Source organism: Bos javanicus, chromosome 15, assembly GCF_032452875.1.
Source record: "Bos javanicus breed banteng chromosome 15, ARS-OSU_banteng_1.0, whole genome shotgun sequence".
Taxonomy (NCBI): domain Eukaryota; kingdom Metazoa; phylum Chordata; class Mammalia; order Artiodactyla; family Bovidae; genus Bos; species Bos javanicus.
In genome coordinates this window covers 49,709,424-49,770,387 of record NC_083882.1, presented here as the reverse complement: position 1 = coordinate 49,770,387, position 60,964 = coordinate 49,709,424, and the positions used below count along the sequence as shown (strand labels likewise).

General features: G+C 38.1%; 3 protein-coding genes and 1 pseudogene across 3 annotated transcripts; 3 read left to right on the top strand and 1 right to left on the bottom strand.

The window, feature by feature from the left end:
- The first annotated feature begins 1,387 nt into the window (after positions 1 to 1,387).
- On the top strand, positions 1,388 to 2,332 carry LOC133261017 (olfactory receptor 51V1-like). The gene has a single exon (XM_061439617.1). The coding sequence runs from the start codon at positions 1,391 to 1,393 to the stop codon at positions 2,330 to 2,332; it is 942 nt and encodes a 313-aa protein (XP_061295601.1). The 5' UTR covers positions 1,388 to 1,390.
- A 21,101-nt stretch (positions 2,333 to 23,433) lies between these two features.
- Positions 23,434 to 24,665, top strand: LOC133261335 (olfactory receptor 52A5-like). Its single transcript, XM_061439829.1, has one exon. The coding sequence runs from the start codon at positions 23,612 to 23,614 to the stop codon at positions 24,560 to 24,562; it is 951 nt and encodes a 316-aa protein (XP_061295813.1). The 5' UTR covers positions 23,434 to 23,611; the 3' UTR covers positions 24,563 to 24,665.
- A 4,626-nt stretch (positions 24,666 to 29,291) lies between these two features.
- LOC133261334 (olfactory receptor 52A5-like) lies at positions 29,292 to 30,204 on the top strand (annotated as a pseudogene).
- A 21,619-nt stretch (positions 30,205 to 51,823) lies between these two features.
- On the bottom strand, positions 51,824 to 53,270 carry LOC133261333 (olfactory receptor 52P1-like). Its single transcript, XM_061439828.1, has one exon. The coding sequence runs from the start codon at positions 52,804 to 52,806 to the stop codon at positions 51,853 to 51,855; it is 954 nt and encodes a 317-aa protein (XP_061295812.1). The 5' UTR covers positions 52,807 to 53,270; the 3' UTR covers positions 51,824 to 51,852.
- Positions 53,271 to 60,964: the final 7,694 nt, after the last annotated feature.

Here is a 60,964-nt window from a genome sequence, read left to right as displayed (position 1 = left end):
TGCACACAGATTTCTCAAGAGGCAGGTAAGATGGTCTGGTATTCCCATCTCTTTAAGAATAAAGCAATAAATAATAAGTAAGCAATAAATAATGAATAAGTAAAAATAAAACAATAAATAAGACTTACTAAAACATATTTATTATTTCAACGTGAAAACAAATCAAGAAAAAGGCTTCAGAATGCTGATATTCTATTTTCCTATTGAATGCTCATGTTTTGCCTTCTTCTTTTGAGTAAGTGTTGAATTTTCAGTCCATGCAATTATGTTCCTCTAAAGCAGAGACATTACTTTGCCAACAAAGGTCTGTCTAGTCAAGGCTATGGTTTTTCCAGTGGTCATGTATGAATGTGAGAGTTGGACTGTGAAGAAAGCTGAGCACCGAAGAACTGATGCTTTTGAACTGTGGTGTTGGAGAAGACTCTTGAGAGTCCCTTGGACTGCAAGGAGATCCAACCAGTCCATTCTAAAGGAGATCAGCCCTGGGTGTTATTTGGAAGGAATGATGCTAAAGCTGAAACTCCAGTACTTTGGCCACCTCATGGGAAGAGTTGACTCATTGGAAAAGACTCTGATACTCTGAGGGATTGGGGGCAGGAGGAGAAGGGAATGACAGAGGATGAGATGGCTGGATGGCATCACCGACTCGATAGACATGAGTTTGAGTGAATTCCGGGAGTTGGTGATGGACAGGGAGGCCTGGCGTGCTGTGATTCATGGGGTTGCAAAGAGTAAGACACGACTGAGCGACTGAACTGAACTGAAGATTAAAAAAGAGTTGTGGACTCCTGGGAAAATTCAGTTATTCGTCTATTCCTCACATTTCCAGGGAACTACTAGTTTCTAAGTGACCACACAGAATCTCTCACTTGCATCATTTACCCAAGAGGACACAGGTGTCCCAGGAGCATGGGTTCACTGAACTCACACAATCAGTCCTCTACTTTCCTTCCTCATAAATGTGAACACTCTGACTGCCTGGGCTCAAGGACTTGGGATGGAGAGAGTGTGCAGAGGCTTCTCAGGAGCAGCAGAACAGACAGCACTGTGCTCTCACTAACTGCAGTCACTGTCATCTGGCTTGTATGCTGCTAGTCTCTCAGAGACTGAAAGGGAATGAAGTTTATGACTCACTCTGCCTAAAATCATCAGGATCTTGATTATCTTCTCTAACTTCTGAGACTAATACCAAGGAGGTTCCCTATGAAGTCATCTTGTGCTGTAACTTCTAATACAGAGTTGACACTTCCTGGGATTCTACAATCAGCTTTCCCTGGGTGATAATCCAAGAGGCTGTGTTATATCTGACTATTCTTATAGGCAGCAGACAGTTTAAACAAAAATGTGAATAAATATTTATTTTAACTTGGAAATTATTTTTCAAATATTCATGTCTGCTTCTTCTGCTTCCAATATCAACTCTTCGATATTCATTCTCACGGGGTTCCCTGGCCTAGAACAATACTATCCCTGGTTTTCAGTTCCTTTTTCTTTGATCTATGCTGTGGTTTTCCTGGGAAACTGCCTGGTGCTGCATGTGGTTCATACTGAGCCGAGCCTGCATGAGCCCGTGTTCTACTTCCTGGCCATGCTGGCCCTCACTGACCTGTTCATGGGGTTGTCCACAGTATACACTGTGCTGGGGACTATGTGGGGGCTCAGCCAGGAGATTGGTCTAGATGCCTGTGTTTCGCAGACTTATTTTGTTCATGGACTATCTTTCATGGAGTCTGGAGTCCTTCTTGCCATGGCTTTTGATCGCTTTATAGCAATTTGCAATCCTCTGAGATATACATCCATTCTGACTAATAGCAGGATCATTTACTTCATGGTGATCATTTTGACAAGAAGCTCTTTGTCTATTCTTCCTGTCATCATCCGTTTGAAGTTCTTTCCTTACTGCAGACCCCACATTCTCTCTCATTCCTTCTGCCTGCACCAGGATCTACTCCGGCTGGCCTGCTCTGACATTCGCTTCAATAGCTTCTATGCCCTGGCTCTGGTGGTTTGTACCTTGTTGTTGGATGCTGTCCTTATTCTCATCTCCTATGTTTTCATCTTGCATACAGTGCTGGCAATTGCATCTCGAAAAGAGAGGCTCAAGGCTCTGGAGACCTGTGTCTCCCACCTCTGTGCAGTTCTGGTTTTCTACATTCCCATCATTGGTCTCACTATGGTACACCGCTTTGGAAAGCATCTCTCACCTTTGGTTCATGTCCTTATGGGCAACATCTATATTCTCTTTCCTCCCATGATGAATCCAATAATCTATAGTGTAAAGACCCAACAGATTCGAAGCAGGATGAAGAAGTGGTTTTCTCTGAAAATGTAGTACAACTCTTTGTTTTTACTGAGTTTTACAACTCTTTACTCTTACTGATGTAAGAATACTATAATGACAACACAATATGCTAGTTCCTATTTGTGCAACCATTTACACTTTGAGTATTATTTTCTATAACTTTTTGTTCTTTTATGAGGGCTTGAATATAAAGAACTTACATGTCTTGCTAATCATAAAAGTGAGAATTGAGTTTTTCTAATCTACATTCCATGACAGTCTTCTGAAATTTGCTGTAGAGTAATCATAGTTCTTATAAACATGACAATGAATGTCTCTACATTTTATGGACATATTCTTTAAGCATGATTATCATATAAAAATTGTGTTACCTCAAATTCATCAATATGTTAATCATCTAGACCTATTTCTAATTAACTAAAATTTTGAAAATACATCTATGGTTTAGACTTTTATGTAATGTTCATGTCAAAACCAGAGAAGGCAATGGCAACCCACTGCAATACTCTTGCCTGGAAAATCCCATGGACAGAGGTGCCTGGTGGGTTGCAGTCCACGGGGTCGCTAAGAGTCGGACACGACTGAACGACTTCACTTTCACTTTCATGCTTTGGAGAAGGAAATGGCAACCCACTCCAGTGCTCTTGTCTGGAGAATCCCAGGGACAGCGGAGCCTGGTGGGCTGCCATCTATAGGGTCACACAGAGTCGGACACAGCTGAAGTGACTTAGCAGCAGCAGCATGTCAAAACATATGATGCAGTAAAATTGGGTTTCCCTCATTTCTAGTGGTGATGTAAATATCATCTGAAACTGATGCAGAACCTTCCCTTTTATCTAGTTATTTTTCCCCATTAGTGACCTTATGGAAGTCTATTGAAGGAATTTTGACAAGAAAATTGATAATTTCTCTATTGCAAAGATTGTCTTCTTAATCTATCTCTATGCTCTTAAGATGACATTATTGCATGAATACACTTCATTCTACATTTTTACTAAATATTTTTTTGAAAGCTGGTTCAGTTCAGTTCAGTCACTTAGTCGTGTCTGACTCTTTGTGGCCCCATGGACTGCAGCATGCCAGGCTTCCCTGTCCATCACCAACTCCTGGAGTTTACTCAAACTCATGTCCATTGAGTCAGTGATGTCATCCAACCATCTTGTCCTCTGTCATTGCCTTCTCCTCCTGTCTTGAAACTTTGCTAGCATCAGGGTCTTTTCAAATGAGTCAGCTCTTCACATCATGTGGCCAAAGTATTGGCGTTTCAGCTTCAACATCAGTCCTTCCAATGAATATTCAGGACTGATTTCCTTTAGGATGGACTGGTTGGATCTCCTTGCAGTCCAAGGGACTCTCAAGAGTCTTCTCCAACACCACAGTTCAAAAGCATTAATTCTTCAGCACTCAGCTTTCTTTATGAAAGTTAGTAAGTGGTTTTATTTTTGAAATTAAAAAAAATTATTTAAAAATTTTATTGGAAGATAACTGCTTTTCAATGTTGTGTTGGTTTGTGCTATTCAACAACATGAATCAGTTATAAGTATACATATATCCCTCCATCTTAAGCCTCTGTCTCACCCCTCAAGGTCATTGTAGGTCACTGAGCTGAGTTCCTTTGCTGAAAAGATGCTTCCAGCTAGCTACCATTACGATTTCTGTATGGCATTGCATTTTAAGATATTTAAAATGTACATCATGTTGATTTGATGAATTCATCATTTTTAGTGATTATCTTATATTTTATTTTATTTTTTAAGAGATTGAGTTTTCTCCTTTTTTTTTTTTTTTTTTTTTTTACTTTACAATATTGTATTGGTTCCGCCACACATCATCCTCAATACTACAGTTAGCCATGAGTCAGCGGGTACTGTCAATACAAGTTTTATTTAAAAAACAAATGAATAAATGAATTCTGAATAAATCTACTGGCAATGTTACATATTTCTTTCCATGTTTTTCTGTATTTCTAGGAAGAAAATGAGCTTTATATTTGCACTAAGTTGGTATGGGCTTATCCAGAATAGTCTCCATTTTGACACATATGGAATTATCTTTCAATTCATATGAGCAGTGGAATACACGGTTGCAATTTTTATCTACATAGACAAATAATTGGCTAACTTCTTTTCAATGAATGTATTATTTTTTTCCATTCTAGATAAGGACTATGCTAAATAATGCTTTCATCATCTGCCAAGCAAACCCTAAATATCATCCCATTGCAGAGAGAATTTGAGTCAGTAAAATCATAGCACCATGAGTCCATAAGGATTTCTAGTCCCATTATATAACAACATTGAATATATTATTTGAATTATTTATTTTTTTCAAATTGCATCTTTAACATTATGCAAAAATATTCTACATGTTTCTTTCATCCTTCTGCAACCTCTAGCCGTTTCCTCTAGAAGACATTTCTGATTCATTTCTATGTTTCCAGTGCTTTAGAATCCAGTTACCAAGATCTCTGAAAATGCCCACTTCACTGATGGTCCTATGTTGATATTACACCCACAGACAGACTGCTACCAGGATTTAAGTCATCAAATTCAAAGTGGTGGTGGTTTAGTTGCTAAGTTGTGTCCGACTCTTGCAACCCCATGGACTGTGGCCTGCCAGGCTCCTTTGTCTGTGGGATTCTCCAGACAAGAATACTAGAGTGGGTTGCCATTTATTTCTCCATAGGTCATCAATATAATAATTTTTACAGGATTAATCTTGCCCTGTTTTGAAAACAGCAACTGCTTCTTCAACTGATTGTAATATATTTCTGTATTAGTTTTCTAGTATCACTGTAACAAACTACTGCAAATCTGTTGGGCTGAAGCATAGATTTATTACCTTACTGATTTGGAAGTTAGAAGTTTAAAATAGGTTACCAGGTATCTGTTCTGCTAAAGAGTCTAAGTAGGAATCTGTTTCTTTGCCTATTTTCAGCTTTCAGAGACTGTCTACATTCCTTAGATTGTATTCCCAATATGATTCTGCTTCTGTTGACTCATTACCTTCTCTGATTTTGACCTTCAAAAGTTTCACTATTAATCTCATCTGGATAATGCATAAACTTCTCTATATGTTAAGATGCTTAACTTAATCACATTTGCAAATTCCCTTTCAATATGTAAACTGATGTATTCACAGGTTCTAGAGATTAGGACATAAACATCTTTCAGTTCAGTTCAGTTGCTCAGTTGTGTCCGACTCTTTGTGACCCCATGAATGGCAGCATGCCAGGCCTCCCTGTCCATCACCAACTCCTGGAGTTCACTAAGACTCACATCCATTGAGTCAGTGATGCCATCCAGCCATCTCATCCTCTGTCATCCCCTTCTCCTCCTGCCCCCAATCCCTCCCAGCATCCGAGTCTTTTCCAGTGAGTCAATTCTTTGCATAAGGTGGCCAAGGTACTGGAGTTTCAACTTTAGCATCATTCCTTCCAAAGAAATCCCAGGGACGATCTCCTTCAAATGGACTGGTTGGATCTCCTTGCAGTCCAAGGGACTCTCAAGAGTCTTCTCTAACACCACAGTTCAAAAGCATCAATTCTTCGGCGCTCAGCTTTCTTCACAGTCCAACTCTCGCGTCCATACATGACCAATGGAAAAACCATAGCCTTGACTAGACGAACCTTTGTTGGCAAAGTAATGTCTCTGCTCTTGAATATGCTATCTACGTTGGTCATAACTTTTCTTCCAAAGAGTAAGTGTCTTTTAATAATAATAAATAATAATGACTGCATCATGGCTGCAGTCACCATCTGCAGTGATTTTGGAGCCCCCAAAATAAAGTCTGACACTGTTTCCACTGTTTCCCCATCTATTTCCCATGAAGTGATGGGACCAGATGCCATGATCTTCATTTTCTGAATGTTGAGTTTTAAGCCAACTTTTTCACTCTCTTCATTCACCTTCATCAAGAGGCTTTTGAGTTCCTCTTCACTTTCTGCCTTAAGGGTGGTTTTATCTGTATATCTGAGGTTATTGATATTTCTCCCAACAATCTTGATTCCAGCTTGTGCTTCTTCCAGTCCAGTGTTTCTCATGATGTACTCTGCATATAAGTTAAATAAACAGGGTGACAATATACAGCCTTGACATACTCCTTTTCCTATTTGGAATCAGTCTGTTGTTCCATGTCCAGTTCTAACTGTTGCTTCCTGACCTGCATACAAATTTCTCAAGAGGCAGGTCAGGTGGTCTGGTATTCCCATCTCTTTCAGAATTTTCCACAGTTTATTGTGATCCACACAGTCAAAGGCTTTGGCATAGTCAATAAAGCAAAAATAGATGTTTTTCTGGAATTCTTTTGCTTTTTTGAAGATCCAGCGGATGTTGGCAGTTTGGTCTCTGGTTCCTCTGCCTTAAACATCTTTAGTGGGTCATTATTCAGCCTATTAGAATCTCCATTTTGGAATGTCTAAATTGAAATTATTTTGATTTGGAATCCATAGGGTTTCCTTGTTTTCAGTTTAATAAGGTATGTGATAAAGATTTTTTTGTGTGTGATGGTAAAAATCCATAAGACAAAACTTATAATTTTAGCTATTTTTAAATATACAGTTCAGTGTCATTAGAATAATGACATTTTTTATGTAACCATAAGCACAACTTAGCTCCAGAACTTTTTCATCATCCTACACTGAAACTCTGTTCAATTCAGTCACTCAGTCGTGTCCGACTCTTTGTGACCTCTGCAGCACTCCAGGGTTCACTGACCATTACTAACTCCCGGAGCTTGCTCAAACTCATGTCCATAGAGTAGGTGATGCCATCCAACCATCTCATCCTCTGTTGTCCCCTTCTCCTCCCACCTTCAATCTTTCCCAACATTAGAGTCTTTTCCAATGAGTCAGGTCGTCACATCAGCAGGCCAAAATATTGGAGTTTCAGCTTCAGCATTAGTCCTTCCAATGAATATTCAGGACTGATTCCCTTTAGGATTAACTGGTAGGATCTCCTGGCAATCCTAGGGACACCCAAGAGTCTTCTCCAACACCGCAGTTCAAAAGCATCAATACTTTGTAACACAGCTTTCTTTACAGTCCAAATATCACATCCATACATGAATACTGGGAAAACCATAGCTTTGACTAGATGGATCTTTGTTGGCAAGGTAACGTCTCTGCTTTATAATATGTTGCCCAGGTTTGTCATAGCTTTTCTTCCAAGGAGCAAGCAAGTGTCTTTAAATTTCATGGTTGCCGTCATCATCTTCAGTGATTTTGGAGCCCGAGAAAATGAAATCTGCCACTATTTCTATTGTATCACCATCTATTTCCCATGAAGTGATGGGACAGGATGCCATGATCTTAGGTTTCTGAATGTTGAGTTTTAAGCCAACTTTTCACTCTCCTCGTTCGCTTTCATCAAGATGTTCTTTAGTTCTTCACTTTCTGCCATAAGAGTGGTGTTATCTGCATATCTGAGATTATTGATATTTCTCCTGACAAACTTAATTCCAGCTTATGCTTCATCTAGCCTGGCATTTCGCATCATGTGCTCTTCATGTTTAACTTATATGATATACTTTGCATATTTAACTCTTGAGAGTCCCTTGGACTGCAAGGAGATCCAACCAGTCTATCCTAAAAGAAATCAGTCCTGAATATTCATTGGAAGAACTGATGTTGAAACTGAAACTCCAGTATTTTGGCCATCTGATGTGAAGAACTGATTTATTTGAAAAGGCCCTGATGCTGGGAAAAATTAAAAGTGAGAGGAGAAGGGGATGACAGAGAATGAGATGGTTGGATGGCATCACCAACGTAATGGACATGAGTTTGAGTAAACTCCTGAAGTTGGTGATGGACAGGGAAGCCTGGTGTGCTGCAGCCCTTGGGGTCACAAAGAGTCAGACACAACTGAGTAACTGAACTTAACTGAACTCTACATATAAGTTAAGTAAGCAGGGTGACAATATACAGCCTTGATGTACTCCTTTCCTGATTTGGAATCAGTCTGCTGTTCCATGTCCATTTCTTTTTTTTTTTTTTTCTAATTTAATTTTATTTTTTAACTTTACAATATTGTATTGGTTTTGCCATATATCAACATGAATCCACCACAGGTATACATGCGTTCCCCATCCTGAACCCACCTCCTTCATCCCTCCCCATACCATCCCTCTGGGTCATCCCAGTGCACCAGCCCCAAGCATCCAGTATCATGCATCGAACCTGGACTGGCGTCCATGTCCATTTCTAACTGTTGTTTCTTGACCTGCATACAGATTTCTTAGAGGCAGGTAAAGTGGTCTAGTATTCCAATCTCTTGAAGAATTTTCCACAGTTTGTTGTGATCCACACAATCAAAGGCTTTAGTACAGTCGATAAAGCAGCTGTTTTTCTGGAGCTCTCTTACTGTTTTGATGATCCAACAGATGTTGGCATTGTGATCTCTGGCTCTTCTGCCTTTTCTAAATACAGCTTGAACATTTGGAAGTTCATGGTTCACATATCATTGAAGCCTAGCTTGAAGAATTTTGAGCATTACTTTGCTAGTGTATGAGATGAGTTCAACTGTGCAGTAGTTTGAGCATTTTTGGCATTTCCTTTCTTTGGGATTGGAATGAAAACTGACCTTTTCCAGTCATGTGGCCACTGCTGAGTTTTCCAAATTTGCTGGCATAATGAGTGCAACACTTTCACAGCATCATCTTTTAGGATAGCTCAACTGGAATTCCATCACCTCCACTAGCTTTGTTCATAAGATGCTTCCTAAGGCCCACTTGACTTCACATTCCAGGATGTCTGGCTCTGGGGGAGTGATCACACCATCATCATTATGTGGGTTGTGAAGATCTTTTTTGTATAGTTCTGTGTACCCTTGCCACCTCTTCTTAATATCTTCTACTTATGTTAGGTCTCTACCATTTCTGTCCTTTATTGCATCAATCTTTGCATGAAATGTTCCCTTGGTATCTTTAATTTTCTTGATATCGCTAGTCTTTCCCATTCTGTTGTTTTCCTCTATTTCTTTGCATTGACTCCTGAGGAAGGTTTTCTTATCCCTCTTTGCTATTCTTTGGAACTCTGTATTCAGATGGGTATATCTTTCCTTTTCTCCTTTGCTTTTAGCTACTCTTCTTTTCTCAGCTATTTGTAAGGCCTCCTCAGACAAACATTTTGCCTTTTGCTTTTCTTTTTCTGGGGGATAATCTTGATCATTACCTCCTGTACAATGTCTCGAACATCCATCCATAGTTCTTCAGGCATTATGTCTATCATATCTTCCCTTGAATCTATTTGTCACTTCCACTGTATAGTCATAAGGGATTTGATTTAGGTCATACCTGAATGGCCCAGTGGTTTTACCTACTTTCTTCAATTTAAGTCTGAAGTTTGTAATAAGGAGTCATGATCTGAGCTACAATCAGCTCCCGGTCTTGTTTTTGCTGACTATATAGATCTTCTCCATCTTGACTGCAAACAATACACAAAATTCAATTAACTATTTACCAATTATGGCCCCACCCATCAGATCAAGAGCCAGTTTCCCCCATATACAGTCTCTCCCATCAGGAAGCTTCCATAAGCCTCTTATCCTTATCTCTCAGAGGGCAGACCAAATGAAAACCACAGTCACAGAAAACTAATCAAATTGACCACATGGACCACAGCCTTGTCTAAATCAATGAAACTGTGAACCATGCCATGTAGGACCATCCAAGACAGATGGGTCCTGGTGGAGAGTTCTGATAAAATGTAGCCCATTGGAGATGGGAATGGCAAACCACTTCAGTAGTCTTGCCTTGAGAACCCCAAGAACGGTATGAAAATGCACAAAGATATGACACTGAAAGATGAACTCCCAAGGTCGGTAGGTGCCTAATATGCTACTGGAGAAGATTGGAGAAATAACTCCAGTAAGAATGAAGAGACAGAGCCAAGGCAAAAACAGCGCCCACTTGTGGATGTGACTGGTGATGGAATTAAAGTCCGATGCTGTAAGAACAATATTGGATAGGAATCTGTAATGTTAGGTCCATGAGTCAAGGTAAATTGGAAGTGGTTAAGCAGGAGATGGCAAGAGTGAACATCCACGTTTTAGGAATCAGTGACTTAAAATGGGCTGGAGTGGGCGAATTTAACTCAGATGGCCACTATATCTACTACTGTGGACAAGATTATCTTAGAAGAAATGGAGTAGCCATCATAATCAACAAGAGTCTGAAATGCAGTTCTTGGATGCAATCTCAAAAATGACAAAATGATCTCTGTTCATTTCCAAGGCAAACCATTCAATATCATAATTATCAAAATCTATGCCCCAACCAGTAATGCTGAAGATGATGAATATGAACAGTTCTATGAAGACCTACAATACTTTCTAGAACTAACACCCCAAAAGATATCCTTTTCATTATAGGGGACTGGAATGCAAAAGTAGGAAGTCAAGAGATACCTGGAGTAACAGGCAAATTTGGCCTTGAAGTAGAAAATAAAGCAGGACAAAGACTAACAGAGTTTTCCAAGAAAACATACTGGCCATAGCAAACATCCTCTTCCAACAACACAAGTGACAACTCTACACATGGATATCATTAACTACATTGCTTTCAGACAAAACTGATTTAAGAACAATGAAAACTATCACAGATGAATAGGAGCACAACATAGTTCAATTTGTTACCCCAAATTAATATTCAGAGCTTTTCATGGTCATGTGTGGACATGCTCAGAGTATGAGAAATTGTACGTGTCCCAGCTGGGGTCAAACAAGGTAATATTCTTCCTTTAAGTTTCACCTCAAATACTATAAATAAATGTCCTCTTCATGATGTATTTTGTGTCATGATTTAAACATTCTTGTACTTTTGGTGATAATTTGCTGTTTAAAATGCCTCCAAACATACTGCTGTCTAGTGTTCCTAGGAGCAAGAAGCTGGATGTACACGACAGACACAGTGTATGCGGTACACAAGCTTCTTTCAGGTGTAATTCATAGTGCTGTTGTGAGTTCAGTGTCAGTGAATCCATGATATGGTATATCCAGAAAAAAAGAAAAAGAAAATTCCTGCATCCTTATGTGAGGACCTTCTAGAAGGTGCTAGAATAACATCTATAGTACATGATGAAGCTTGAAGAAAAGGAACAGAAACTAAACTTGTGAATTCATGAGATGACAACTGACAAGAACTACATAGTGGACATCACTGTTATGTGGTTGAAAGCCAAAAAAATTAATGCAATTCTCAGCTTCTAGTGATTTGTATGAAAAAGAGCCAAAACTTCTTCAGGAAATGGATAACTCCAGGGCCAGGTTAGTGAAAGTACATTGAATACACTGTTGTACCAAAAAGCAAAGAAATTATCAAAGAATACCAAGCACATGTCAAAAATATGCCAAAGCCAGATTATGGTGCTCCCACAGGCCTAATCTGGAACAAATTGAATGTTAAAGGGATGATAGTGGCTACTTATTACCTACTGAAAAAAAAATATGGAACAAAGATAATGTAACAAATCTGTATAGTTTCAAAGTTTCTCCCACGAAATACTAAATACCAAAGGAAAATATATAACTTAACTGGGACAAATTCTGGCAGGCCCTATCTTAGTTAAATTATCAGTGACAGTGATCAGTAATAAGGCAAATTCATACCAGGAATAACCTGAAAAGATACATGGGAGGGAAAGAGCCTTCCTTCCATGGCATTCCCAGATAATCTGATATAACCATGAGGACTCATCAAACAAACCTCACTTAGGGACATTCTACAAAATAATTGGACTGTGATGGTCAAGTTTGTGTCGTACAAGAGAAGAGAAGAGTGAAAGTGAAAGTCATGTCCGATTCTTTGTGACCTCATGGACTATGCAGAGCCTTTCCTCTAATCTAAATATTTCCCCACTAGTGACCTAATGAACAATTATTAAAGGATTTGGGGATAAAAAATTTATAACCCCTATGTTGCAAAGATTGTCTTAATTTCCTTTTATGCTATTAATATATAGTGTTATTGCAAAAAGACTCATTATTCTACATTTTCACTAAATATTTTATTATTCAGTTCAGTTCAGTTCAGTTGCTCAGTCAATTCTGACTCTTTGCGTCCCCATGAATCGCAGCATGCCAGGCCTCCCTGTCCATCACCATCTCTCGTAGTTCACTCAAACTCATGTCCATCGAGTCGGTGATGCCATCCAGCCATCTCACCATCTGTCGTCCCCTTTTCCTCCTGCCTCCAATCCCTCCCAGCATCAGAGACTTTTACAATGAGTCAACTCTTTGCATGAGGTGGCCAAAGTATTGGAGTTTCAGCTTTAGCATCATTCCTTCCAAAGAACACCCAGGACTGATCTTCTTTAGAATGGACTGGTTGGCTCTCCTTGCAGTCCAAGGGACTCTCAAGAGTCTTCTCCAACACCACAGTTCAAAAGCATCAATTCTTCGGTGCTCAGCCTTCTTCACAGTCCAACTCTCACATCCATACATGACCACTGGAAAAACCATAGCCTTGACTAGATGGACCTTTGTTGGCAAAGTAATGTCTCTGCTTTTCAACATGCTATCTAAGTTGGTCATAACCTTTCTTCCAAGGAGTAAGCATCTTATTTTTAGGATTTCTCTATGGCATTTTTGATGCTTTTGAACTGTGGTGTTGGAGAAAACTCTTGAGAGTCCCTTGGACTGCAAGGAGATCCAACCAGTCCATCCTAAAGGAGATCAATCCTGGGTGTTCTATGGAGGGACTAATGTTGAAGCTGAAACTCCAATTCTTTGGCCACCTCATGCGAAGAGTTGACTCATTTGAAAAGACCCTGATGCCGGGAAAGATTGGGGGTAGGAGGAGAAGGGGACGACAGAGGATGAGATGGTTGGATGACATCACTGACTCCATGGACATGAGTTTGGGTAAACTCTGGGAGTTGATGATGGACAGGGAGGTCTGGTGGGCTGTGGTTTATGGGGTCGCAAAGAGTTGGACACGACTGAGTGACTGAACTGAAGTGAACTGGTGGCATTTTTGTTCCTCATAAAATCTTCAGGAAAAGAGTTTAGTTTAGGCCCTGTGGCAAAAGCATAATAGAGAAATGATGGTGGCCTCAAAGTACTGATTTGAGAATGGGAATATGATAACAAATACAATTATTATTTTAAATATGTGAGTAAAACTTAATAACTGTGTATTGGTGAACAGATGGAGCAGTTTCATAAAAGTACACCAAATGATAAACCTATTTTGTCAGTTTGAGAAACCATGAAACTATTTCTCAAAGCTGCTGCAATATTTACGTTCCTAACAACAACATCCGATGGTTGACATTTCTCCAGAATCACATCACCACTCATTTTCTGTCTGTTAAATTTAGCCATTCTAGTAGATGTAAGTTATTTTGTGGTTTGCATTTGCATTTCCTTAGTACTCTTACCTGGAAAATCCCATGGATGGAGGAGCCTGGTGGGCTGCAGTCCATGGGGTCGCTAAGAGTCGGACATAACTGAGCGACTTCACTTTGACTTTTCACTTTCATGCATTGGAGAAGGAAATGGCAACCCATTCCAGTGTTCTTGCCTAGAGAATCCTAGGGATGGGGGAGCCTGGTGGGCTGCCATCTATGGGATCTCACAGAGTCGGACATGACTGAGGTGACTTAGCAGCAGCAGCAGTGACTAATATCTGGCTTGGAGCTGGTTTGTCAGTTGTTCTCTGGCAAGGAAACTAATTCACAATCCCACACAGTGGTGAAAACAACATTCAGTCTGCCTGACCAAGAAACCTCACCAGAGATCATAGGTAGCTGCATAGGCCATCCAAAAGCCCTGCTTACAGTGGCACTTGGTCAGAGAACACAGCCCCATCTGCAGAGCAAAACTGGTAACCTTCATCTAACCAGGGAATTCAGGGCACAGTCTTGCCTGATTCTGCCCCAAACCATGAGCTACACAGATCCTCTGCCCCAATCCTGCTGCCTCACCAGGGTAGAGAAGCTAATTCTTAATTCTACCTATTGATAAATATATTTCACAGTCCTGATTGTCTAATAAGCCACATCTCCCTCCCTTAGCTCCTGACCATGACTTATCCGTCATCCTTTCATTTGTATGTTTTGCCCTTCAACACAGTCTGCAATTAATTTTTGTTCAAAAAGCCCTTCCCATGCAGACACATGAAAGTTATCATATGGGGTTTCAACACGTAATATCTAAGAACCAGGATTCAAATGAACATTCTAAAATTTCCAAACAAGTAACCTGGATCACTTTATTTTCTCTCTGTATTTCTTTCCACATTTGTGTGCTGGAGATAATAAATAACTAAATGAAATGATATAGCCCTGAAGTTTTTATCCAGAAAAATCATTCAGTAAGCACCAGCTTTTATAGATCGGGGGCTTGTTAGAATTCCCATTGGAAGAAGATGAAATTGAAGCTTAGGTTGAAATAGAACTTGAAGTTGGTATTCAAACTTTTTAGTTATTTCTAAGGTGTGTTTCTTCTTCCAAAATTACTAAGAATTTTACTGAAATTTCAGATGAATCGATATATACTGTGCAATGTGTCTTGGAAAAAAATGTGACTTTCCAGTAAGAAATAATATATTAAATCAAGTTGTTCAATAGCCTTTTGTGTCTCTTAAGATAAAGTCTAAACTCATTTATGAAGGTTTTTAGAGTCAGTTTAATAAGAAGCCCATGGTCCCTGAGGAAGAGAAAGGGGACTGGGGCTCTTGAAGAGGAGATAGCGGTCTGGAATTCTCAAGGAGGAGGAAAGGACAAAGGTCTTTTTTTTTTTTTCCTTCTACATTCCTTAGTCTTAGTCACATAAAACTTTTTTTCTTTAAGTCTGAAGCTGGTGATTACACAACAAAACAACCCAATTTAAACTCTGTACTAAGGATTCTATAGCAACAATGTATCCTGCTTGAGGACAGTTTCTCCTTCCTGAAAACCTTCTGAATATTCTTCTTATTTTAAAATGTATATTATGGAAGTGGGTCTGGCAAGATCTTTCTAGTGTTACTTCTAACCCTGTCACCTTAAAATGTAACTTGTGGGAGCGTGTCTAGTAAAAATCTTTACAACCTTGAGACATTCTTTTGATTTATTATAATAACCAATTAAAGAAGTATATAGCTCCCTTGCTAAGACTAGCAAGGGGGGCACTCTCCAGCCCCCTTTTTATGTCTATGTCAGAAGCATTCTCTGTCCCTTTTCATATTTTAATAAAACTCTGCTACACAAAAGCTCTTGAGTGATCAAGCCTGGTCCCTGGTCCTGAAGTTAAATCTTCTTTGGAGATCACAATTCCGACATCGTTCACCATAAGCTATCATCTTGGGGGCTCATCTGGGATCTTCAGGACAAGGTAAGAACACTCAGAGCTCTAGTCTCTCTGCTTTCTCAGTATACATGCATTCTGCTTTACTTTACTAACTCTCCAGTGTGCTTATGTGAATGAATGACATGCCCTGCATGAAGCAAGTGATGAGCCCTGCTTTGTGGTTTCACGGAGCCTCATAATGACTGAAGACAGCCCCAGAAAGGAGAGCCTTGTCAGGGGTTTATACCAACCTGCCAATACCAAGAGATACCCAACGTCCCTGTGAGGGGAGTGGCCAGAAATGGGCAAAGCATGTGGACCAAACTTTCTTTTCTCAGTCATCTTTTCCTGGTCTTTTTAACCATTTTGTAATTGAGTGGGGAATTAGAACTACTAACCTAATCTGTCGGATCATAGACTTTCAAGGGACTTGTGATCCATGCTGTTATATGTACTTTTACTTAGACCCCATGTATGGAAGCACCTAGCCTTGCTAGGAGCTGAAAGTTACATGAGCATGTTTGGAAGCGAGGTGGAACTCTAGCTCTAGGAACATCTCTCAGGCTAGAAGTCACTCTCCTGGCTGCCTACCTAAGGGGCCAGCAACCTGAAAGTGAGTCTTTGTCATGGCTGTGCCTCAAATCTATAGGGATAAAAACACTGCTGATGACCATGAGGTTTCTGAGGACACAGATAGGGAATTGCAGGATTTGGCCAGATTGAAAGTGCAATGCGCTGCTTCTGCTGGTATCGCTAGCTCTTAGTGGACCAGAGGAGGCTCTCTGGTGGCTTTTGTCTCAACTCCTTAGACATTCGTTTTGTGGAATCTGTAGAAATAAACTATAAGGATTGGCCCTAATAGTTCAGGGACAAAAATCACCTTTTCCTCACTGACTGACCCTCCACCACCTCTTTTGCTGTCACATACACTAGCGTGGTGGAGCTCAGGAGGGACATCTTGGTTGTTGTTTGCCTCTTTATGACTCATTGCTTTTACTCCATTCAGGACTATACTCAGGAATGTGCATAGGCACACATGAGATGGATGCTTCCCCTGGTAGGCCCAGCGTGGGAAATATTCCAGGAAACTACTGTTACACCCTGGGTGGCATCAAAGGAAAAGGACAAATGAAATCAAAGGCCTTGGTGGTAAGGAAATAAATCACTTTGGGTTGACATCAGATCTACCCCTGGTGCATCTCCACCCCACCTCCCTGGTAGAACTGGGAGGGACGAGTAAGGTGCCTGCATCAGTAAGGGACAGATTAAGTCTGACCAGGGAAGGAAAGCTTTGGTGGAAAATTTGTCTACACCCCCAACTAGAGCAGGGAGGGACGCCTCTGGTGGAAAGAAGTTGTGGCTGTGGATGCCACTTCTTTCTCTTACAGATGGGCACAAGCAGTTCCAGAACCACTCTTTTAAAATGTATTTTTAAAAAATCTGGGACAAGTTTGATCCCCAGAATTTAAGAAAGACACACCTGATCTTCTGTGATACTGAATGTCTGCAATATCCTTTGGAAGATGGTGAATGCTGGCAGTTTGAAGGATTTCTCAATTACAGTACTGTTTTATAATTAGATCAGTTCTGCAGAAAACAAGACAAATGGATAGAAGTGCCATATGTGTTGTTCTTTATCTCTCTGCAAGACATACCAGACTTGGGTGTGAAACCTTCAGCTCTTTCCTATCCTCTTACTTCTTACTTTGCTCCTGTGTCTGGGGTTTCCAACTGAACAGGCTGAGAATCAGGGCACTTTTCCAGGAGGGGCTGCCTCAGGCTTGGTAAAAATTAAAACAGTACTGTTGGATGAGTGTGTAATTTCTTCAGTTCCGTCTCACCACAACAAAGATTCAAAATGGCAGACGAGTGTTACAGCTTGGTTACAACTCAGTTTTATTGAGCAAAGGATAGTATACCCTCAAGCTGTGAGGGTGGGCCAACCCCAGAGGATAGGCCTCAGACCATCTTGGCTACCTCCTTTTGTGTATTTGTCTCCTCCGTGCCTTGAGCCTGCCCTATGCAAATTGGGCTGGCCAAAAAGGAGAGGAGTTTATTTCACCTGAAGTTCTCACTCTGGTCCATGGGTTTTCTTTTGTTCAGTTTTCGTGGGTTTTTTCCTTTCTTTGTCTTTTAGCCATTGACATTTTGACTCCTTTTTCCTATTCTAACTACCTAACAGTACCAATTGCAGTTGAGACTATTTAGAGGATCCAAAAGTACATAGAAACCTTTATGGGACTAACTGTACTTTATGAGCTTACTTGGAGAGATGTCATGTATGTCTTGGGACAAACACTGACCCCTGACTCAAAAAGCTTGAATTTTGGAGGAAGCTACTACTTTTGGAGATGAATGGCTTGAACGTGAGACAAGGGTAAAGAGGGAACATGAAATAGCGCGCCTTCCTACTGGAAGCCAAGCAGATCCCCTAACAGTACCAGACTGAGATGATAACATGGCTAAAGGAAGGTGGGATTAGAGAGACTTTGCCGGATGTATTCTTGAAGGACTCAAGCAAACACGTGCTAAGACTTTGAACTATGCTAAGTTGACTAACTCCTTGGAAGGAAAGTTATGACCAACCTAGATAGCATATTAAAAAGCAGAGATATTATGTTGCCAACAAAGGTCCATCTATTCAAGGCTATGGTTTTTCCAGTGGTCATGTATGGATGTGAGAGTTGGACTGTGAAGAAAGCTGAGCGCTGAAGAATTGATTCTTTTGAACTGTGGTGCTGGAAAAGACTCTTGAGAGTCCCTTGGACTGCGAGGAGAACCAACCAGTCCATCCTAAAGGAGATCAGTCCTGGGTGTTCACTGGAAGGACTGATGCTGAGGCTTAAACTCCAATACTTTGTCCACCTCATGCGAAGTGTTGACTCATTGGAAAAGACCCTGATGCTGGGAGGGATTGGGGGCAGGATGAAAAGAGGATGACAGAGGATGAGATGTCTGGATGGCATCACTGACTCGATGAACATGAGTTTGGGTAAACTCCGTGAGTTGGTGGTGGACAGGGAGGTCTGGCGTGCCACGATTCATGAGGTCACAAAGAGTCGGACACAACTGAGTGACTGAACTGAAATGAACTGAACTGAAAGTTTAATTTTTAAAAAATGCCTGTAAGTCCCCATTTATTTGACATGTTGGGTAGCTGATCCTGTATAGTGGGAGTTACCTAATATTGACTGGTCAAAATTGACTACCACCAAGGTGGTTTCTAGAAATAAGAAATTTATATGCATTAAAAAAAATCCATGGAATCTCCTAAAGATTTCAAAAGTATTAGGGTCAGCTCTTATCACTATTTTCACTTCTCTCAGCCTTGTGAGATGAAATTATGAGTCTCAGAATATACTTGAAATAGAGTCCTAGAATTGACACTTACTACTTTGTCCAATATTCATGCATTTAGAAGCCATTGAAAGCTGGAAAAATTACTCTATTGTTTATGATTTGTTATTAACCCCATTCCTCAGGAGAATTACATCATGCCCTTGTTGAACTGCTGATATAATATGTGTCCTTTGTTTGTCTCACTGGAAACAGTTTCTTTATAACTGCGTGTGCAATTATATTACCATCCCAGTACATACATATAAGAAGGCTGAAGAATTGAGCTTGTGAGTATGTGTTCTTCTAGGTGCCTCTGAGATCTACACAGAGAAAGGATCTAAGGAGACTGTGGGAAATTGGACTCTATAAATATGTATAAAGAGATTTTCTGATGAAATCACAAGAAGAGAATAATAAATACTTTAGTTGTCAGGATTTCACCTAAGACATGAGGAGAATAATAAATAGTACTGAGTTCCTCTTGGTCAGGTTAGCATTTTTCACATTTCTTTCCCCTTCTTACCCCTGATGAATTTCTTTATATCTTCAACTAAAGCAAGTATATGTCCTACCTTATGTATTAAAAATAATACTGAAATAAAAACAGAGGAAACTTATATACTAAGGTAATTAGATTCCTAATATTTTTCTTTGACTAGTTATTTACCTTTCCTAATTCATCCCATTCTCCTTACAGATATACATCTGAAAACAGGGCAAATGAATTTGCAAATGTATTGTTTGGCACATTTTTGATATTAAACATATTTGAGGAAAATAAAATACTATTGCATTTCTCCTAGATTTTTCAATAAATAGTCACATGTTGAGGCCAGAAACAAATACTTTTGAATTTTAAATAGAATATCATGAGACTCTTCCTAGAGGAGGTAATGCTTGGGATGAACGTTTAATAATCAATGGTATTTGTCTGATGGGAAAGACAAAGAAATGGTAGGAGGAAATCTAAAGGAAATATAACAAGCGGAGGAAAGTCTAGTAAGTACAAATAGAATTCTAAATTAGTTTGCAGAATTCTAGCATGTATTTCATTATAGCTGATAAATTTGTTAGGATGATTATTAAAATAAGCTTACTATTAATATATATATGAAAATTGTTTCTCTTATTGCTAAGCATTTAGTCACTAAATGTCTGATGGAATGAATAGTTTTCCAGTTTTCTAGAGGAACTGAGGGGGGTTTTCCTCCTGTATGTAATTATGTATAATAAAAGACCTTTGTGTAAATCCTATTGAAGTATATTGACTACAGGACAGGCAAAGCTGGATCAAATAAAGATAATCGAATTTAAAGACCAAATCCAATTTATCTTCTCCCTGATCCCTGAAATAGACTTCACCAACTTGAAACTCCTTGCATGAACATTTAGTCTCTCAGTAGCGTCCAACTCTTTGCAACCCCCATGGACTGTGGCTGACAAGGCTCTTGTCGCCATGGAATTCTCCAGGCAAGAATACCATAGTGGGTAACCATTTCCTTCTTCAGGGGATCTTCCCGACCCAGGGATCAACTTGGCTTTCCTGCATTGCAGGCAGATTCTTTATGTTCTGAGCCACCATGGAAGCCTGTGGAGCTGCTTACGAGGTGGTTAAGCGTATGTATCCTGTGTTCAGGTTAGATTTATTGAAGTATGATTATTTATTTAGTCGTAGTCAGTTGTAAGTGAAATTCTGAGGTTGGACAGAATGTCTGGGTAGAGAGCCATATATAATGAGAAGAAAAAGAACCATGGGGAAGAATATGGGTTTCAATGGAATTCAGGGCATCAACAAAATAAAGGGAGTCAGAAAAAGCAACAAAGGAGAAGAGTGTCTTGAGACTGAAGGAAAAATGAAAGATAGACTGTGTTTATAGAAACAGAATTTTTATTTTAAAGATAAAATAGTTTTAAGCACTGAAAAAATAATCAACATAGAAGAGTCCTTTAAAAAGTTCATTGTATTTGGACAGAGTATAATTTTGAATTTTCTTCAAACATATGAACTTTCAAGAATAATGGAGACAAAGTCTCATGACAATGGTTTAAAAATCACTTAAATTGATTTAAAAATATATAGCAAGTCATGGGGATTCATTTAGGATTATAGCATATTTCACAATGAGATCACAGCACCTATTAAAACAAATGTGTATAAACCTGAAATATATTTTATCATAAGGGAAATAACTGCTAAATTAATGCATGATTAAAATACATGTTTTGAGGGAAAACTGATAAACCTATATATATATATATATATATATATACATATGCTATGCTATGCTAAGTCACTTCAGTCATGTCTGACTCTGTGTGACCCCATAGAAGGCAGCCCACCAGGCTCCCCCATCCCTGGGATTCTCCAGGCAAGAACACTGGAGTGGGTTGCCATTTCCTTCTCCAATGCATGAAAGTGAAAAGTGAAAGTGAAGTCGCTCAGTCATGTCCGACTCCTAGCGGCCCCATGGACTGCAGCCTACCAGGCTCCTCCATCCATGGGATTTTCCAGGCAAGAGTACTGGAGTGGGGTGCCATTGCCTTCTCCGATAGGTTTATTTATATATATGCAATTTACCAGAGAAAAGGTAAAGGAATGATAATGAGCTGTACTGAGCTCAGTCACTTCAGTTGTTTCCAGCTCTCTGCAAACCCCATGCAAACCCCAGAAGCAGGGAGATTGTGTCAGGGTAAAAGGCGTAGCTAATATGTTACACCATGAATATAAAGTTTGAGAAGAATGTGAATCAGGAAAAGGTAGTAAAAGCAGAAATGGTAAACTAAGACAATATGGGCCTTGTATTAAACTTTTGTGAGTGTATAGGCAATTGAAAATGAAAGCTTAATGAGGGACAGAGAAATGGCCAGAGAGATTCTTGTATTCCTTCCTCAACAAAGTTAGGTAATGATTTAGAAAAGCAAGCAAATAAGCATTTGAATTGCAGGTCTAAGGGACTAAGGGAATACTGTAATAATAGACTGCATTTTGGGCTCATTTACAAGTGGATTTCTATGATGCTGCAGATACTTCTGCACAATCCTACTGGAAGAAGAGAATCTGTGATCAACCAGTATGAGTAGAAGGTAAATGTCATACTGGGTTGATTTTCAGGGTTCTAGGAAATATTTGGAGAAACAGTGATATGAATGATGTGCCTATTTTCAATCTGTGAGAAAAAAAATAAACCTACAAGGAATTTAAATAATGCTTACATATGGAAATTGCCAGCAAATATATTTCATAACATACACTAATATTTTCATGGACTTCCCTGGTGGCTCAGTGTAAAGAATCCACCTGCCAATGAAGGAGATGCAGGTTTGATTCCTGGGATGGGAGGATCCTCTAGAGAAGATAATGGCAACCCACTCCAGTATTCTTGCTTGGGAAATCTCATGTACAGAGGCACCGGGTGCGCTACACTCCAAAAGGTCGCAAAAGAGTCAGATATGACTTACGACTTAATGATTAGAACAACAGCAAATCACTTCCATAATAGAATGAATGGAGCAGACAGAAAACAGAGCTCTATGATAGTGTCCAAAGGTGGTTTGTAATAAATATATTAAAACTGGTTATTTCTCATTGGGAATCACATGATAAACTGAATTCCACTGAACAAATATAGTTACTTATTCAATATATAGTATATTTTAAGTTTTATGTTCATGGTTTTGATACTTTCTGATTTATTTTCCTAGAATAATATTGATAAAATAAATTTTGGTATATATTTGAAATACAGGTAATATTAATTGTTCAGATTTTGATAACTTGAGAAATAATCATAGCAGCTTTCCATCTTTGGATATCATTGAATCAGGTAAAAATTTTCCCAGTTTAAATTTGCAGAAATAAACTTGCATGTGATTCATGTATCACATTTTATCCCAATATAAGTTTGCCTTATTTCTTTATTGTCATGTTACATTTTATGTTATTGTCTCTAAAATACCTATTTTTTTCCATATTTCTTAAAAAATTTACCTAGGTTCCAACTTGGGGATAAAGACAGATTCTAAATACTTGTTACAACCTTATATGTAACATATGTGTACTTAGCATACTAATTGTCTTATATAATTGCCACATTTAGATCATTGCCTATGTCTTCTTTGACTATGCCACTTTATAACTTATTTTCCCAAGATCTAGAGCAACTTCTAAAAGTCTGTTATTATCATTACTATTATTTTACTTCTACTAGACTGTCCAAATGAATTATAAGTTCTTTGATTGAAAAACAAACAAACAAAAAAAACCAGTTATGTTACACAGAATTTATGTTCTCAGAACTTGTTAGCTTAGCAGAACAAACTGCATTCAATGAGATAGTGTTTAACTAATTATGCAAAAACCAGAAGAATTCACATTGACTAGAAGGAGTGCTTCTTCTCTCTATGGTGAGTGTTTGTATGCCTCTGAGAGTGTATATGTTTCTATATACGTAACAGAAAATGAGAGAGAGAAATAGAAAACAGAAGCAGAAATTTGAGATACATCAACCAGGGAGACTGTATCTGTATTCCTGGACAAATTTAATTGTTACATTAAAAAAAATGAATATGTCTTTCAAAATGCCATTTTAAACCGCATTTAACCACTGACAATATGAATTTAGGTAAAAACAGAAAATAAGAAAGACAGTCAATACAAACTGCCATCTTGAATCAGACTCTCTAAACCCGGCAGTTCCAAGCCAACATGCTCCAGCTCAATGGTACAGTCTTCATGCCCTCAGTGCTGACACTGATTGGGATCCCTGGCCTGGAGTCTGTGCAGTTCTGGATCGGCATTCCCTTCTGTGCCATGTACATCATTGCTCTATTTGGAAATTTCCTAATCTTGGTCATCATCAAATCTGAGCGCGGCCTCCATGAACCCATGTATCTCTTCCTGGCAATGCTTGGAGTGACAGATATTGCTCTCAGTACCTGTATCCTACCAAAACTGTTAGGGATATTCTGGTTCCATTCAGCAGAAATATATTTTGATGCCTGTCTCTTTCAGATGTGGCTCATCCATACCTTCCAGTGTACTGAGTCAGGTGTTCTGCTGGCCATGGCCTTGGACCGCTATGTGGCAATCTGTGACCCTCTGAGACATGCAGCTATTTTTACCCACAAACTCCTCACTCAGATTGGGGTTGGAGTGACACTCAGAGCAGGTGTCCTTATAGCTCTGTGTCTCATCCTCATCAAATGCCGGCTGAAACACTATCGGACCACTGTGGTCTCCCATTCATTCTGTGAGCACATGGCCATTGTGAAGCTGGCAGCAGAAGATACTCGAATCAACAAGATTTATGGTCTTTTTGTGGCTTTCATTATACTTGGATTTGACATAATCTTCATCACACTCTCTTACATTCGAATATTTATAACTGTTTTCAAACTGCCTCAAAAGGAAGCTAGACTCAAAGCTTTTAACACTTGCATTGCCCACATTTGCGTCTTCCTTGTGTTTTATCTCCTGGGTTTCTTCTCCTCCTTTACACACAGATTTGGGTTCCATATTCCATCTTACATTCACATTCTTCTGTCCAATCTTTACCTGCTCGTCCCACCTTTTCTCAATCCTATTGTTTATGGTGTAAAGACCAAACAGATTCGAGATCGAGTGTCCAAGATTTTTCACTTGAAGGATGCATCTTGACCTCTCATCTATCTTATTTCAAATAATACAAATTCAGTCTGAGAAACACTAATTTTTAGTGTGATTGTTTGCTTTCTTTTGTTCATTGGTTTCCTGAAATAGAGAGCTCTAGATTTTACATTTGCAACACTGAAGCTCTGATTCCTATTCCAATAATTTCACTTGTATGGATACAGAATTACTTGGAGCATACATTTAGCCAGTAGATAACACAGAAGAAGAAATTATGAAGACTTTGTTTTTAATTAAATAAATTTGAAGGACTTCTTTTAAAAGTGCAACTAAATATTAATACTTTTTTGCTTCTTCTGTTTAAAAATATGAAGTGGCATCAATGCTACTGTGTAAAAATATCAGTGTAATGAATTATAATATATTGTGTATGGAACAAAATCTATGCTGTTGTTTATAAATATACTTATTATCATCATTATTATTGTATTTAAGGCCCTAAGGTTCTTTGTTCTGCAATTATGTGTTGAACATTAAGTCTACTTATACCTTATACATTGAAACATATTTATATTTTATATTTATAATATTAAGCAATGTAAGCATATTTATATTATTAAAATATTAAAATCATACTAAAATGTGTAATAGAGTTATAACTGAAGTTAATGGAAGCATTAAGTAAATATAAAAAACTGCACATTTAATATACTTGTTTTGACCTATGATATGATATATTAGCAATATTTTTTAGGTAAAAGCAAGTTCTATAACTATATCTGAAGAAGAAACAACTAATTCTATAAGAGGAGATAATACATATTCTCTCTATATATATATATAAAATCCATATATATATATACACATATGACACACACACACACACATATATATATATATATACACACACATATGACTTCCATCACACTTGTTCATGGAAGGCTCTTACTCTGGCTCTGTCTCTGTGTGTGAAGCATTCACAATTAGCTCATATATTTGTGGACAGTTATGCCAGTGCAGGTTAAGGTTTTTGATGACAAAGAAGACCAAATCCTTCACTTTACAGATAGGGGAAGTAAGCTCAAAGTGGTCATGCATAACGGTCATGAGTAATGAGAAATATGTTTACCCAAGATTTTACCTAAATTAGCTCTGAGTATATGTATACTTTTTCAAATGGTTTTCTTGTTAATTTTGTTTCCCAGTAAATACCCAGAAATGAGATAGCTGGATATTATGGATAATGGTTCTTTTCTTATTCCATATAAACTTTAGATTTTTTTTTGTTTGTTTTATTTCTGTGAAAAATATTCCTTGGAGTTTGATAGGAATAATACTGAATATGTAGATGGCTTTAGGTGATAAGGACGTTTGACAGTGTTAATTCTCCCAAGCCATGAACACAGAATGCCTTTCCATTTATTTGTGTATTCATCAATTTCTTTCAAAACTGTCTGTACAGGTCTTTTACCTCCTTGGTTACATGTATTCCCAAACTCATTTTATTATTTTTGTTGAGACTGCTAATAGGGTTGTTGTTTTAATTTCTATTTCTGCTAAGGCACTGTTAGCATACAGAAATGCAACAAATTTTTAAACATCCAATTTGTATTCTTAAATGTTACTATATTCATACATCATGATGAAGTAGATAGAGTAATTTATGTATAAAATCATGTCACCCACAAATAGTGACTGTTCCACTTCTTTCCAATATGAATGAACTTTATTTCTTCTTCTCGCCTAATTGCTCTGGCTAGGACTTCCAATATTTTGTTTACTAGGAGTGCCAAGAGTGGACATCCTTATCTTGTTCTTGTTCTTACATGAATGACTTCAGTTTCTCACTATGGAGTGTGTTACCTGTGGGTTTGTCACAAATGTCTTTTTTATTATGTTGAAGTGCTTTCTATTCATACTTTATTGAAAGGAAATATAGTTATAGACTTAAATACTGTGTTGCAGTTCAGTTCAGTTCAGTTGCTCAGGTGTGTCTGACTCTTTGTGACCCCATGAACTGCAGCACGCCAGGCCTCCCTGTCCGTCACCAACTCCCGGAGTTCACTCAAACTCATGTCCATCAAGTCGGTGATGCCATCCAGTCATCTCATCCTCTGTTGCCCCCTTCTCCTCCTGCCCTCAATCCCTCCCAGCATCAGGGTCTTTTCCAATGAGTCAACTCTTTGCATGAGGTGGCCAAAGTACTGGAGTTTCAGCCTTAGCATCATTCCTTCCAATGAACACCCAGGACTGATCTCCTTTAGAATGGACCGGTTGGATCTCCTTGTAGTCCAAGGGATTCTCAAGAGTCTTCTCCAACACCACAGTTCAAAAGAAGCAAGTCTTTGGCACTCAGCTTTCTTCAAAGTCCAACTCTCACATCCATACATGATTACTGGAAGAACTATAACCTTGACTAGATGGACCTTTGTTGACAAAGTAATCTCTGCTTTTCAATATGCTATCTAGGTTGGTCATAAGTTTCCTTCCAAGGAGTAAGAATCTTTTAATTTCATGGCTGCAATCACCATCTGCAGTGATTTTGGAGCCCCAAAAAATAAAGTTTGACACTGTTTCCCCTGTTTCCCCATCTATTTCCCATGAAGTGATGGGACCAGATGCCATGATCTTAGTTTTCTGAATGTCGCGCTCTAAGCCAACTTTTTCACTCTCCTCTTTCACTTTCATCAAGAGGCTTTTTAGTTCCTCTTCACTTTCTGCCATAAGGGTTGTGTCATCTGCATATCTGAGGTTATTGATATTTCTTCCAGCAATCTTGATTCCAGCTTGTGCTTCTTCCAGCCCAGCGTTTTTCATGATGTACTCTGCATATAAGTTAAACACTGTGTTTAGTGTCATACAAAAAGAGAACTGTCATACATCAGTTTTGACAGATTAACATTCTTTTAATTTAGTACATTGTCTCCAGAAATCTCATACTATGAAAAGAATAACTCTAGCTTAGAGGTTGTTTTTTTTTTTTTCCCTGCAATTAAACTTAATTTCAAAGTTGTTTACTTCATCCACTCCTGCCTTCTAAAGTGAAGATGAAGAGCCTTGCCTGAAGGCTTCCATCACACTTATTCATGAAAGACTCTTACTCTGATTCTGTCTCTGTGTATGTGAAACATTCATGATTAGCTCATATAGTTGTGCAAAGTTATGCCAGGCAGGCTAATTTTTATGTCTGCCTTTTTAATGACAAAGAAGACCAAATCCTTTACAGATGAGGGAAGTAAGCTCAAAGTGGTCATATATAATTGTCATGAGAAATGAGAAGTATGTTTACACAAGATTTTTCCTGAATTGGCTCTGAACACACAGACTAGGTTAGCGCACTTGAAGCAAGCAAGAAGACAGACATATGAGTACAAATGAATTGTATGTTTATCTGGACTATCCCATAGAAAGGATTGTGATAGTTTCAGAGCTCCCTACTTCTTGTTGTGACTGACTTTGCAATGAAAATAATAATAATTTCAATGCATCTATGTGGAAATCTTACTTCACAAACCAATAAGTATCCTCCCAAAGTCAACAATCTTTCCTTATGTAAAACGTAAGATGAAATATTGTTCAGCCATATAAAAGAATGAAATAATGCCATTTGCAGCAACATGGATGGACCTAGAAATTGTCATACTGAGTGAAGTAAGCCAGACAGAGAAAGACAATTATCATATGAAATGACTTACATGTGGAATCTGAAAAATTGATACAAATGAACTTATACACAAAAGAGAAACAGACTCAGAATCATATGAAACAAAGGAGAAAGGGCCAGAGAGAGGGATAGATGAGACGTTTGGGATTAACAGATACACACTACTCTATGTAAAATAGATAACCAATAAGAATCTACTATACTGTCCAGATTACTATATTCAATATTTTGTAATAACCTGTAAAGGAAAATAACCTGGCAAAATAGACGTATACATATGTATAACTGAATCACTTTGCTATATACCTGAAACTAGCACATTTTAAATCAATTATACCTCATTTTTTTTTTTAATGCCTATATGGCCATGTCCAGCTCTTTGCAACCCCATGAACTGCAGTACACCAGGCCTCCCTGTCCATCACCAACTTCCGGAGTTCACTCAGACTCACACCCATCGAGTCGGTGATGCCATTCAGCCATCTCAGCCTCTGTCATCCCCTTCTCCTCCTGCCGCCATTCCCTCCCAGCATCAGAGTCTTTTCCAATGAGTCAACTCTTCACATGAGGTGGCCAAAGTACTGGAGTTTCAGCTTTAGTACCATTCCTTCCAAAGAAATCCCAGGGCTGATCTCCTTCAGAATGGACTTGTTCGATCTCCTTGCAGTCCAAGGGCCTCTCAAGAGTCTTCTCCAACACCACAGTTCAATAACTCAGAAGACTTAACTACATTCAATTAGATAGTTTTAAACTAATTTTGCAAAAACCATAGGAATTCACATTGACTGGAAGTAGTACTCCCTCTCTCTATAGTGAATATTTGTAAGTTTCCAAGTGTTTATGTGTTTATATCTCTGTATACATAACAAAAAAAGAGACAGGGAAATAGAGAACAGAAGGAAAATTCAAAATAAATTATTCAGGGAAACTCTATATGCATTCACAACCAAATTTAACTGCAATATTTAAAAAAATGAGTATGTGTGTCAAAATGCCATTTGAAACCACATTTAACTACTGTTGGTATGAACATAAGTAAAAACATAAAACAATAAAGATACTCAGAGAAAACCACCATCTTGAATCAGACTCTCTAAACCAGAGAGTTCAAAACAAACAGGCTCCAGCTCAGTGGTACAGTCTTCATGCCCTCGGTGCTGACACTGATTGGGATCCCTGGCCTGGAGTCTATGCAGTTCTGGATCAGCATTTCTTTCTATGCCATGAACATCACTGCTCCGTTTGGGAATTTCCTGCTACTGGTCATTGTCAAATCTGAGCCCAGCCTCCATGAACCCATATATGTTTTCCTGGCAATGCTTTGAGTGACAGACATTACTCTCAATACCTGCACCCTGCCAAAAATGTTAGGAATATTCTGGTTCCATTCACCAGAAATATATTTTGATGCCTATCTTTCAGATGTGGCTCATCCATACCTTCCAGTGTATTGAGTCAGGTATTCTGCTGGCCATGGCCTTGGATTGTTACATGGCTATCTGTGATCCTCTGAGACATGCAATCATTTTTACCCAGAAACTCCTCACTCAGATTGGTGTTGGAGAGACACTCTGAGCAGCCCTCTTTGCAGCTCCCTGTCTCATCCTCATCAAATGCTGGCTCAAACACTACTGGACCACTGTGGTTCCCCATTCATACTGTGAACACATGGCCATTGTGAAGCTGGCAGCAGAAGATATTTGAATCAACAAGATCTATGGTCTCTTTGTGGTTTTCATTATACTCTAATTTGACATAATCTTCATCATACTCTCTTACATTTAAATATTTGTAACTGTCTTCAATCTGACTCAAAAAGAAGCTAGACTCAAAGTTTTTAACACTTGCATTGCCCACATTTGTGTATTCCTTGAGTTTTATCCCCTCATTTTCTTCTTGTTTTTTGCACACAGGTTTGGTTTCCATATTCCACCTTACATTCACATTCTTCTATCCAATCTCTATCTGCCTGTCCCATCTTTGCTCAATCCTATTGTTTATGATGTGAAGACCAAACAGATTTGAGATCAAATACCCAAGATTTTCCACTCTAAGGATGCATCTTGAGTTCTCTTTTATTTTATTTCAAACAATAGCAGAAACGAGTACTGAGAAAATGTTCTTGAGAGTTTGTACTTTCTCAGATTCAATGTGTGCTGAAGAGCAATGTTCTGGTTTTGCATTCAAGACAATAAGGCTTTGACTTCTATTTAAACATCTTAGCTTGTTTTGGATACAAAGTTTGTTGAAACACACAGAATTAGTCATATCTAATCTGAGAAATCTATATGCAGGTCAGGAAGCAACAGTTAGAACTGGATATGGAACAACAGACTGGTTACAAATAGGAAAAGGAGTACATCAAGGATGTATATTATCACCCTGCTTATTTAACTTATATGCAGAGTACATCATGAGAAACGCTGGACTGGAAGAAACACAAGCTGGAATCAAGATTGCCGGGAGAAATATCAATAAGTTCAGATATGCAGATGACACCATCCTTATGGCAGAAAGTGAAGAGGAACTAAAAAGCCTCTTGATGAGAGTGAAAGAGGAGAGTGAAAAAGTTGGCTTAAAGCTCAACATTCAGAAAATGAAGATCTTGGCATCCGGTCCCATGACTTCATGGGAAATAGATGGGGAAACAGTGTCAGACTTTATTTTTTTGGACTCCAAAATCACTGCAGATGGTGATTGCAGCCATGAAATTAAAAGACACTTACTCCTTGGAAGGAAAGTTATGACCAACCTAGATAGCATATTGAAAAGCAGAGATATTACTTTGCAAACAAAGGTCCGTCTAGTCAAGGCTGTGGTTTTTCCTGTGGTCATGTATGGATGTGAGAGTTCGACTGTGAAGAAGGCTGAGCACCGAAGAATTGATGCTTTTGAACTGTGGTGTTGGAGAAGACTCTTGAGAGTCCCTTGGACTGCAAGGAGATCCAACCAGTCCATTTTGAAGGAGATCAGCCTTGGGATTTCTTTGGAGGGAATGATGCTGAAGCTGAAACTCCAGTACTTTGGCCACCTCATGCAAAGAGTTGACTCATTGGAAAAGACTCTGATGCTGGGAGGGATTGGGGGCAGGAGGAGAAGGGGACGACAGAGGATGAGATGGCTGGATGGTATCACTGACTCGATGGAAGTGAGTCTGAGTGAATTCCGGGAGTAGGTGATGGACAGGGAGGCCTGGCATGCTGCGATTCATGGGGTCGCAAAGAGTCGGACACGACTGAGCGACGGAACTGAACTGAACTGAACTGAATCTACACATGATATAAAGTACAAAATTTAAGCTCAATTGACTCTTGGTGACAGATGTTTCCTAAAAGCAAAATTAAATGATAGTATTTTAGCCTATGCTAAAATATATCAAGTGTCATTTTGGGGACTGCAAAAGAAATTCAGTATAATGTATTATAATTCTAGTATATCTGAAAATAAATTTGTCCTTTTCCTCTATCATTTATTGAAACACTTCATCATCCTAAAGTTCTTTACTGAATGATCATGAATTAACCATTAAGTGGGGAATGAGGGTTTTACTATATGCATCAAATGGTAGTAATATTTTCTTATTTCCTGAGAAAAAAATCACACAACCTACTACAGGAGCATATATAGTGGAGTTCTTATATATTAAATGGAAAAATTTGAATTGGTAGTAACTAAAGTCAGTGTGGAATGATTAGCAATGTACTTCCTTGTTTTATGTTATGGTCTTACAAATAAGTAAAATAAAGTTTTAAATAATGTGTTTTATTACTATAGCTGAAAAGGAAAATAAGTTCTGCAAGTGAAGCTATATATATTTTTAAATTATGCTCATGGTTTTATTATTTTTATGTTTCCATGAATCTAATTTTCAAAATAATTACTGCAGTTGGATTCATACATTTAAACTTGCATTAGCTTTTGTTAACTTAAAATTGCTTTTACTGTAAATGTTTTTGTGGATTGGTGAACAGTGGTTCTTATAGAAACTTATAGAAATTTTAAATAGTAAAGATCAGATGTAAGTTGATAAAATCAACTATAAAGGAAGAGTAATGAGTATGGCCTAATGAAACAGACATCTGATGGCCAAGGCCAGAACCTGGAATATTTAGAGATGTGAATTTGGATCCTCTCCCTTATTCTACATTCTACCTTCTGATTAACATATATTCACTTCATGTTCTTTGTTATGATCCTGAAATCTTCACATTCCATGTAGTTTGTGAAGTATAATTTCAGACTCTACCAGGGCTAAAAGTAACATTTTCATTATATTTATGTGTTCAAGTTTTGGACTAAAATTTGTTTTTAATGGAGTTATGGTTGTCTGTCTTACAAAATTATGTGTGGTCTTCACCATTAACACTTCATTGTCCTTTAATTACAAAAGATGACCAATGATATGCATAGTGCCAAAAGTCGGAATTTTTCCAATTGAACTTTTTTGCTCTTAGGACACTTTTATACTTAAGAGATGTATCCATTTCTATTAGTTTCACTCTCATTAATTGTGATATATCTTCTACCTGGAGACCCTAACCCTGATTCTGAATTGATAAAATAGTCTTCATTCTATAACATTAGGCTCAGACATTTTTTTGGTATCTTCTTTCTCAAGATTCCTTAACTGAGGTTTCCTTCTGGGGTCAGAGTTGTTTTGTAATCCACAGTGATCTGTGCAGTTCAAACCATATTATATTAAAATGTATCTGTAGTTTAGGGAATTATGTATGTATGTGCTTAGTCTATGGGGTCACACAGAGTCAGACATGACTGAAGCGACTTAGCAGCAGCAGCAACAGTGCTTAGTTGATCAGTCATGTCCAACTCTTTGCGACCCCATAGACTATAGCTTGCCAGGCTCCTCTGTCCATAGGATTCCCCAGCAAGAATACTGGAGTGGGTAGCCATTCCCCACTCCAGGGTATCTTCCTGACCCCAAGGATTGAATCTGGGTCTCCTGTATTGCTGGTAGATTCTTTGTCATCTGAGCCACCAGTGAAGCCCTTGGTGAATTATACAGTATGTCTAATAATTTAACTTTATCACTTTTTGTCATAATGTGGCACAATAAATTCTTAATGACTTGGACTGACTCTATTACTGCTTTTATTTATTTGGTTTGATGTTCACTGAAAGAAGCAATTTTGAAGGATAGTCTGGTGGAAAAACACATGCCATAAAATCCATATACATTAATATTTATTTAAGGTAATAGAGCTCCCTAGTATTCCCTGGCAAATCTCTGGTGGCTCATCTGGGAAAGAATCCACCTGCAATGTGGGAGACCTGGGTTCAATGCCTGTGTTGGAAAGATCCACTGGAGAAGGGAACAACTACCCACTCCAGTATTCTGGCCTGGAGAATTCCATGGACTGTATAGTCCATGGGCTCAAAAAGAATCAGACACGACTGAGCAACTTTCACTCACCCAGTATAGATATCTATTGGACAGTTAAAAGTAAGATCTAGGAGGCGGGGAAAGCTTGTCTAGTTCATCTTATCTTCTACTCCTGATATAGTTCTGACACTGGTATAAGCAGAGTACAATTTATTGAATAAACATAATAATGAAATTCCCCTCAGCATCTAATTGCATCTTTACAGCAGCCTAAAAAATATTTAGTCCATGTTAGATTTGATGAACCTGAAAACTGAGATTAATGGGAAGTCTGTTTCTCACTGTGGGGTGGAAGTTACAAATATCAAAAAGGAGAAAAGTTGAATAATTATCTGTAGTTCGGGATTTTTTTAAAGATATCTATCAGTGAACCTGAAAGTTTACAATGTCTGTTGATATAATTTATCAAAATGAATGTAGATGTAATTTATGTAATGTGAGTAAAACTGATACATGTGTCAACATGCTTGTGTGTGATTGTGTTTTCTAATATTTTGTTTTCTGCAATGGCCTTTGCGCAATGAATTCCCAGTATAAATAAGCCCAAAAGGTCACTAGCAAATTCTAAGCTACATCACAAGATAGAACTTTTGATTCTATGGATCTATTTTGTTGATGTTCAGTCACTCAGTCATGTCAACTGTTTGCAACCCCATGGACTGCAGCATGTCAGGATACCCTGTCCATCACCAGCTCCCAGAGCTTGCTCAAACTCATGTCCATTGAGTCAGTGATGCCATCCAACCATTTCATCCTCTGCGGTCTCCTTCTCCTTCTGCCCTCAATCTTTCCCAGTATCAGGGTCTTTTCTAAAGAGTTGGCTCTCCAAATTAGGTGGCCAAAGTATTGGAGCATCAGCCTCAGTATCAGTCCTTCTAAGGAATATTCAGGATTGATTTCTTTTAGGATTGACTGATTTGATCTCCTTGCAATCCAAGGGACTCTTGAGAGTCTTCTCCAACATCACAGTTCAAAAGCATCAATACTTTGGCACTCAGCCTTCTTTATGGTCCAACTCTCACATCCATATATGACTATTGGAAAAACCATAGCCTTGACTAGATGGACCTTTGTTGGCAAAGTAATGTCTCTGCTTTTTAATATGCTATCTAGTTTGGTCATAACTTTCCTTCCAAGGAGTAAGCGTCTTTTAATTTCATGGCTGCAATCACCATCTGCAGTGATTTTGGAGCCCCCCAAAATAAAGCCTGACACTGTTTCCACTGTTTCCCCATCTATTTCCCATGACGTGATGGGACCAGATGCCATGATCTTTGTTTTCTGAATGTGGAGCTTTAAGCCAACTTTTTCACTCTCCTCTTTCACTTTCATCAAGAGGCTCTATGGTTCTTCCTCGCTTTCTGCCATAAGGGTGGTGTCCTCTGCATATCTGAGGTTATTGATATTTCTCCTGGCAATCTTGATTCCAGCTTGTGCTTCATCTAGCCCAGCATTTTGTAGGATGTACTCTGCATGTAAGTTAAATGAACAAGGTGACAACATATAGCCTTGACGTACTCCTTTCCTGATTTTTAACCAGTCCATTGTTCCACGTCCAGTTCTAACTGTTGCTTCTTGGCCTGCATACAGGTTTCACAGGAGGCAGGTAAAACCTCTGGATCTATAGGTTTGTCAAATTCCATTCCAGTGATCTTGACTTTATCACATGAGCTATGTTTTTATAATTACAGAGTTAATGTCATAAACTTTGTTTGTGTGCACATCATTTTTATCCAGCTAGAATTAAATTGCTTTGAAAGTAGGAAAGGATTTCACTAATCTATATTTTTCCAATACTGTAGAACCCACTGAAACTCCCAACTTCTCTGACCATGAGTCCTATTGATGTTGCACACCAGTAGAGTGTGATGCAAAGGCTTTACAACTCTAATTTCCCAAACCCGACAGTATCTTTAAGTGATATCACAAATCCTATAGGGCTAAGCTTTACAGTGCTGAAATTGCCCCAAACTATGCAATTGTGTCTTTCTCAGATGACTTTAGGAAGACAGCACCTTGCAAATTCTAGATTATACTAAATGAATCTCATTTGACATCCTAACTTTTATTCTTATATCGTTAATGTTTTTAATGCTACTTTATCTAAATTTATCACAAATTTCTGTTTTTTACATCATTTTCCTTTATGCAAAATTCTATCTGAATACAATAATGAACTGAAAAATGTCCTAAAGTTATATTTTCTCCAGTGGTCAGCATGATATCATGAGGACACTCTGAGAGAGGTACTGATTATAGCACTAACAGTTCTTTACCAAGTTGTTACTTAGTGGTTTGTGATGACATTCCTTAATGGTAAGTTGCATATTTTTAATGAGGGAAATTTAACAAATTGTATTTTTTCATATTTTACTTTATGGTAGTTCAGTATGATGTCAAAAGGAAAAGAAACAATGATACTGTGGATATTTTGTTAGAATTTTAAGTCTAAGGGAAATTAAGTTTTTATTAATGAAATAGAGGAATGCCACTTAAGTTAGATAAATAATCTGGGTTGAAAAAATAGCACCATTAAGCTGCATACTGACTTTGGGAAAAAAAATAGTACGAAGAATGTTTCCTAACCTATATCCATTTAGCAGAAAAAGTGGATTCATGGATGTCCATGTTGCACTTGAGACATGTGTCTTTTAGTGTATTTACTATCATATCCACACACTTCACACAATTCTTTCAGTTCAACTCTGGGTTCAACAAGAAGCACATAATGTATACTTTTCGGTATTTATGATTTAACTCTTCTTTTTGTAAGATGCCATTTAGGTAAATTTAGGCTGCCCAGGTGGTGCTAGTGGTAAAGAACTTGCCAATGCAGGAGACATAAGAGTTGCAGGTTTGACCACTGGGTCAGGAAAATTCCCTGGAGAAGGGCTTGACAACTCACTCCAGCATCTTGCCTGGAGAATCCTATGGATAGAGAAGCCTGGCAGGCTACAGTCCTTAAGGTCACAAGGAGTCCAACACGACAGAAGCGACTTTAGTACGCACAAATGCATTTAAGTAAATAGAAAGCTATATGCAAAAATAATTGGGATTGGACTATAAAAGTCCTATTCTTAAACCTATAGAACATAAATATTCAATATTTTTTAGAACCTTAAATACAGCATAACACTGTTTTTATATTTTCAATTATGTTTATTTATAATATATTAATGTAAGTGAATGTAAATGTGGACTTTCTTGGGGGCTCAGTGGTAAAGAATCCACCTTTCAATGCAGGAGAAGTGAAAGTTTGATCCTTGGGTCAAGAAGATCTTCTGGAGAAGGAAATGGCAACTCACTCCAGTACTCTTGAATGGGGAAACCCATGGATAGAAGAACATGCCAGGTTATAGTCCATGGAGTTACAAAAGTGTCAGACACAACTCAGCCACTAAACAACAATACAATGTAATTGGGGGGAAATTCAATATGCTCTTGAAGGGTTCTCCTTCACAGTTTGCTTAATTTCTTATTTCACTATAAGAAAGTGAAGACAAAAATATTGGAAAGTGTCTTTTTGGTTTGGTTAATGAAAAAATCCATTTCAAGAATAAGTTCTGACTGGCCTTACACTAAAAAATGACACCCCACTCCAGTACTCTTGCCTGGAAAATTCCATGGATGGAGGAGCCTGGTAGGCTGCAGTCTATGAGGTTGCTAAGAGTTGGACACGACTGAGCGACTTCACTTTCATTTTCTCTTTCATGCATTGGAGAAGGAAATGGCAACCCATTCCAGTGTTCTTGCTTGGAGAATCCCAGGGACTGGGGAGCCTGGTGGGCCGCCGTCTATGGGGTCACACAGAGTCGGGCACAACTGAAGCGACTTAGCAGCAGCAGCACACTAAAAAATGAGAAATGATTGTAAGTTTGTCTCAAATTAAAATAAATGTTATTAGTCATATATATATATATAATATATATAATGCTATTATTCCCTTTATTTATAAAAGTTTAGCATAACATATAAGTTGCTGAAACATTTGTAGAAATGTGAAATCAGTGCTAAATATACAGCTGAAAAATTTTGCCCAATGATAAAATTTTGAATTGCATACACACATTAGCTCTCATTTATTTAGTGCTATATGTCCTGCACTTTTAGTACACCATATATCATTGTTTTGATGATTTCAAGAATTGTAGTTTCCATAAATGTTATTACAGATTTAAATAATGTGTTTAATAACATGCAAGAGAGAAAAGGTCTAGGATAAACCAATTTCAATGGGTTAAAAATCCATAAATTTGTTTTATCATAGGCCTCTAACAAATAAAGTAGATCATGTTTACACTGTTGAGTAAGTCCAGCCTTAAAGTAATCCCCTTGTCTTCTTTATTTAATTGCAAAAATACTTTTCCTTTTCTTCCAATCTCCTCACTCCATTCAGAGAATAAAATATAGGCACCTCATTAGAACCAACTCAAAGGTGTTTCTTTTTATGGCTGAGTAATATTAGATTGTGTATATGCACCACAACCTCAGAGTTCCAGAAAAGCACCTACTTTTGCTTTATTGACTACGTCAAAGCCTTTGACTATGTGGATCACAAAGAACTGGAAAATTCTGAAAGCGATGCAAATACCAGACCACCAAACCTGCCTCCTGAGAAATCTGTATGCAGGTCAAGAAGCAATAGTGAAAACTTGACATGGAGCAACAGACTGGTTCCAAATCGGGAAAGGAGTATGTCAAGGCTGTATAAGCTTACCCTGTTTATTTAACTTATATGCAGAGTACATCATGAGAGATGCTGGGCTAGATGAAGCACAAGCTGGAATCAAGATTGCTGGGAGAAATATCAATAACCTCAGAAACAGAGATGACACCACCCTTATGGCAGAAAGTGAAGAAGAACTAAAGAGCCTCTTGATGAAAGTGAAAAAGGAGAGTGAAAAAGTTGGCTTAAAGCTCAACATTCAGAAAACTAAGATCATTGCATCCAGTCCCATCATTTCATGGCAAATTGATGGAAACAATAGAAACAGTGACAGACGTTATTTTTGGGTGCTCCTAAATCACTGCAGATGGTGACTGCAGCCATGAAATTAAAAGACACCTGCTTCTTGTAAGAAAAGCTATGACCAACCTAGATAGCATATTAAAAAGCAGGGACATTACTTTGCCAGCAAAGCTCCATCTAGTCAAAGCTATGGTTTTGCCAGTAGCCATATATGTATGTGGGAATTGGAGTGTAAGGAAAGCTGAGCACTGAAGAATTGATGCTTTTGAACTGTGATGTTGGAGAAGACTCTTGAGAGTCCCTTAGACTGCAAGGAGATCCAACGACTCCATCCTAGAGGAAATCAGTCCTAAATATTCATTGGAAGACTCATGCTGAAGCTGAAACTCCAATATTTTGGCCACCTGATGGAAAGAACTGACTCATTAGCAAAGACCCTGATGCTGGGAGAGATTGAAGGCAGAAGGAGAAGGGGACGACAGACGATGAGATGGTGGATGGCATCACTGACCTGACGGACATGAGTCTGAGTAGGCTCTGGGATTTGATGATGGACAGGGATGCCTGGCATGCTGCAGTCCTTGGGGTCTCAAAGAGTCAGACATGACTGAGCAACTGAACTGACTTGATCACAACTTCTTTATCCATTCATCTGTTGATGGACATCTAGGTTAGTTCCATGGTCTAGCTATTGTAGATAGTGCTGAAATGAACAAAGGGATACGTGTGTTTTTTTTTAATTTTGGTTTCCTCAAGGTATATGCCTAGGAGTGGTATTGTTGGGTCATACGGTGGTTTAATTCCCAGTTTTTTAAGGAATCTCCATACTGTCTTTCATAGTGGCTGTATCAATTTACATTCCCACCAACAGTGCAAGAGCCTTACCTTTTCTCCACACCATCTCCAGCATTTATTGTTTGTAGACATTTTGATGACAGCCATTCTGACCAGTGTGAGGTGATATCTCATTGTAGTTTTGATTTGCATTTCTCTAATAATGAGCGATGTTGAGCACTTTTTCATGTGTTTGTTAGGCATCTATATGTGTTCTTAGGAGAAATGTCTGTTTAGGTCTTTTTCCCACTCTTTGATTGGATTATTTGTTTTTCTGGTTTTGACTTGTATGAGCTGCTTGTATATTTTGGAAATGAATCCTTTGTCAGCTGTTTCAGTTGCTATTATTTCCTCCCATTCCAAGGGCTGTCTTTTCACCTTGATTATAGTTTCCTTTGCTGTGCAAAAGCTTTTAAGTTTAAATAAGTCCCAGTTTTTTACTTTTGTTTCTATTTCCATTACTCTAGGAGGTGGGCCATAGAGGATCTTTCTTTGATTTATGTCATCAAGTGTTCTGCCTATGTTTTCCAGTAAGAGATTTTTAGTTTCTGGTCTTCAATTAGGTCTTTAATTCATTTGAGTTTATCTTTGTGTATGGTGTTAGGAAGTATTCTGATTCATTCTGTTACATGTAGCTGTCCAGTTTTCCCAGCACCATTTATCAAAGAGGCTTTCTTTGCCCCATTGCATATTCTTGCCTCCTTTGTAAAAAATAAGGTACCCATAGGTTCATGGGTTTATTTCTGGGCTTTCTATCTTGTTCTATTGGTCTATGTTTCTGTTTTTGTGCCAATACCATATTGTGTCGATGATGTAGCTTTGTAGTATAATGTGAAATCAGGAAGGTTGAATGCTCCAGCTCCATTCTTCTTTCTCAAGACTGCTTTGGCTATTTGGGGTCTTTCATGTTTCCATATGAGTTGTGAAACTTTTCTTCTAATTCTGTGAAAAATTTCATTGGTAATTTTGAAAGGAATCACATTGAATCTTTGGATTGTATTTGGTAGTTTAGTCATTTTCACAATACTGATTCTTCCTACTCAGGAACATGGAATATCTCTCCATCTGTTTCTGTTATCTTTGATTTCTTTGATTAGTGTCTTATACTCTACTGTGTACTGTTCTTTTGTCTCCTTAGATAAGATTATTCCTAGGTATTTAACCCTTTTTTTTGCAATGGTGAATGGGATTGATTCCCAAATTTTTCTTTCTGATTTTTCATTGTTAGTATATAGAAATGCAAGTGATTTCTGTGTATTGATTTTGTATCCTTCACCTTTGCTAAATTCACTGATTAGCTCTAGTAATATTCTGATACTATTTTTAGGGTTTTCCATGTACAGTATCATGTCATCTGCAAACAGTGAGAGCTTTACTTCTTTTCCAATCTTGATTCCTTTTATTACTTTTTCTTTTCTGATTTCTGTAGCTAAGACTTCCAGAACTATGTTGAATAGTAGTGGGGAAAGTGTGCATCCTTGTCTTATTCCTGATCTTAGGGTGAATGCTTTCAGTTTTTCACCATTGAGAATAAGGTTTGTTGTAAGTTTATCATATATGCCCTTTAGTATGTTGAGGTATGTTCCTTCCATGCCCATTTTTTGAAGAGTTTTAATCATAAATGGGTGCTGAATTTTGTCAGAGGCTTTTTCCACATCTATTGAGATGATCATATTGTTTTTATCTTTCCATTTGTTAATATGGTGTATCACATTGATTGATTTGTGTATATTGAAGAATCCTTGCATCCTTAAAATAAACTCAATTTGATCATGTTGTATGAGTTTTTTGATATGCTGCTGAATTCCATTTGCTAAAATTTTGTTGAGGATTTTTTCATCTATGTTCATCAGTGGTATTGGCCTGTAGTAGTCTTTTTTTGCGTGTTGTCTTTGTCTGGTTTTGTTTTCAGGGTGATGGTGGCCTCATAGAATGAGTTTGGAAGTGTTCCGTCCTCTGAAATTTTTTGAAAGAGTTTTAGAAGGATAGGCATTAGCTCTTCTCTAAATGTTTGATAGAATTCTCCTGTGAATCCATCTGGTCTTGGGCTTTTGTTTTTTGGGAGATTTTGATGACAGTTTCCATTTCAGTGCTTGTAATTAGGTTGTTGAAATATTGAACTTTTCTAAGAATCTGTCCATTTTTTCCAGGTTATCCATTTTTTTTTGCTATATAGTTGTTCATAATAGTCTCTTATACTCCTTTGTATTTATGCATTGCCTGTTGTAACCTCTCCTTTTTCAATTCTAGTCTTGTTGATTTGATTCTTCTCTCTTTTTTCCTTGATAAGTCTGGTTAAAGGTTTGTCAATTTTGTTCATCTTCTCAAAGAACCAGCTTTTAGTTTTATTAGTCTTTACTCTTGTTTCTTTGATTTCTTTTTCATTTATTTCTGATAGGATCTTTATGATTTCTTTCCTCCCACTAACTTTGGGGTTTTTTTGTTCCTCTTTTTCTAGTTGTTTTAGGTGTAAAGTTAGGTTATCTATTCAATGTTTTTCTTGCTTCTTGAGGTAGGACTGTATTGCTATAAACTTCCCTCTTAGAACTGCTTTTGCTGCATACCTTAGGGTTTGAGTTGTGTTTTCACTGTCATTTGTTTCTAGAATTTTTTTGATTTCCCTTTGATTTCTTCAGTAACCTGTTATTTAGAAACATGTTTTCTAATCTCCATGTGTTTGTGTTTCTTACAGTTTTTATTTTCTTTCTTTTAATTGATATCTAGTCTCATAGTGTTGTGGCTGGAGAAGATGCTTGATATGATTTCCATGTTCTTAAATTCACTGAGGCTTGATTTGTGACCCAAGATGTGGTCTATCCTGGAAAATGTTCATGTGCACTTGAGAAGAAGGTGTATTCTTCTGCATTTGGATGGAATGTCCTGAAGACATCAAAGAGATCCAAATCATCTAATGGGTCATTTGAGACTTGTGTTTCCTTATTAATTTTCTGTTTTGATGATCTGTCCATTGGTGTGAGTGGGGTGTTAAAGTCTCCTACTATTACTGTGTTACTGTCCATTTCTCCTTTTATGTCTGTTAGTGTTTGTCTTATGTATTGAGGTGCTTCTCTGTTGGGTGCATAGATACTTAAAACTGTTATGTCTTCCTCTTGGATTGATCCCTTGATCATTATGTACTGTCCTTCCTTATCTCCTGTAATCTTTCTTTTAATGTATATTTTGTCTGATATGAGGATTACTACTTGAGCTTTCTTTTGCTTCCCATTTTCATGAAATATATTTTCCCATGCTCTCACTTGCATTCTCAGAGAAGGTAATGGCACCCCACTCCAGTACTCTTGCCTGGAAAATCCCGTGGATGGAGGAGCCTGGTAGACTGCAGTCCATGGGGTCGCTAAGAGTCAGACACAACTGAATGACTTCACTTTCACTTTTCACTTTCATGCATTGGAGAAGGAAATGGCAACCCACTCCAGTGTTCTTGCCTGGAGAATCCCAGGGATGGGGTAGCCTGGTGGGCTGCCATCTATGGGGTCACACAGAGTCAGACTCAACTATAGCGACTTAGCAGCAGCAGCAACAGCAGCACTTGCAGCCTATATGTGTCTTTGGGTGCGAATTGGGTTTCTTGTAGACAACATATTTATGGGTCTTGTTTTTGTATCCATTCAGCCAGTCTGTGTCTTTTGGTTGGAGAATTTAGTCCATTTACATTTAAAGTAATTATTGATATATATGTACTGAGCTGATGTTCCTATTGCCATTTTCTTAATTATTTGGGGTTGATTTTGTAGATCTTTTTTTTTTTTTTTCTTCTCCTGTATTTCTTGACTATATAAGTCCTTTGAACATTTGTTGTAAAGCTGGTTTGGTGGCACTGAATTCTTTTAACTTTTTCTTGTCTGAAAACCTTTTTATTTCTCCCTTAATTCTGAAGGAGATCTTTCCAGGTACAGTAATCTTTGTTGTAGATTTTTCCCTTTCAGTACTTAAAATATATCCTGCCATTCCCTTCTGGCCTACAGAGTTTCTGCTGAATGATTTGCTAGTAAGAGTATGAGGTGTCCCTTGTATGTTACTTGTTGCTTCTCCCTTGCTGCTTTTAATACTTTCTTTGAATTTAGTCTGTGTTAGTTTGATTAGTATGTGTCTTGGCATGTTTCTCCTTGGTTTTATTCTGTATGGGGCTCTTTGTGCCTCTTGGACTTGACTGGCTATTTCTTTTTCCATGTTAGGGAAATTTTCAATTATAATCTCTTCAAAAATGTTCCCATACCCTTTCTCTTTTCTTCTTCTGGGACCCCTATAATTTGAATGTTGATGCATTTGGTATTGTCCCAGCAGTCTCTGAGGCCGTTCACAGTTCTTTTCATTCTTTTTACTTTATTCTGCTCTTCAGAATCTATTTCCACCATTTTATCTTCCAAGTCACTGATTCATTATTCTGCTTCAGGTATTCTGCTATTAATTCCTTCTAGAGTATTTTAATTTCAGTAATTGTGTTTGTCTCTCTATGCTTATTCTTTAATTCTTCTATGTCTTTGTTAATTGATTCTTGTATTTTCTCCTTTTTGTTTTCAAGGTTTTTGATTATCTTTACTGTCGTTATTCTGAATTCTTTTTGAGGTAGTTTGCCTATTTCCTCTGTCCTCTCAAGTTTGGTCCAGTTGGTTGTGTAAGCTTCTAATGGGGTAAGATTTGTGCTGAGTTATATGTTTGCTTGTTTGTTTGTTTGTTTGTTTTTCCTCTGATGGACAAGGCTAAGGGAAGTGGTAATCCTGTCTGCTGATGACTGGGTTGGTATTTTTGTTTTGTTTGTTTAGATGATATGTCCTACACAGTGTACTATTGGTGGTTGGGTGATGCCCAAACCATTTGTATTAAAGTGGTTTCCTTTGTGTGAGTTCTTAATACCTGATACTCCCTGACATTAGTTCTCTGGTTGTTTAGGATTTTGGAGTCTGGGCTCCCTCTCCAAAGGCTCAGGGCTTGATCCTTGGTCAGGAACGAGGATTCCACAAGTAGTTTGTCATGTCAATAAGTGAGATGAAAACAAATACCCCAAAATGAGAAACCAAAGACAAACCCCAGGCAAATGGCAGTTACAAAATCAGGCAAATAATAGTTAAAATAATGGAATATACACATATACATATACACCCATGAGCAAATTCAAAACTGTCCAACAGAAATAAAGTACAATATATTGACCTGGCACACAATGGAAAGAAAAACATTTATTTACCACTTCCCTGGTGGTTCAGACGGTAAAGCGTCTGTCTACAATGTGGGAGACCTGGGTTCAATCCCTGGGTCGGGAAGATCCCCTGGAGAATGAAATGGCAATCTACTCCAGTATTATTGCCTGGAAAATCCCATGGACAGAGGAGCCTGGTAGGCTACAGTCCATGGGGTCGCAAAGAGTCGGACAAGACTGAGCGACTTTCACTTTCAAGAACAAAACTAATTAATGGACAAACTGGAAAACCAAACTAAAGCAAGGTGCCAAGTGGGGAATAAAGCAATGAAAACAAAACTAACACATATGTTGAAAGGAAAGGAAAGAAAGAAAGAAAAGATATGTAAAGTTAAATAGTAGTAGATGAAGAAGTTTATGTACATTAAAGATTACCTGCAAAGGGAAAAGAAGAGTAGGAAAGGCAAACAAAGGAATAAATGTAGAAGAAAATGTAATTGGTTTAAAAAATTAAAATTATAAAAAGATCAAAGAAAAAAATAAGAAAAAAGGAAAACTCTACAGAACTGCAAAAGCCCAATGTAGAGCAGAGGGTTTTAGCAACAATAAAATGTGTGGCTGAATATTTGCATATACATATACACCCATAAGCAAAATCAAAACAGTCCAACAAAAATAAACTACAATAGATTGACCTAGTGAAGAAAAGAAACCAAAAATTATATCTACCAGGTAAGAACAAAACTAACTGAAGCACAAACTGGAAAACAAAAGTAAAGCAAGGTGCCAATTGGGGAATAAAGCTATGAAAATAAAACTAACAAATATGTTGAGAAGAAAGCAAAGAAAGAAAGAATAGATATGCAAAGTTAAATAGAGGTATATAAGATGTATATACATTAAAGATTAACTGCAAGGGGAAAAGAATAACAGGAAAAGCAAACAAAGGAATAAATGTATAAAAAAGATAATAAATTTAAAAATTGTAAACTAAAATTAAAAATAGAGAGAGAGAGGAAAAAAAAAAAGGAAAACTCCATAGAGCTGCAAAAGACCAATGTAGAGGCAGAGGTTTATATCAACAATAAAAAATGTGACTGAGGAAAAAAAAAAGGCATTGAAAGGTGGATTCTTTACCACCGAGCCCCCAAGAAAGTCCATCTCTGTTGTTCAGTGTGTCAGGCACATATAGCCCCCCCCTCCCCCGGCTGGGGTGCTACTCTGTAGATCAGCGCATCAGGCACTTAAAGTGGGATCCTACTCTGTCATTCAGTGCGCCAGGTGTTTAATGGGTCAGCTCTCTATTGTTCAGCTGCAGGTGCTGGCATGTGGGGAGAGAGGCTATGGTGATGGCTCCACCCCCTACGCGTGACTCAGCAGTATCTTCTTGTTTCCATGGCTGCCCAGCTTTCCTCCACAGGCATTTCCCACCACAGTCTCCTCCCTCACATCCCCTTGATCCATCTCTCCACAGATAGCAGCCCTCGCTCTGGGATTGTGGAGCAATCCTTAAGCTCCAGCTCCTAGCCGCTGCACCTTCCAGGGGACCAGCATCCCTGTCTGAAGTATGTATGGCTGTACAAGGACTGTCTGATTCTCATTCCATTTAGGCTGCCACAGATCAGCTGTTTCACTCTGACCTTAAAATGTTTCTCCTCTGACTCAGACTTTTGCCCCAGTGTGGGGATTGGACCCCTGCTTCAGTTCCCCCACCCGCTGAGGACACTTCCAGTCCTACTAATATGCCTAATTTTTTCCCCTAGTTACTTGGTCCTACCGAGTTTTGGGTGTTTCTGTATATTCTTTTCTGCCGGTCAGGTACTCCTGTCCACTCTCAGCTGGTGTTCTGCATGCATTTCTGTGTCTGAAGGTGTATTCATGATGCATCCATAGAGAGAGATGTACTCCATGTCCACTTTCTCCTCTGCCATCTTGTTCTCCTCCTGGCTGTTGGATTTTTATCCCCCCCTCACACACAAATAGTTTTTACTGCATCAATTCATATCATCATATGATTTAGCTTGATGATGTGATGGGTAACATTCATTGATTTTGAAATATTGAACCAATCTTGCACACAATCTTACTCACTTGGATGTAATGTAATATTTTTAATATATTATTAGATTTTATTTGTTAACAGTTGGTTGAAGATTTATGTATCTATATTCATGAGAGATATTAATCTAATTGATCTTTTCTGTTAAAGTTTTATCTGTTTCTGTTACTAGGGTTATACAGACTTAAATATCTAGACAGATTACTACATATATTTATTCTTATATAGAACTATGGACAGAGGTTCATGACATTGGACAGGAGGCAGGGATCAAGACCATCCCCAAGGGGAAAAAAAATGCAAAAAGGCAAAATGGTTGTCTGAGGAGACCTTACAAACAGCTGTGAAAAGAAGAGAAGTGAAAAGAAAAAGAGAAAAGGAAAGATATACCCATTTAAATGCAGAATTCCAAAGAATAGAAAGGGGAGATAAGAAAGCCTTCCACAGCGATCAGTGCAAAGAAATAGAGGAAAGCAATAGAATGGAAAAGACTAGAGATCTCTTCAAGAAAATAAGAGATACCAAGGGAACAGTTCATGCAAAGATGGGCTCAATAAAGGACAGTAATGGTATGGACCTAACAGAAGCAGAAGATACTAAGAAGAGGTGGCAAGAATACACAGAAGAACTATACAAAAAAGATTTTCATGACCCAGATAACCACAATGGTGTGATCTGGAGCCAGACATCCTGGAATGTCAAGTCAAGTGGGCCTTAGGAAGCATCAGTAGGAACAAAGCTAGTGGCGGTGATGGAATTCCAGTTGAGCTATTTCAAATCCTAAAAGAGGATACTGTGAAAATGCTGCACTCAATATGCCAGCAAATTTGGAAAACTCAGCAGTGGCCACAGGATTGGAAAAGGTCAGTTTTCATTCCAATCCCTAAGAATGCTCAAGTCATTCACTTCCATTCAATTCCATTCAATTCATTCAATGCCAAAGAATGCTCAAACTATGACACAATTGCACTCATCTCACACACTAGTAAAATAATGCTCAAAATTATCCAAGCCAGGCTTCAATAGTACATGAAGCATGCATTTCCAGATGTTCAAGCTGGTTTTAGAAAAGGCAAAGGAATCAGAGATCAAATTGCCAATATCCATTGGATCATCGGATCATCAAAAAAGCAAGAAAGTTCCAGAAAAAAACATCTATTTCTGCTTATTGACTATGCCAAAGATTTTGACTGTGTGGACCACAACAAACTCTGGAAAATTCTGAAAAAGTTGAGAATACCAGAGAGAAATCTGTGCGCAGGTCAGGAAGTAGCAGTTAGAACTGGACATGGAACAGCAGACTGGTTCCAAATCAGGAAGGGAGTATGTCGAGGCTATATATTGTTACCCTGCTTATTTAACTTATATGCAGAGTACATCATGAGAAACGCTGGGCTGGATGAATAGCAAGCTGGTTTCAAGATTGCTGGGAGAAATATCAATAACCTCAGATGTGCAGATGATGCCACTCTTATGGCAGAAAGTGAAGAACTAAAGAGCATCTTGATGAAAGTGAAAGAGGAGAGTGAAAATGTTGGCTAAAAGCTCAACATCCAGAAAACCAGATCATAGCATCTGGTCCTATCACTTCATGGTAAATAGATGGGGAAACAGTGGAAACATTGACAGACTTTGCTTTTGGGGGTTCCAAAATCACTGCAGATGGTGACTGCAGCCAAAAAATTTAAAGATGCTTGCTCCTTGGAAGGAAAGTTATGACCAATTAGACAGCATATTAAAAAGTAGAGACATTACTTTGCCAGCAAAGGTCCATCTAGTCAAAGCTATTGTTTTTCCAGTAGTCTTGTATGGATGTGAGAGTTGTACAATAGAGAAAGCTGAGCAGCAAAGAATTGATGCTTTTGAACTGTGATGTTGGAGAAGACTCTTGAGAGTCCCTTGGACTGCAAGGAGATCCAACCAGTCCATCCTAAAGGAAATCAGTCCTGAATATTCATTGGAAGACTGATGCTGAAGCTGAAACTCCGATACTTTGGCCTTCTGATGGGAAGAACTGATTCATTTGAAAAGACCCTGATGCTGGCAAAGATTAAAGGCAGGAGGAGAAGGGGACGACAGAGGATGAGATGGTTGGATGGCATCACCGACTCAATGGATATGAGTTTGGGTAAACTCGGGGAGTTTGTGATGGATAGCAAGGCCTGATGTGCTGTAGTCCTTGGGGTTGCAAGGAGTCGGACACGAGTGAGCGAATGAACTGAACTGATAACTATTATTAAAAGGAAAATCTATTAATCTCTCAAAGGATACTGTTTTTTTCTGTATTATATATGCACATTTTGGTCATCGAAATCTGTTGTTGTTCCTAGAACTAAATTAAATTACACACATGAATGTGTGTATATAGGAAGCAATGAATGAAAAAACAGACCTATATCTGATAAAAAATTTGTTGTTTTTAGGTCACTAAGTCATGTCTGACTCTTATGCAACCCCGAGGACTGTTGCCCAAAAGACTTCTCTGTCCATGGAATTTTCCAGGCAAGGATACTGGAGTGGGTAGCCATTTCCTTCTCCAGGGTATCTTCTTGACCCAGGAATCAAACCTGCATCACCTGCATTGGCAGGCAGATTCTTTACCCCTGAGTCACTGGGGAATCTCAACTAACACATTATGATGTAGTGAAGTGTTGCTCTAAATTATAGATTAGCAAACTTTTTATATAAGAGTTTGACAGTGAATATTTTAAACTTTTTGTATGATCTCTGTCCTAGTAATTCAAATTTGCCCCTATAGTGTCAAAGCCTCCATCAACAATACATTGATCAATGGATATGATGATGATCCAATACATTTTTTTTATTTAGAAAAAGAGGCAGCAAGATGGATTTAGCCTGTGTGCTACAGATTGCCCCATGAACCTGACAAAGTCATATTCTATGAAGTAGGTAAAAAGTAATATTAGGCTCTATAAGTTCAAAGTATAATGTAGTGTTTAATTAAATGAATTCTGATTTTTGGCTAGATTTATCACCTGGAGACAAGGTCATTCATTGCATACAAGATTGTATGGCCCTTTCACCATTCCCATTGTACAACTCTTTATTTCTCATGGTGAACTATGACCATCACAGTGCCCCAAATTGGATATTTTCTTATTGGATTCCCCTCCTGATTTTCTAATTATGTTTTTTTCTTTAAGTTTTATTCTCCTTTTTTAGTATGCCATGACTCTCTTCTGGATGAATTTTTACTTTTCATACAGTGTCTATTCACCTCCATTGTGATGTTGCCTCTTGGAAAACCTTTGACACCCTTACTACCTGGATATGTTATCATTACTCTTCAAGATTCAAGTCATCCTTTTCCTAGCATCTCCTCCAATATACCTTAGAAAATTGTCTCCTTGTGGTAGTTTTGGTATTCCATTATTACCTGAACAATTTTTAAACTGTTACTTTGAATTTATCTTTTTTTTTATTATCTGGGATATATGCTGATTTTTTAAAATAAAAATTAGTTCATTTTTTACTACTTTGTTTCTCATATATTTGGATGAATATTTGACACTTAATAAATGCTTTATGACATTAACTGATTCTCCCACTGACTTAAGTGACTTGATGTGTTACTTACTGAGACAATAAATTTTTTAGGATGGTTTTGGTGGGTGAATAAGTGTGAAATGTCCATTTTGGAGAATGTGGAATAACTAAGAGGATATCTTTGTAAAATAGAGAGCTATCTATTTCAGAGCTCTATTGGTATTTGGAATATAGAGCTATCTATTTCAGAACTCTATTGGTATTTGGAAAAACATCTTTTCTAACAGATCTTCCAAATTTCAGTACCTATCTTGGCACTATTCATGATAATATGGAAGAAGATTATTTATTACTGTGATAACTGTGTTTCAGTCATCATTTAATTTAATCCTTGCTCTGACACTATAAAGTATAAAAACTATTTCCTCTGTTTAATCAATGATGAAACTCAGAATTTATACAGTCAAAAATGAAACACAGCCAGTCATTAGTAACAGAAGCAACATTAGAGCCACTCAGCATACACTCATTGAAAAAAAAAAAAAAAAGGAAGACTTACATTATTGTAAGGAATCAAGCTATTTGCAGTGTAATTCATACAAAAGTTAATGAGATACAAATACAGTTATAAATAGGTAAGATTATGGCTACAGCAGAAAAAAAGTCAGAGGCTAGGAAGCTCATTCATTTGAAAACATACTTTGGCCAATAAGTATTTGAAAAATATATTCCAATCTTTGTCAAGAATCAACAATTTCCAATTCAATGAGCATTCATTCCATAAAACAATCCTAAAAGTAAAAGGATATTTTGCACGGAGCATTTATAGATGGGTCTTAATTAGGACCCTCTGTGTTACATGCATAGTAAAGTGAATGTTCCTAATTACGAAGCAAATTGCTTGCAAACAGCACTGGATGAATGTGACTGAAAAATTGATATTCTCTGAAGACAAAGAAAAGGGAACTGAACATGGATAAATAGGACTTTCACAAGTGTGAAGTGAAAGTGATTAAGTATTTCAAGTGTTACTGAGAATCCATAATCATGTTACCAGGTTACCCTGATTGGACATTTCCTTAGTAAAATAGAAGTGACTCTTGCCTAGGAGGTTGCCAAAATATTATAATACTGATCAGACATAAGGAGACTGAAAAATCTACCATGATACCTAAAAGAAGAGCAAACGTATTGGAATAAATACATAACATTGAGAGAAATGTGCTTCATTTTTGGCATGCTGATTCATCATTGCTACTAAAATAATAAGTAAAAAGACACTTAAAAATGATTTTTACTCTACAGTTTTTAAACAAAGCATGTAACAATTAAAAATGGAAAAAAATGTTTTCAAGAATGGCAATGTCCAGTATGTTGAGAAGTTTTAAATTGTTACAATAACTAACCTAGTCATTTCACATGAGTGGATATTATTAAATATTATGAATAAATATAGAATGTGAAGTAATATTAACAACAAATAACAATTGTTGCTAACATTTATTGAAATGCTAAGTATTTCAATAATTTAATATTTGTGAATGTGAAGAAACACATTTTTAGTTCTAAAAGAAAGAAAGCATAAAAATTGAAAATAGAGAAAAAAATAAATGTACAGCATCAAATATCCCCGATTAAAACCATAGATGAATCAAAAAATATGTTGGGGACAAGGTTGTAACTGTTATTAATGTACTATGACTTCATGAAACAGATTCTACCACCATGGGTTTGTATTTAAATATCTTAGTTTTCAGAAATTTTTTTGTTTGGGAAAAAGAGACCAATCACTCGGTCACGAATCTGCTTGGTCTTGACACCATAGACAAGGGGATTGACTGTGGGCGGCACCAGAAGGTACAAACTTGCAAAAATGATATGGACACTTGGAGGCACCTTCTTGCCAATGCGGTGAGTTAGAAAGCTAAAGAGTGCAGGTGTGTAGGAGACAAGGATAGTGCACACATGGGCAGCACAGGTGCCCAGTGCTTTTGAGCGGGCATGCTGAGAGGAGAGCCGGAAGACCGCCTGGAGGATTTTGAGATAGGATGTGGCTATGAGCCCAAGGTCCAATACCATCACTGAAAGGGCCACACAGATTCCATATGTTCTGTTAACATGGGTGTTTGCACTAGCCAATTTCACCACAGCCATGTGCTCACAATAGGCATGATTGATGACATATTTGGTATAATATGGTAGTCTTCTAATGAGAAAGGGACATGGCAAAACCAGGAAGGTAGCTCGGACCACACTAGCTAGACCCATTTTCATGACCATTGTTGTTGTCAGGAGGGTTGTATATTGTAGTGGGATGCAAATAGCTACATAGCGATCAAAGGCCATGGCAACTAAGAGGGCTGACTCAATTATGCAGAATGTGTGGATGAAATACAACTGTGCTAGGCAGATATCAAAGTCAATCCAATGTGCATCCAACCAAAAGATGCCAAGCATCTTGGGGGCTGTGGAAGACGCAAGGGCCATATCATTCATTGCCAGCATGCCAAGGAAGAAATACATAGGCTGGTGGAGGCTTGGCTCTAGTTTGATGGTAATGCTGATTATGCTGTTCCCCAGCAGGGTCAGGGAAAACAGGAGGCAGACAGGAATGCCGATCCAGCAGTGAAAATCTTGCAACCCAGGAATACCAACCAAGAAGAAAGATGAAATGTAGTGATGAGTAGCATTGTCTGCCATGTTAAAAGTCAATAGGTTGCATGCTTAGACAGAAAGTAGCTGGTCAAATCCCTCTGTGCAAAAAGTAGGATGACAGACTGTTTTTCCAAAGGCCCTATATGTGTGGAATCCAGGCACACTGCAAATGACCTGCTTGAAGGGCTGACTCTTCTTCTAAACCTCTGTCAATCATCAGGTTAGCAATGTCCCCATTCTTAGTCCTGGAATCTTCACCTGCAAATGAAAAGATTAAGTTTATTTATTTCAGATATTTTTTCCTGAGTTTTCAATTTTTTTTTTTCCAATTCTCCCTGTAGCATGTATTTCTTGTTAGAGGATCAGTTAGCAACATAATAACTTCATCACTGTGCAAAAGGCAATGTTGGATTCTGATGTAAACGGTTTTAGAAAAGAAGTAAGTCAAGTCTTTTAAAGAAAATGGAGATCAAGTATGAATACACATACATAAACACACACAAAAATTAACAGGGATTTCAAAATGCAATCATTATTTTAATAATACTCTTATCCATAGAGCACATAGTAGAATAAGACCTAACTCTAAAGCATAAAAACAAAGCTTATGAAAATAAGGACAATAAGGGCTTAATCATCAACCAAAGACAAATTTTTCCTATTTTAGATTAACTCCTTAAGAAGATCTGAAGATGGACACCATATTACAACCATATAAAAAGGGGAAAAATGGATATTTTATTTCTTTATGCTATCAAATGATCTATACGTGCTGCAAATAAGCACACAAGTGTTGCTAAGCTCAGCCTTGTCTCTGGAATACCAACAATCCCTGCTGAAGGCAGCCCTACCTCTGACTCTGGCATCCATCCTCCCTGATGAGAGGGAAGAGCAAGGAAAATACAATTCAGCTTTTTTGGTCTTAGCAGCAAAAGTAGTTTCTGATGACTCCTGCTCTGACCACCTTCATTAGTTATGATAACTGGGCCCTATCCTTCCTAAGATCCAGTTTCTACCTAGTACTGTAATTCTGGAATATGCACCCCACTTTTCTTAATGTGCTTTTTAGTATATAATTGTTCCCAATATCTTGCTTTCTGATTCTGAATTCTATTTACATGAAAGTCAATATATATTGAGAAGTATACCTAACGGAAATGATTCCTTGTATAGTTGTTTTCATAATATCTGTATGAAAAAAAAAAAAAAACAAACTTGCCTGCTTCTGTGTCTTCCTCTATTAAACATATGATACACTCAACCTATGTGAGTAAGCATTTGAAGTGTATTATTGTAAGAAATTGAAAATGTAAAATCAGTCATAAATATTTCCAAAAAATTCAAAACTTAACTTTAGCTACAATTTAGAATCCTAGAATTTTGGAAATTACTACATAAGTTACCAAGTCTATAACCTAGACAGAGAAAAAAAAAATTAAGACAAAATCTACAATAGTGAACATTCAAGTATGAAAGGTTTTCAAGTATTATTAAACTTCTGCTCTTTGAAAATCCTTAAATGATTGTTTTATTCTTGGAAATTTTGCCAGGTTCCATTCTTACACCTGCCTCTGGGAGAATCAAACATACAAGAGGTTAACCCACTTCGAAATAAACCCATACCTTTTAGCTAGAAAAAATTACATTACAAACAAGAATAATTTATCTTGATAAATATAAAATAATATTGGAAAAATAGTCTTTTAGTTTCCAATAAATTTACTTATAAGATGATAGCATGTCTAATCAATACCAAGAAAAAGTGACTTCCCCTTGCTTTAAACAACAGAGGCTTTCTGTCAGAGCCCTAGAACATGGCACACAGATGAGGAAATTATGGAGAACTACCCCTAAATCATACTCTGTTTGTACAGTCACCCTTCCCACCTAGAAGTTCTTCTGTCTTCTCTCATGCTTATGTTGAAAGAAACTTTGGAGAAATTCACTGGTTTCAATAAAGTCATTCTTTATATTAGCCTCAGCAGACAATCTGCTTAGGTAGTCAGAATATCTGCTCAAGACCTCTCTAACATTCTGCTGTCACGTTCATTCCATCTGCTTCTAAACCACATAAGTATCTAATTCTTTCTGACACTCTGGGCTTTGATATTTTGCCTGTTTCTCAGTCAGTCAGTGTTGCCCTTGGCTGAAATCTGCCACTCCAGTAGAGCTGACTCTTTTGGAATGCCATTGTATTTTCTAAACAGTCTTTGTTGAATGCATTATAAACTTTATATTAAGGTATTTTAATAATTACACAAAAAGATACCCCAAAATTAATTCAATAAGTTTTCCCCTCCTCTTCTATGTTATGTATCTTATTTTGCTGACAACAATAGCCACCCAGCCATTAAATTAGGAATTATCAGAATTATCCTTGCCTCCTCTGTTTATTTCTAGTACCTCAGTCACGCAGCTATTAAGTCCCTATTTCTGTTAGATCTCTTACCTTATGCATTGTGTGCATTTATTTTCAAGTGAATCTCTGTCATCAGACTATGCATATCCAAGAAATGTACACAATCTCAGTAAGCGCTCAGTAGATTCTGAGGAATGGTTGATGTAATGTTTCTCTACATCCTTTACAGTCTCTTAAGAATTTCACAGACTATTATCTTGCTCTCAAGGCTTCTGACTCACCAGAGATGGTTTGTTTATTCATAGTCATTAACTACCCTTCATTTATTTCAACTGTCTTCTTAGAATATGTGCTTTCAAAATTGTTTCTGGTTATGAGTTATATAACCAGAAACTTCCCTGTAGCAGAAATTTCCAAAGACAGTTATGCTCTTCCATAAACAATAGTGATACAGTATGCATATATTTATATGTACAATTTTATTTGGTTCCTCTTTTCTACTACCAAATCACATTACTGACATCACTCAGTTGTTTCTTATAAATGTGTAACATCATTTATACATTTATAAATCCTCCTTTCCTGCTCTACTTTCACCTGCTTTATCTTGAATTCTATCTCACAGCTCATGATATAGCATAGATGATAACAAAAGATAACTGCTGTTCTCTGCAAATCCTCAAATGATAGTCTTGCATTGTAGCATGTAGGCCAATATGCGTATGTGGGAATGGTTTAAAAATATGACAGTGGTTACCATTGGAACAGTGAGGACTCTGTGGTTAAGTTGAGAGTTATGGCCACTTTTTAATGTGCTATTCCAATGCTCAGGAGGCCCCTCTGTTTGAGAGGCTGATGGATCCCTTAGGAGACATAAAGTTGAAAGAGGACTGGGCCAAGAATAAACACAGTGCAATAACAACGTACTTCTGGAATGCGTGTGTATTAAGTCACTTCAGTTGTGTCTGACTCTTTGCAACCCTATGCATTGTAGTCCACCAGGCTCCTCTGTCCAGGGGATTCTCCAGGCAAAAATACTAGAGTGAGTTTTCATGCCATCCCAACCCAGGGATGGAACCATGTCTCCTGCACTGGTGGGTGGGCTCTTTACCACTAGGGCCACCTGGGAAGCCCCATGCTTCTGAAATAGCTATGTTAATATTCTAAACTCCCCAGAGCTTGTATTGATAGCTCTTATGTGTTTCTCCATTGCAGAATGTAGTATTTAAAAAAAAATGAATTACGATTAACATACAATATTATATTAGTTTTGTTAATGAATTAGGTCATATGGACCCTTATTTGGGCCTTAGCACAGCTGAGGCCCCCTGTTTAGGCAAGGAAGTTTCTTTTCCACTTCCAGGTTTGCATAGCCAAAATTAAACCTAAGCTGAGATTGAAGCAGCACAAGTTTTATTCAACTGCCAGAGAATGGAGAAGCAGGGAACTTAGTTCACAAATCAAATTGTCACCGAGGGGATGATTGAAAGTGAAGTGAAAGTGAAAGTTGCTCAGTCGTGTCCAACTCTTTGCAATCCCATAGACTATACAATCCATGGAATTCTCCAGGCCAGAATACTGGAGTGGGTAGCCTTTCGCTTTTCCAGGGGATCTCCCCAACCCGGGAATTGATCCCAGGTCTCCCACATTGCAGGCAGATTTTTTACCAGCTGAGTCACAAAGGAGGTCCAAGAATACTGGAGTGGATAGCCTATCCCTTCTCCAACATATCTTCCCAACCCAGGAATCGAACTGGAGTCTCCTGCAAGCCAGGCTGATTCTTTACCAACTGAGCTATCAGGGAAGCCCAGGGGATGATTAAGGCAAGACTTTAAGGTCAAGGTTAATGGAGGAGGGTGTTGGTATACATCTTAGTTTTCCAGGAACAAATGAGGTTCTTCCTAGAACTGTGGTGCCACTGTTCTTTTGCCCTTGTATGATCATTTTGCATCGGAGTTGTAAGAAGGTAGAACCAATGTGGTGTGGATAGGCAGAGATCTCATGTAATTGGTTGGTGGTGCGTTAATCCGGAGTCAACATCCTCAACCTGGTTTCAAAGAGTCTGGGATCTTTGTTCTTGTGATCAGCATATAGTTAACTTCTTCTTCCTAGTGGTGGTTTCACGATACTATTGATAGCCATTGAGGAGGAAGTGAAAGGTCCTTGACTTTGTTTAGTGGTTAAACTATTATTATCTTGTCTTGCTTCATAGTTTTCCTTTCTTTCTGCATTTTCTCTCATGAAATTTATTCTTTGTAACTAGACAAAGGCCTGTGAAGCTAACGTTTTTCTACAAACAAAAGATAGGTGGAGGACAGGATGGGCTCTGTCCTGGGAAGACCCTATAGGTTCCTACTTGGTTATGGTTTCAGGTATAAAACATAGTGATTTAATATTTTTATACATTTGAAAAAGATAGGACACTGAAAGATGAACTCCCGTGGTTGGTAGTTGCCCAATATGCTACTGGAGATCAGTGGCTAAATAACTCCAGAAAGAATAGACAGAGCTGAAACAAAAACAACACTCAGTTGTGGCTGTGACTGGTGAAAGAAGCAAAGTCCAATCTGTAAAGAGCAATATTGCATAGGAACCTGGAATGCTAGTTTCATGAATCAAGGCAAATTGAAAGTGGTCAAACAGGAAATAGCAAGAGTGAGTGTCAACATTTTAGGAATCAGGGAACTAAAATGGATTGAATAGGTGAATTTAACTCAGATGAACATTATATCTACTACCGTGGGCAAGAATCCCTTTAGAAGAAATAGAGGAGCCATCATAGTTAACAAAAGAGTCAGAGGTGCGGTATTTGGATTCAATCTCAAAAATGACAGAAAGATCTCTGTTTATTTCCTAGGCAAACCATTCAATATCATGGTAATCCAAGTCTATGCCCCGACAAGTAACTGCTGAAGAAGCTGAGTTGAATAGTTCTAAGACCTACGAGACCTCCCAGAACTAACACCCAAAAAAGATGTCCATTTCATTATAGGTGACTGGAATGCAAAAGGAGGAAGTCAAGAAACACCTGGAATAAGAGGCAAATTTGGCCTCGGAGTACAGAATGAAGCAGGGCAAAGGCTAATAGAGTTTTGCCAAGTGAATCCACTGGTCATAGCAAACACCCTCTTCCAACAAATTAAGAGAAGACTCTACACATGGACATCACCAGATGGTCAATACTGAAATCAGATTGATTATATTCTTTGTAGCCAAAGATGGAGAAGCTCCATCTTGTCAGCAAAAACAAGACCGGGAGCTGACTGTGGCTCTCATATCATGAATTCCTCATTGCCAAATTCAGATTTAAATTGAAGAAAGTAGGGAAAACCATTAGATCCTTCAGGTATGACCTAAATCAAATCTCTTATGATTATACAGTGGAAGTGAGAAATAGATTGAGGGATTAGATCTGATAGAGCACCCGATGAACTATGGATGCAGGTTCCTGATATTGTACAGGAGACAGGGATCAAGACCATCTCCAAGAAAAAGAAACACAAAAGAGGAAATGGCTGTCTGAGGAGGCCTTACAAATAGCTGTGAAAAGAAAAGAAGCAAAAAGCAAAGGAGAAAAGGAAAGATATACCCATTTGAATGCAGAGTTCCAAAAAATAGCAAGGAGAGATAAGAAAGCCTTTCTTAGTGATCAATGCAAAGAAATAGAGGAAAACAACAGAATGGGAAAGACTAAAGATCTCTTCAAGAAAATTAGAGATTCCAAGGGAACAGTTCATGTGAAGATGGGCTCAAAAAGGACAGAAATGGTATGGTCCTAATAGAAGCAGAAGATATTAAGAAGAGGCAGCAAGAATACATGGAAGAACTATATAAAAAAAGATCTTCATGGCCAAGACAATCACAATGGTGTGATCCTCACCTAGAGTCAGACATCCTGGAATGTGAACTCATGGGCCTTAGGAAGCATCACTACAAACAAATCTAGTGGAGGTGATGGAATTCCAGTTGAGCTATTTCAAATCCCGAAAGTTGATGCTGTGAAAGTGCTGCACTCAATATGCCAGCAAATTTGGAAAACTCAACAGTGGCTACAGGACTGGAAAAGGTCAGTTTTCATGCCATTCACAAGGAAAGGCACTGCCAGAGAATGCTCCAACTACCATACACTAGCACTCATCTCACACGTTAGTAAAGTAATGCTCAAAATTCTTCAAGCCAGGCTTCAACAGTACGTGAACTATGAACTTCCAGATGATCAAGCTGGTTTTAGAAAAGGCAGAGGAACCAGAGATCAAATTGCCAACATTAGCTGGATCATCGAAAAAGCAAGAGAGTTCCAGAAAATCATGTATTGCTGCTTTATTGATTATGCCAAAGCCTTTGACAGTGTGGATGACTACAATCTCTGGAAAATTCTGAAAGAGATGGGAATACAAGACCACCTGATCTGCCTCTTGAGAAATCTGTATGCAGGTCAGGAAGCAACAGTTAGAACTGGACATGGAACAACAGACTGGTTCCAAATAGGAAAAGGAGTATGTCAAGGCTGTATATTGTTACCCTGTTTATTTAACTTATATGCAGGGTACATCATGAGAAGTGCTGGGCTGGATGAAACACAGGCTGGAATCAAGACTGCTGGAAGAAATACCAATAACCTCAGATATGCAGATGACACCACCCTTATGGCAGAAAATGAAGAAGAACTAAAGAGCCTCTTGATGAAAATGAAAGAGGATGGTGGAAAAGTTGGCTTAAAGCTCAACATTCAGAAAACTACAATCATGGCATCCAGTCCCATGACGTCATGGCAAACAGATGGGGAAAAAGTGGAAATGGCGACAGACTTTATTTTTCTGGGCTGCAAAATCACTGCAGATGGTGACTGCAGCCATGAAATTAAAAGATTCTTGCTCCTTCAAAGAAAAGTTATGACCAACCTAGACAGCATGTTAAAAAGCAGGGACATTACTTTGCCAGCAAAGGTCCATCTAGTCAAAGCTATGGTTTTCCCAGTAGTCATGTATGGATGTGAGAGTTGGAGTATAAAGAAAGCTCAGGGCCAAAGAATTGATGCTTTTGAACTGCGGTGTTGGAGAAGACTCTTGAGAGGCCTTTGGATTGCAAGGAGATCCAACCAGTCCATCCTAAAGGAAATCAGTCCTGTGTATTCATTGGAAGGACTGATGCCAAAGCTGAAACTCCAGTACTTTGGCAACCTGATGCAAAGAACTGACTCTTTTGAAAAGACCCTGATGCTGGGAAAGATTGAAGGCGGGAGGAGAAGGGGACGGCAGAGGATGAGTTGGTTGGATGGCATCACCAACTCAATGCACATGAGTTTGACTAAACTCTGGGAATTAGTGACAGACAGGGAGGCCTGGTGTGCTGCAGTCCATGGGGTCACAAAGAGTCGGACATGACTGAGCAACTGAACTGAATTGATACTGAACTGAACTGATACTGAACTGAAATTTTATTGTAAGAACAATTATCATCCGTCACTATACAAAGTCATTCCAGGATTATTGACTATACACTCCCCCATGAATTGTTTTATAGTGGAAGTTTTTACTTCTTAATCTACTTCACCTATTTTGTCCTTCCCCCCATGGCCCTCCCCTCTGGCAACCACCAATTTGTCCCCGTTTCTATGAGTCTCTTTTTATTTTGTTTTGTTTGCTTTTTTTTCTTTTTCAGATTCCATATATAAGTGAAATCATACAGTATTTCTTTTCCCTCTTTGACTTATTTCACTTAGTATATCACCCTCATATCCATCCCTATTGTTGCAAATGATAAGAATTTATTCCTTTGTATGGCTGAGTAATATTCTATAATCTATCTATCTTATAGATAGGCAGATGTACAGATACATGTACC

What these genes read in the sequence shown, in the direction of transcription:
- LOC133261017 (XM_061439617.1), top strand. Translation starts at nt 1,391, where the DNA reads ATGTCTGCTTCTTCTGCTTCCAATATCAACTCTTCGATATTCATTCTC.
- LOC133261335 (XM_061439829.1), top strand. Translation starts at nt 23,612, where the DNA reads ATGCTCCAGCTCAATGGTACAGTCTTCATGCCCTCAGTGCTGACACTG.
- LOC133261333 (XM_061439828.1), bottom strand. Translation starts at nt 52,806, where the DNA reads ATGGCAGACAATGCTACTCATCACTACATTTCATCTTTCTTCTTGGTT.